Source organism: Rhinoderma darwinii, chromosome 2, assembly GCF_050947455.1.
Source record: "Rhinoderma darwinii isolate aRhiDar2 chromosome 2, aRhiDar2.hap1, whole genome shotgun sequence".
In the NCBI taxonomy this organism is placed as follows: Eukaryota; Metazoa; Chordata; class Amphibia; order Anura; family Rhinodermatidae; genus Rhinoderma; species Rhinoderma darwinii.
Genome location: NC_134688.1, coordinates 464,842,495 through 464,914,583, shown reverse-complemented (window position 1 = coordinate 464,914,583; position 72,089 = coordinate 464,842,495). Strand labels below are relative to the sequence as shown.

The window sequence follows — 72,089 nt, the reverse complement described above, 5'->3', positions numbered from 1 at the left end:
ACAGGAAGTAAACAATGAAGGTTCCAAGCGAATAACAACAAGCAGAGATCTTGAAAACCGTGAGAAATTAATACCGCAAGTATATTTGAAATTTGTATAACTTTCAATTATACAAAAAAGAATAACATGAATTTCCTAAAACTGGACAAACCTTATAAGTCCATAGTAGTAGGAAACCTTATAGATAACACGTTCCTTCTATCTTGTTCCTGTAGAAGTAGCAGATCCAGGATAGACCAGATCCAACCATGTCTGACCTCATTCCACAAGTGTTTTGATAATGGTATCAGTGCTCAAAGCAGAGAATTAGCAGAGCTTTGTGTAACCCGAGTGAGGCAGGTGACAGAAGCTCCAATTACATCTCCGAATGAGAGTCCTTACAAAGTCGCAACCAACTCTACAACCATCACAAAAAAATCACTTGCAACTTTTTTTCTCATAGGGAACCATTGAAATCGCATTGTAATCGTACTTTTACCATAATTCGTGGACGGCCTATCCAACGTAAGGTATCGATCAACCACTGGTCTGAACCTTGTGGCTCCCCAGTTGTGGTTTGATGCCGGGAGTAGTAGTTTCGCAATAGCCGGACAGCCACAGGTTGCATAACCCTACTAACATTCTCAGTAGGAAAAATCATATTTATTGAAGTCTTAAAAGAAGACAACAAATAAACATAATAAATGTAATAAAATACTGATAGCAATCAGGTAAGCAAATAAGACAAAGTCTACGAGATGAGCCTTGGTGTACTGATTAGGGTGTTTACAATCCTCCGCCCCTCAGGGCTATACCTATGTACTATTTATTTTTCCCACTCTCATGGGTCTATTGATGGGGTAAATACCAAAAGGGACTGTGATTTTATTCCAGCTGCCAACAGACGTTACCATTTTACCTTAAAAAAAAAAACATAAAACAATCTAAAATTCCCCAAAAATGTTTTTGAAAAGATAATAGTTGTGATTCTGAATTGTCAATAGCTAAACTTACTCAATTACCATACCTCCAAACCATCCCATCTCCCATCAAACGGACCTCAAAGAGTGGGGTTTATGAAAATATCCCCCAATGTGGTCATTTCTGGGGCAGAAAGATGGAGGTTTCTGGACAGAACGAGAGTGGGACTTAATAATGAGTCAAATCTTGGCAGATATTCAATTACTAGTGAGGATCAATTAAAATTTTTAACATTCAATGGGTTTCAGTTGATCATTTTTGGTATCACAGTTACAAAAAGTTATTATTGCATGTGGGTCGTCCATGACGTACCATTCCGACTTTTTCCTAGTTGTCAGCAATTAATGGGTCACATTTCATTGTACAAAACAACAGACGATCTGTCCAAATTTTCGATTTTTTTTTTTTTTTACTGGTGTTTAGCCATAAAGAAATATTTATGGTAAAACTGGTCAATTACCAGTGGGTCGGACTTTATAATAGGGGTATTTTTGTTTCTTAATTTTTTTTTTACTGGTTCTTTTTGACTGTCCTAAAAGTTTGTAATGTGATCGGCCTAAGTCAGGCAACCAATCGTGTGCCTATTTTACAGCAATGTCTATGGCCATCTGAAAACCTAAAAATTCAAGTGTAGTTAACCCAATATCCCATTTCCCCCATGTCACCGCACAGTCGTACAGGAAGCTGTGATATGGGGAGCTGTTTGTAAAGGTCCTTACAACTGTCCCTGTTCCTGCCTCTCACATGAAGGGAGCAAAGCATTGACCCTGCAGGGTCCAAAAAAATTATATTTTTGACTCTTCGACCCTGATCCTATTTTGTTTCTGAACCCCCATGATTGAGATATTGGGGTTACCTCCAGTCACACCTGATTTTTCACTGGCTTTAGATTTAGAACAATTTTTTGTTTAAGAGACTGTTGTGGAATGTCATCACAGTCCTTACAAAAGTTTATAGTGCAGTTTGTGCTGCAATAATTTGTCAGGATGTGGTTAAAAGAAGGAAGCAGAACTACGGCGGCGCTGCGATCACCACTAATAACTTGACTCTAATTCACTGGAAACCTCGTCTAATATTATCGTAACCTCTTACTTCAGCCGTTTCCTAGAGTTTTCGTGGGTTTCAGGGTATATTTACTGCTGATATACCGTGGACATTTACAGCGGGGATTTCTTGCAGCAAATGCGCAATGCAATAAAGTACCAGCGGAGTAAATGAAATGGCAAGTAATATTATCTACACGTTGCAGAATTTTTACGCACGTACATTGACCTGCGGTGCGAATTTTGAAAAACGCAACATGACGATGGTATTTGATAAGTTTATAAAAAAAAAAATGCAACTAAATTTGCATAAAAAATCTAAAAACTGCACCAAAAATGCAATATCAAGTGCAGATTTTACCTGCAGGATTATCTGTAGTTTTGATGCCGATTTTTGCATCAAATCCCGCAACGTGTGCATGTAGCCTAATGATGCGACAAAACCTACAAGTATTTACATGCGTATTTTGGTTATTGCTTTCCCACAATTGCAGTCACAGACTTGAATATAAGCTGTGACTACTCATCCATCATTTACCTGTTCACAAAGACCCTATCACTTTATTACTCTTTCAAGTCTACTATAATATGTAACTAAAATGGTAGCAAAACAAAACAAAAGTTAATATAACCATGTATAAAGTAAGAATTTCTATGTGCAGACATAGCAGAGCTGAGTTTGTCATTTGGTGCAACTCATTGTGATACTGCCGTCCACAAGTTATTTGCACTTTTCCAAAGAAATGCGGGTAAACTTATCCCAATGCAGCTCCAGTGAATTAAATGACAAGTCCGGCTCTGCTACATGTGTATGAAACTTTACTTGGTGTTAATATTCCCATTTGAAAAGTTGCGTTAAAATTATGTGCAGCCCATGATCAGCAATGTCCTATCAAGCCATTACACTATGATCTGAGATCCCAGAACATCTGTAGGAGAAGGAAGCTCCTTACCTGAGTAAGAGTCCAGTGTACACAGTCCTTGGCGGAACTTAATCCATGACTTCAACAACAGCTTCTTAGTAAATACACTTCCCAGACACCCAGGAACAAGTCAGCTCAAGCCTGAGATGTAAGAAAGCACCTGATTCTATGAAGTTCAGAGCAGAGGAATCTGAGAAGACTTCCAGTGATGTCATCAGCATGTCTTAAAGGAAATCTCCAGCCCTGCACATGTTCTATGACATGGGACTGCCACACTCCTCAACAGTCCTAGTACTCCTCCACAGTCCTAGTGCTCCTCCACAGTCCTAGTGCTCCTCCACAGTCCTAGTGCTCCTCCACAGTCCTAGTGCTCCTCCACAGTCCTAGTGCTCCTCCACAGTCCTAGTGCTCCTCCACAGTCCTAGTGCTCCTCCACAGTCCTAGTGCTCCTCCACAGTCCTAGTGCTCCTCAACAGTCCTAGTGCTCCTCCACAGTCCTAGTGCTCCTCCACAGTCCTAGTGCTCCTCCACAGTCCTCCTAGAGCTCAGTACACACCTGACTTAGTGAAAATAGTTGGACTTGCGAGGAATGTGGGTGATCTTGGATGTAGTGTGCCACCCATTCATTGCCAGGACACTTCCAGTACTTTCCATATCAAAGCTGCAAGTTAATGAGTGGCTAAACAGACACAAGGAATGAGTAGTCACATGTCACATCGGCAGGTTTGGCAATCCGGAAAGATGTCTACATTTGCAGAAGTTTGAAAAGTTGCCATATCTCACATTTTAGTTTTTAGTTTTTTTTTTATAGAACTTGATCGTTTATGGAAATGATGAAAGTTGAATAAGAATACAAAGGTATAAAAAAATAAATAAATAATAGGTTTTACATGAGGCATTCATAGGAAAAATCACAATGAGAACTTATCCTGCTGCTGGTTCATGCTCACCCACCACCTATTCCCAGACCGGAGAGGCTGGGGCCTGCTTGCCCCCTTATTTACCTCTGCCACAGGCTGGTTCTCCCTTCTGTCTGTGCCGTGGAGAATAACTGCGCCGGTTCTGGATAACTCGGTAGGGACTAATATATGGGATTTGGCTCCGCCTTAAAAGGCACCAGAGCTAACTCTATACTACCTTAACTGTTGGGTTTTCCTGCACTCGGTGGCTTGCAAAAGAAATGCCACCATCTGATGCCACATAAAGGGCAGAGATTATTACATTGATATTGCAATTTTTTTAATTGATCCCCTTCTTACCCTCAGACCTACTAGAGCCGCCTTAGATTGATCTACACCTTCTTACCACATTCAATGGTGTAAATCCCAGGTTGACAATCCCGTCAATCGTGATCAACCAGTAGATCGTGGGCAGGCGGGTCTTTAGTTCAGTACCAAAACTAATGGGCCGAACACATAGCCCCTACTAAATTACTGCTCATTGTGCAGCAAGAGATCGAAAGTTTCCTACGTAAATTGCCCATTTCCACCTGCCCGTCTCAGTACCTCATCCAAGGCAAGAAATGTACTGCTTAGTCGGTTAAGTTAGGGGTCAATGGGGCACTTTGATGGGACTATTAAAGAGGGCACTTAGATGGCACGCTTAAATGGGCTGTTCAACATCAGGAAAAGAGGTGTGCTTTTTTTTTTCCCGAAACAGCGCCACCCTTGACGAAGGGCTGGGTCTGATATTGCAGCTTATCCCTGTTTACTTGAAAGGGGATAAGCTGCAATACTAGAAACCGTGGACCTGTTTATCTAATATTGGACAACCCCTTAAAAGAAGGGGGGCTCTGATGGTATTATTTAGGAGAATGGTCATTTCGATGACACTGTTAAGGAGGACACTCTGATGGCACTGTTAAGGGGGGCACTCTGATATCGCTGTTAAAAGGGGTAATTCTGATGGCACTAATAAAGGGGAAACTCTTATGGCACTGTTATGGGGGGCACTCTAACGGCACTGTAAATAAGGACACCTATGGCACTGTTAAAGGGGGCACCTTGATAGAACTGCTAAGAGGGGCCCTCTGGTGGCACTGTAAAGAAGGGCACTTCTATAGCACTGTTAAATGGGGAACTCTGATGGTAATAATAAAGAAGTAAAAGTTAAAAAAGACTTTATGACAAGACATGTTATTAGTACAGTATGTGGCCTCGTGTGGTCTACTGTTATTTTTGTGCAAGATCTAAAGATACTTCCAAATTATTGTAGTAGAGCTCCACACCTCCAAAGGAGCCAAAGTACCCACTATAACTATAATAGTATCCAGTTTTAAGAGGCTTTGTCACCAGATTATAAGTGCCCTGTCCCCTATATAATCTGATCGGCGCTGTAATGTAGATAACAACAGTGGTTTTTATTTTGAAAAACGATCATTTTTGAGCAAGTTATAAACAATTTTACATTTATGCTAATTCGTTTTCTTAATAGACAACTGGGCGCTGTAAAGAGGAGTGTATGACGCTGACCAATCAGTGACCAATCAGCGTCATACACTTCTCTCCATTCATTTCCATCTGTACTCACAGCACAGCATGATCTTGCGAGATCACGTTGTGCTGTCGCTTACTCCCACAGTAACTTTACCGAAGTGCTTTACCAAAGCGCGAGATCACGCTGTGCGGTCATTTATGTCCATCTGTACACACAGCACAGCGTGATCCCGCTAGATCACGCTGTGCTGTGTGAGTAAGTCCCACAGAAACTTTACCAAAATGTCGGGATTGTGAATAGACATCGCGTCCTGGCTGGAGGTGATGTCTATTCACTCTCAAGACACTTCAGTAACTTTACTGTGGGTGTATGTGACAGCACAGCGTGATCTAGCGGGATCACGCTGTGCTGTGTGTACAGATGGACATGAATGGAGAGAAGTGTATGACGCTGATTGGTCACTGATTGGTCAGCGTCATACACTTCTCTTTACAACGCCCACTTGGTCAAAAAGTAAAAAAATGCCCAGTTGTCTATTAAGAAACTAATTAGCATAAATATAAAATTTCTCATAACTTGCTCAAAAGTGAATGTTTTTCAAAATAAAAACCACTGTTGTTATCTACATTACAGCGCCGATCAGATTATGTAGGAGACGGGGCACTTATAATCTGGTGACAGAGCCTCTTTAAGAGCCCCCAAAATAAAGCAAGTGCATTACAGTGTAAGGGTACATCAAACCTCGAGTCGTTGTGGTTTCGGTTATGCTTATGGTTACTAATGCGTCTTACCACGACGTGTACGCTGTAAAAAAGCTAAAGACATAGGAAAATGGCAGAGGAGGGAGAAAGTGTTTTCAGGTACCGGGGATCTTAGGGTGTTTTCTGTCCAGACCAAAAAGTAACATGAAAATCTATTTAAAAAATGTGAATAATTTTTTTCAATTGATACTTCCTGTAGTTCAGAGAAGCAAAAACAAAATAGAATTAAAAGAGTAATAATTTCATCAGTCAGATGGCACCAGACAATAATATTAAGGCCTCATGCCAACTGTCGTATTATGCCCACCATGACCGTCGTATTATGGCTCCAAACAAACTCAGCGTTTTAAGGAGCCGTGATATGGCACCCATAGAAGACTATAGGACCATAATGTCTGATTTCATATGGAGGTTTTTCTGTTGAATTTCCATGTTCCATCAGATTGCATATTACAGAGGTACCTTTCCTAGAAGCACTGCTAACAATACGTTCTTATATAGCGGCACCATATGGTGGCCCACAGAGAGCCTGTGGCTCCACGGGACAGAACCCTGGGACACACAAATGCTGGCGAGTGTAAGTGTCACCACTGCTGGATTAAGTAGACCATAGGCCCTGGGCTGTTACCCAAACTTGGGCCCCACTTCTCCTGCCGCGCCGTAACTATTGTTAACACTATCTTTTTGTGCAAGCCTTAACAAATGGGTGTTACGATACCTCTTATCACAGGGCTGTGTCCCTACATGCTGACAGTCTCCAACCATCGTTGACAGTATCACACTGTGCAGGGACACAGCCTCCTGACAAGGAGAATGGTAACACGCATCTGTCTATCTGTCCTGGACCGCAGAAAGACTTTTCGTGAAATAGAAGGATTTCCTATAATAAACATGTCAGGAGCGGTGACAGATTCTCTATACATCCAGTGACTCACAGGTCACGACTTCTCAGATTCCAGTAGTTTTTTTTCCTCTTTTCTTCTCCAGCCGGTCCAGACGATTTCTACAGGCCATGACCCATTTCTGCAGAATTTGACACTCAGATGTCTTCGGCTTCACACTTTTCCAACATTTCCACACCTATAAACGAAGATAACATTATCATGGTGCCACACACTATGCACCTAAATATAATAGCATGATGCACTGCGCCCCTGATTGAAATAGTACCAAACACTGTGCCCCTGAATATATTAATAACCACACACTATGCCCCTGTATATAATAGAATCAAACACTGTGCACCTGAATATAATTGTTTCACACACTGTAAAGTAAAGCACCACATACACAGTGCCCCCTGTAGATTGGGCCATAACCCCCATGTAGATAGTGCCACAAACATCTCCGTGTAGACATTGCCACACACAGCCCCCCTATAGATAGTGCCACACAGCTCTCCCCCCATTGTATATAGTGTCACACAGAGCTCCCCCTTATAGTGTCACACAGCGCTACCCCCTTGTATATAGTATCCCACAGCGCTTCCCCTTGTATATAGTGCTACACAGTGCTTCCCCCCTTGTATATAGTGTCACACAGCGCTTCCCCCCTTGCCCTTGTATATAGTGTCACACAGCGCTCCCCCTTGTATATAGTTTCAAACAGCGCTTCCCTCCCTTGTATATAGTGTCACACAGCACTTCCCCCTTGTATATAGTGCTACACAATGTTTCCCCCATTCTTGTATATAATGTCAAACAGCGCTTCCCCCCCCTGCTTGTATATAGTGCCACACAGCGCTTCCCCCCCCTTGTATATAGTGTCACACATCGCTTCCTTCTTGTATATAGTGCTACACAATGCTTCCCACATTCTTGTATATAGTGTCACACAGCGCTCCCCCCTTGTATATAGTGCTACACAGCGGTTCCCCACTTGTATATAGTTTCACACAGTGCCTCCCTCCCTTGTATATAGTGTCACACAGCGCTTCCCCCTTGTATATAGTGCTACACAATGCTTCCCCCATTCTTGTATATAGTGCCACAAAGCGCTCCCCCCCCTTGTATATAGTGCTACAAAGCTCTTCCCCCCTTCTTGTATAGTGCTTCACAGCGCTCCCCCTTGTATATAGTGCTACACAGTGCTTCCCCCCTTCTTGTATATAGTGTCACACAGCGCTTCCCCCCTTCTTGTATATAGTGCCACACAGCGCTTCCCCCCTTCTTGTATATAGTGTCACACGGCGCTTCCCCCCTTCTTGTATATAGTGCCACACAGTGCTCCCCCTTCTTGTATATAGTGTCACACAGCGCTTCCCCCCTTCTTGTATATAGTGCCACACAGCGCTCCCCCCCTTGTATATAGTGCTACAAAGCTCTTCCCCCCTTCTTGTATAGTGCTTCACAGCGCTCCCCCTTGTATATAGTGCTACACAGTGCTTCCCCCCTTCTTGTATATAGTGTCACACAGCGCTTCCCCCCTTCTTGTATATAGTGTCACACAGCGCTTCCCCCCTTGTATATAGTGCTACACAGCGCTTCCCCTCTTCTTGTATAGTGCTGCACAGCGCTCCCCCCTTGTATACAGTGCTACACAGTGCTTCCCCCCTTCTTGTATATAGTGTCACACAGCGCTTCCCCCCTTCTTGTATATAGTGTCACACAGCGCTTCCCCCCTTGTATATAGTGCTACACAGCGCTTCCCCTCTTCTTGTATAGTGCTGCACAGCGCTCCCCATTTTTATACAGTGCTACACAGTGCTTCCCCCCTTCTTGTATATAGTGTCACACAGCGCTTCCCCCCTTCTTGTATATAGTGTCACACAGCGCTTCCCCCCTTGTATATAGTGCTACACAGCGCTTCCCCCCTTCTTGTATAGTGCTGCACAGCGCTCCCCCCTTGTATATAGTGCTTCACAGCGCTCCTCCCTTTGTATATAGTGCTACCCCCTTCTTGTATATAGTGCCACACAGCGCTTCCCCCTCCTCCCCAAAAAAAACAAATAAAATAAAAAATATTTTACTTACCTTGCCCCGTTTCCGCAACGGACGGAGCGCTACACATCCTCCGGACGGGACGCATGCGTAAAACAGCCTGATGCAGTGATGTCATCACGCCGGCCTGCACGGGGAGTCTTCCCAGCGCCTTATAGGCTGCAGGCCTAATGTTGCCTGCTGTCTATAGTATCTATTTGTATCTGCGTCTTGAGGATGCAAAGACGGTGAATGTGGCTGTCGCCAGCACCAGGGCCCCCTTCGGTGCTAGCGACGCCATCGGGCATGAGGGGGACCCGTGGCCGTCCACCCGAACCGCCCTAATGATGATCCGCCACTGGGTGTCGCTGACAGTAAAACCACACGGGCATGATGCATATTACATGCGGATATCCAGCATAATACGGTACCAGCAACGTAAATGAGATGCCAAGTTATTTCATCTACACATTGCAGAATTGTTCCGCACATAAATTGATCTGCCGTGTGGATTTTAAAATTCGCAGCACGTCAATTTATCTTGCGTCTCAGAATTGCAACTGACAAGTTTGTGAGAAAAAAAAAAAGCACCAAATTCCGCAGCATAAAAACTGAACCTTTTTCCACATAAAAATGTAAATACCCCCCTTAAAAATCGAACATCTCAATATTAAGTGCAGATTCTTCCTGCGGAATTACCTGTGTTTACCTGCGTTTTTTATGCTAATTTTCTGCATCAAATTACGCAACGCGTTCCTGCAGCCTAAAGGATGTCGCAAATACTTGGGGAAATGGCGCTCCATCTATTTCTCTGTTCTCTTCTGTGCAAGTATTGAAGTTTTTTCTTCTTGTTCTGCAGCTACTGTATACAGCCAAAAATAATTTCAACAATTTTTTTTATTTATTGCCAATTCAAATGACATCAATATATCATAAAAGATGAGTTCAACAAGAAGATATAGTATCATTAAATGCCGGCCTTAGGGATGTGCGTCTTTTACAGTAAAACTGAAGGGGGCGCCACTGGCCCTGATGGCATTAGAGATTGCAACCTCTATCCCACATGGCCATATTATTTGGCCACTGTATGTATTATTTGGGCACTACATGGTGAGCCATAAGACAAGAGGCATCAATAAAAGGTACTGCACAGGGTACCATCCTACGGTCGGCCTTACATACATCAATGGTAAAAACACGAAGTTCTTTTTTTGTTAATACATCACCAAAACATTCATTATATTGGATTACATATCCATGGCACTAAATATGAATTGTTCCTGTACCTGTTCCCGTGTCCTGACGATACATGTATTCCGGCACAGTCTTGTCATGCTTAGGGTATGTTCACACACACCATTTACGGACGTAATTCGGGCGTTTTTGCCCCGAATTACGTCCGAAATAGCGGCTGCAAAGCGTCGGCAAACATCTGCCCATTCATTTGAATGGGTCTTACGATGTTCTGTGCAGACTGTCTTTTTTTTACGTGCCGCTGTCAAAAGGTGGGGCGTAAAAAAGACGCCCGCGTCAAAGAAGTGCCTGTCACTTCTTCAGACGTAAATGGAGCCATTTTCCATTGACTCCATGGAAAAACAGCTCCATTTACGTCCGTAATGGACGCAGCGAAATAGCGCCTCAACATGCCATTACGGCTGAAATTACGGTGCTGTTTTCTCCTGAAAACAGCCCCGTAATTTCAGCCATTACGGACGCTGCCGTGTGAACATACCCTTATTGTTACCTCTATGGGAGACAAGGCCGTATATACCATAGAGGCAGACCATGGAGAAGGTGGCCCCAGCTCAGGTTAGTTACTGGATGGTAGGAATATAAGCAAAGCTCCATCGCTATATAGATACTGCAATGTTAGCAAAGAAGGGAAGGAAGCAATCAGAGGGTCATGCTGCCCTTTTCTTCTAGCAGGGATGGGATTGGGGCAAAGAACCACTGAATCCTCCGTATAGGGTGTGTGGTGGTGTTAACCAACTCCAAAGTGGGGCCACACTGAGATGTTAGGGTCCTTTTACACCGGCCAATCTTGGCCGTAACAACCAGCGCCGATCAATGAGACAGTTTGTTGATCGGCGTTCGTTTGCTCCTTTCAGGAGCTATGATTGGTTATGTATGGGAATTAGCGATCGTTCTCTATTCTTTATATGTGTCTAGTGGGAGGAACCTAAAACAGGTCTGTGTAGCATGGAGAAGCAGTCTGCTGTACAGACCTCACTTCCATAAATGAAGCTACATGAATATACCTCAGGGCCACATAGCCAGGGAGTGGTTACTAGTAAAGCTACAAGAAGAAAACTAAATGTAGATTATGAAAAAATGTTGCCAGGACTAGGGGGGTTTAGAAACCCCTTCTCAGGTACCCTATTATTCTAAGTTAATAGTGGACAGACCTCCATCAATTAGCCGGAACATCAATTAAGAGTTTGTCTCTATCTGGAGAACCCAACTTGTTTGTGCTTTACATGGACAGGCCATATATTTCAAGATGAACAGTGTAATGCTTTATTTCTCCTCAGGGGGCACTGTAGGGAAAAACTACCGCTTGCTGATAGGTTCCCACAGATTGCAGGTGATTGCAGATTGTAGTGTGTGGGATACACTAAGAGGAGCTAATTTTCGGGAGACTTTTTTAATAAAATGAGCGGGCAAGGTGTATGCCGTTACTAGGGGCAGCTTTAAGAATAATACAGCTCAGATATATACAAATGAATATATTATTGTTGATGTTGACAATATTGTGAGAATTTCCCAAGCTGACTGAACACGGTAAACCAGTGCTGGCGGTCACATTGCTAGTGGAATAAGGAATATAACTGAATAATGCCAAAATCTCTGTTTATCTGCTAACCAAATGCCGAGCAGTGTTTATATAATGGTTGTCTGATACTGTCTGCGATAACACTGTTTGGATAACCTTGTATTACATACCTTGCGCTGCCATGTCTGCTCGTTCCCATACTATAACAAGATTATACACCACAAGGAGCTCAGACAGCTAGAGATACAGACAAAGGAATAAGTCGAGACAAAACCAAGACAAGTGTAAGAGCAGTCAAGCAGTTATATCATACAGTACAGATTTTTCTAGGACTCCAGAATATTTCTGCAAGCAGCAGTTATCCCAGGGGGCCTGTAGATGGCAGTATTGCTTATTTCTGTTTTATTTATTAAAAAAGTATTCATGTTACTGTAGCTTTTAATGGGGTTAAGTCATGAAAACAACCGTTTTTCGAGGTGAAGCCTGCACGGGGCTCTGTGGCTGCCAAACATACATTTCCTATGCAGCGGCCACTTTATGGGAAAGGTAGTATTATATGGCGGCCATTCAAATGATAGTAATACAGGGAGGGCCAGGCCGCCAGAGTGGAAGCCACTGGTACTTATTGGCTATCCGATGTTGCTTATAGAGAGGAACCCCTCCTCTATGACGGCCATAGACCCTAATAGGGCAGATATCTTGTGGTAGTCTTAGTGACTACCCTTTTAAATTCTTTTTTGACATGAGCTCCCACAATTCCTAGTCTCTTAAGGTTGGGATATATAGCACTGTTCATAATATTTCGGATTTTCCTGCTTCTTCCTAGATAAAGACTTGGTATATTACAACTGCAGTAGCACTTAAGGCATTCCTCCGTCCAAAAATTTTAAGTTCAAAACCAGAAAATCTTGTCTTCCGATCTTCTGCCTCATATTTCAAGTCTGGGTGATTATGTTGCATGTTTTCTGGGCTCACCCCTCTTGTCCTTGTCAGTCATATGTTGCGAAGAGTCCACTGGATAGGTGATAACTGGTAGGTCGATGGGGGTTCGACTGCTGGAACCGTCATCGATCACCAGAAAGGGAGTCCTGCTGCTCTATTCAATTTCTCTGGGACTGACAGTGATAGTCAAGCACTCAAACCCCCACCGATCTACCCAGGGCCGGCGTCAGCACCCGTGAACCAGGGCAAGTGCCGGGGCCCACTGAACTTGGGGGGCCCACTCGGCCCACGCTGCCATCGTCACCGCATCACTGTCCATATATGGACAGTGATGTCAGGAGGAGAGAAGGAGTCCCTGGTAGAGCACTAGCCGCTCTGCTCCAGGACTCCGTCTCTGAGGAAGCCCCTGACATTACTGACCATACATGGACAATGTTGTCAGGAGCAGAGCAGTGTCCCTGGCAGAGTGCTAGTAGCGCTCTGCCCGGGACTTCGGCTCTGGGGTTGCCACTGACATCATTAGCCTTATATGGACAATGATGTCAGGGGCTTCCCCAGAGCCGGAGTCCCGGAGCAGAGCCTTTACTAGCGCTCTACCTGGGACTTCAGCTCTGCTCCAGACAGTACTATCCTTATATGGACAGTGATGTCAGGAGCAGAGCAGGAGTCCCAGGCAGAGTCCTATTAGTGCTCTGCCTGGGACTATGGCACTGGGGTTGCCCCTGACAACACTGTCCATATATGGACAGTGATGTCAGGGGCTTCTTGTTAAGCAGAATCCCCAGCCAGAGCATGGGCAAAGCTCTGGCTGGGGATTCCACTCCTAGGGGGAACCCCAAAGGTGCTACTTACAGAGAGGGGGGCTGTGTGGCACTACCAGGGAGGGTAGCTGTGTGTCAATACCTAGGAGGAGCGGGCTGTGTGGCACTATCTGGGAAGAGGGTTGTAAAGGATTTGCCAGACACAGCTTCTTTGTCGACGCCCCTGGTTAATCAGCTTCATCTGTTCCTAGGTCTGCTAGAGTGACTCGATCTGATACCACTCAGGTGGTAGGCTGAGGAGTGGGAGAACCTATCACAGCCTGGCCAGACGGTTCTGCTCCCGCCCTTGGTCTATTTATACCTTCATTTGCTGCTTGTCCGTTGCCTGTGATTCTCTTGTTTCCTGGCTCTGCTGTTCCTGCTATTACCATTGACGTCTGCTTCATTTTGACCCTGGCTTGTCTGACTATTCTCCTGCTCTGCTTTTGTTACCACATTCTCTCCTGGTTTGACTCGGCTCGTCCACTACTCTTGTTGCTCACAGTGTTGCCGTGTTGCCGTGAGACATAACAAAATATTTTTTTATTGAAATAAAAACTCCCCCACTCTTTCACTATTTTGTTTAAAAAAAATAATAATCATTGTAGTACAGCGAATCTACAGTGTAGTCTAAACGGTCCATAACAAAAAAAATAAAGTTAGTAATATACCGCTACTCCTTCATTCCTTGCTCCTGTTGTGAACCGTGCAAAAAGCACTCACAAAACGCGTCAAAAGACACGCGTAAAAAAAACACGTAAGAAACGCCTGTATTTTAAAAGGTGCTTCACAAGAAATGCTAGTGTTTGTCACATTTACACATTCTTGTTTTTTTTAGCGCTGTTTGAACGTGCCCTGAGGGAATTATTTTTCAGTGGCCCCTACTTTATATTGCGGCGCAGTGGAGAAGACAGACGTCTGCTGTAGGTGAGTATAAGATTTTTATTTTTCATATTACTAACTTTATTTTTTTTTTGTTTTGCAGGTTCCGCTGGACCGTTTGGACTACATCGTAGATACGTTGGCCTACTTCGATAACAAGCTTTTTTTGTAAATAAAATGGTTACCGAGGGTTGTGTGGGGGAGTTTTTTTTTCCATAAAAAAATAATTTCTTAGGGTGTATTCACACAGTGCGATTTTGCTGCATTTTCACTGCTCAGCCAAAACCGCATCTAAAAAATTGTGGTAAAAATGCCTGCGTTTTCGATGTGATTTTCGACGGTGTCATCGAAGTTGTCCAACGAGTTCACTGGAATGGGAGTAGGCTGTAATACTGTGAACCGCAACTAAAAGTAAAAATTAGTTAAATAAAGGGGTTTTTTTATGTAAAAAAAATTTTTAAATTAAAGGTTTAAAAAAAAAAACCCTTTTCCCATATTCCCCATAGAGCATAGTAAAAAAAATAAATAAATAAACATAATTGGTATCGCCGCGTCCATAAAAGTCTGAACTATCACAATATATCATTATTTAACCCACACGGTGAACGCCGTAAAAAACAAACCATTGTAAACGCCAGAATCTCTATTTTTTGGTCACATCATCTCCTACACAAAATGAAATAAAAAGTGATCAAAACATTGCATGTACCCCAAAATGGTAGCATTAAAAACTACAGCTTATCCCACAACAAAATAAGCCCTCATACCACTTAATCGACGGAAAAATAAAAAAGTTATGGCTCTCAGAATTTGGCAACACAAAATAAATTTTCTTTTTTACACTTAGTTTTTTACTTGTAAAAGTAGTAAAAAACTATATATATATTTGGTATCGCCGTAATCGTATTGACCCACAGAATTAAATTAACATGTTGTTTTAATTGTACAGTGAATTCCGTAAAAACAGCGCGCAAAAAACCATGGAGGAAACGCTGTTTTTTTCATTTTCTACCCCACAAATAATTTTTTTCCAGTTTTCTAGTACATTATATGGCATAATAAATGGTGCTATGAAAAACTACAACTCGTCCCGCAAAAATCAAGCCCTCATAGGACTATATCGACAGAAAAATAAAGAAGTTATGGCTTTTGGAAGGTAAGGAGGAAAAAACGAAAATGAAAATCTGAAAAAGGGCTGCGGCGGGAAGGGGTTAATAATCTTTATTTCACATTTATTATTTATTTCGCTAGTCCCACTAGGGGACTTTACTGTGCGATCTTCCGATCGCTGCTATAATGCTCTGGTATACTTCGTATACCAGAGCATTATTGCCTGTCAGTGTAAGGCTATGTTCACACGGGGTATTTTGCCGAGTTTTTTGACGCGGAAACCGCGTCGCAAAACTCGGCAGAAACGGCCCGAGAACGCCTCCCATTGATTTCAATGGGAGGCGTCGGCGTCTTTTTCCCGCGAGCAGTAAAACTGCCTCGCGGGAAAAAGAAGCGACATGCCCTATCTTCGGGCGCTTCCGCCTCCGACCTCCCATTGACTTCAATGGGAGGCAGGAGAAAGCGTATATCTCGCTGTTTTATGCCCGCGGCGCTCAATGGCCACGGGCGAAAAACGGCGCGATAATTGCCGCGAAAATCGCCGTGCAGGGAGAGGAATATCTGCCTCAAAGTTCCAAACGGAATTTTGAGGCAGATATTCCTCCCCCAAAATACTCCGTGTGAACATAGCCTAAATCTGACAGGCAATCTGTTAGGACGTGCCTCCGGCGGGTCCTAAGAGGCATATGTCCAGGGCAGACCTGGGGGCTTTTATGAAGACCCCGGCTGCCATGACACCCCATCGGAGACCCGCGATTGCATTTGCGGGCCGCTGATGGGTGACAGAGGGAGCTCATTCCCTCTGTAAACAAGTTAAATGCCGCGGTCGCTATTGACGGCGGCATTGAACGTGTTAAACTGCCGCGATCGAAGTAAACTTAGATCGCGGGCGTTGGAGCAGGAGCTCAGCTGTCATCAGACAGCAGAGCCCCGGCACCAGCCTGCACGGGAGACCCGTGCAGGACTTAGACTGGGCTGACGTGAAAAGGCATCAGCCTAGCCTAAAGCCCCTTAGTGGCTAATGTTAAAAGGCGTATTGGTGGTCACTAAGGGGTTAATAAAAATTACAGTAAAAAAATAAATAAAACCATTTTTTAACAATAAAAAGTGGTTTTATTTAGTAAAAGTGTAAAAAATAAATAAAAGTACACATATGTGGTATCGCCGCGACCGTAATGACTCCAGTAATAAAGTTAATATGTAATTTAAACCGTAAGGTGAACACCGTAAAAAACAAAACGCAAAAAATAATGGCGAAATTGCTATTTTTTTCCATTGCCCCCCCAAAAAGTCATCATAAAAATGAATCAATAAGTCCCATGCACCCCAAAACAGTACCAATCAAAACTACGTCTTGTCCCGCAGAAAACAAGCCCAAAAAATCACTACATTGATGGAAAAATAAAAATGTTACGGCTCTTGGAAAGCGACGATGCAAAAACAAATAATTTTAGTTCAAAAGTGTTTTTATTGTGCAAAAGTCGTAAAACATAAAAAACCTCCACATATGTGGTATCGCCGTAATCGTACCGACCCATAGAATAAAGGTCACATGTTATTTACGCCGCACAGTGAACGGCGTCAATTTAAAAACGCATAGAACAATGGCGGAATTTCAGTTTTTTTTTATAATCCCCCCACAAAAAAGTTAATAAAAGTTAATTAAAACATTACATGTACCCAAAAATGGTGCTATTAAAAAGTACAACTAATCCCGCAAAAAACAAGTCCTCATACAGCTATGTAGACGAAAAAATAAAAAAGTTATAGCTCTTTGAATGAGACTATAGAAAAACAAATAAAATAGCTTGGTCATTAGGGCCTAAAATGTGCTGGTCACTAAGGGGTTAATCTTCGATCTACATTCACACAGTAATAAAAATAAAGGTGATGGAATTAAACAAAAACACAAAAATTTATTTTATTAACGTCTTGGAGAATTTTCCTTTTTTTAACTTTCGCTCTTCCATCAAACAGCAATTGCATTGTGAATTTTTTTTCCTGCAGCGTTTACCAGGCAGGGTTAAATAACGTGATATTTTAATAGTTCGTACTTTTACTACTTTTTTATTGTTTACATATTTTCATAGTTTTTTTTAACAAAGTTATTTTTTGATTTTTCAAAATTGTATTAAAAATGTTTTTTGTCTCCCTATGGGATTTTACTAGGCAATCCTTAGATCACTCACGCAATACACTGCAATGTACTTATGTATTGCAGTGTATTGCCTTTATCTGTGCTCTACTATTAAGTCTTGCCTCTGACAAGGCGTAATAATAGATCACTGATGTCAGACCTGGAGTCCTTCAATAGGAATTCGGCTGCCACGGCAAACGATCGGCATCCCGTGATTTTGTCAGGTCGCTATTGACCATGGCATCTGAGGGGCTAAATGTCTGAGATCGGAGTTCTCTCAGATTCCAGCTATTGCAGGCGGGTGTCAGCTGTTTCAGCCCGCACCATCTTGGTCCATCTAGTACCATCTTGCACCATCTACGTCAGATGTTGCCAGGGGTTAAAAAAAATAATTCACAGATATGACATCTTCTTCTGTGGAAAATGTAAGTACACCCTAAGCTTGAATATCTGGTATTGTTCCCACTGGAAGAAACAACCTTCAGCAGGAGTTATCAGTCTCAACATTTTTTCCCACTCCTCCATGGAGAATTTTTTGAGTTTCAATATTTAAGGGGTTTCTTGCAACCACAGCTTGTTATTACATCCCCTCCCCCACAGCATCTTGATATCTACTAACACCATGCTTTACAGTGCTGGCATCATATTCTTCCAGTGAAATGTAGTCTTTGGTTTTTACCACACGTCTTCTGATCTTATGGCAAAATAAGTAGATGTAATTTGTGCTGCCTCTTTCTAATGGTGGACTCCTGCACTGTGACATCAGTAGTGGTGAAAGGTCCCGTGATGCCATTCTTGGCTTCTTAGAGACGTCTTTGAGTATCTGCTCTGCTTTTGGGCTGATTTTGCAGGGACAGCCTGGGCAAGTTAACAGCGGTATGAAATCTCCTCCATTTATGAATGATTTTCCAGACAGTGGAATGTTTTTTTCTGTATTAATCCTGCCGAAAATAAAATCATGGCGTGCTTCATCGGATGCTGTAAGAAGGTATTCTTCCCTAGTAGCATTGCTCTGGACACATTTCACCTGACGCCATACAACCTTCATGAAACATGTGTTTATCAATGGAGGGCACTGAATGACGTACCTAGTCACATGCTCCTCCAGCAACGGCCATGTTCAGAACAGGGAGCACCGTACTGTCTGTGGAGAAGGCTATACTAACAAGGGGATGATTCAGGCTCAGGGGACCCCAAAAGTTTCAGATTCTGCCGAATCCAAAATATTTGGGAAATTCAGACCAAATTCGATTTGTGTACAATCAATTCACTTATCTCTAATCTCCACCCATCACACATTGATGACCTAAGCGGATCCTGAAAAAACCCTTCAAAGTAGCACTATGGTTCTCCCCTCCCCCCCTCTCCGGGTGAAAAAGTGCGGAAATGCACATGATCTCCATTCTGATTTCCTAAATCCTACATCGTCTGCTATATGGACCGGAAATCAGTCTCTCAACTAGAGCCGCCATATTAGTCTCATAGACTTGCATTGACGTCTGGTTCTTGCCGAATTTGGGTGGTCGAAGTCGTGTAACCCCACGTGACCTCCACTCACGGCGTCCTGTAAAATACAGCACCCGGTAGGACAATACACTGGACTACCTTGCACCTCATCACATTTTAAACAAAGGGGACGGCAAAAAGAATAGATGGGGTTTTCCAATGATTTTATGGGTTCCTAGGCAACATTTTGGCATTGACGAGTCCAATTTATTGCAATGTAGGTGCTCCTGTTTTCTAACTTTTGATATAATATGATGCTGCTAGTATCAGTAGACCGAATTGGAAAGGATTCCAGGGAATTGGTGCAGCACAAGAGAAATCCTGGTGGTAGCGCTACAAAGGCCTGAGAATAGAGGAAAAGAAAGTAACTTATTAGGCAGGTTCTTAAATACACAAAAAAAGATTATGTCTACTCTATGTCATACACTTCTCTTCATTTGTGCCCAGCTTTATTCACAGCACAGCGTGATCCCGCGAAATCACGCTGTGACATCACTCTCCCGCAGTTCCTTCACCGGAGCGACGGGAGAATGACGAAACATCGGCTCCAGTCGTGCCAGGACTGCTGCTGAGGAGGATAATCGTCCTGGCACGGCTGGAGCCGATGTTTGGTCATTCCCACGTTGCACCGGTGAAGGAACTGCGGGAGAGTGACGTCACAGCGTGATCTCTCGAATAGTTATCAGCATCAAAGCGTTCATTAGATTAGGTAGAATATAGGGAAGAAATAAACTGGTGACAGAGTCTCTTTAAGGTCCTTTGCTCGTTCCCGATCATTTTCCTGTGCAAACAAATGGCAAAAATATTATCGTTGTCGGCAGCACATCTCCCTGTGTAAACAGGGGGACGCGCTGCCGAAATGATAGAAATGCCGAAATGATAGAAATGTATGGGGGCGAGCAATCGGAGTAACGAGTTGTCGTCCCTATGCATTGCCCCTTGTGAAAGGAGCAGCCGTGCACCGATCAACGAGCTGTCTCGATGATCAGTGCCGGTCGGGCCGTGTAAGACCACCTTTAGACATGTGCTCTTACTCCTGTATTTGGCTCAAAAACTTTCTCAAAAACTGCTTTGAAAACTGCATGTGTGCCTAAGACTATATTCACACAAGCGTTACAGATTTACACGCATAAAAAACGCACGTAAATCTGTCCGCATGCGTTGCATTTTCCATCAGGGTGCTTTGCGTGTGGCATGTATTTTTCACGCACTTGCAAGCACTTCTTTTTTTTTTACAATGTAATTGATGCGTGAAACACGGACAGCACCCATTGACTTCAATGAGCGACTAGGTGCATGAAAACGCACTAATATAGGACATACAGTGAGTTTCACAAACGGACTCTCGCTGCAGGAAAAACTCCCGCATGTGTGAATAGCCTCATAGAAATCAATGTGGCCGTGCGTTTCAACCCACAGCACACAGACGAGAATCACACTCGTCTGAACGAGCCCTTATACTACAACACTTGCTATAGAATAAAGACTCCCTAACTGCCTTACTACACAGTTTCATTCTCTATACTTGTTATCTATCATATGGCATATATCAAGGAGCAGAATCAGCCTTGATCTCCAGGATTATAGCGCTCATGAAAGAACCTGCAGTCGTCTCTTTAGCTACCATTGCGTGAAATCTGACTGTGTACGAGGTCTTTTCGTGGTGCCATATCTTGTGTACAAAGCAGTGATATTACACTGCACGCACCAGCAAACATAATATTTCATGACGCAGCGGCCCTTAAAGCAAATGTTATTCGTGGCACGGTGAAAGGAAAGAATTTGACAAATATTTAAAAAAATATATTAATTAAAATAATAGAATTGTTAAAAGCTGGGCAGTTTTAGTTTTTTTTCAGGGAAACGTGGGAAAAGAAATAAGGACATACTTGCCAACTTTTTAGACGGGACACAAGAGACATAAAGTCAAAAGTTTTTTCTCTTATGTCCCGCCCATTTATATAGGACGTGCTCCCAAACGACAGCATTTTTATCACAAATGTACAGATCTCAGACCCCCTAAATACAGACCTCAAACTCGCTAAATAAATACAGACCCTCTAAATACAGACCTCAGACCAGATGTGGAGACACTCACTTCTCCTACTTTCCGCAGTCTCTACACTCCCAACGCCACTACCGACAATGTCCAGACGCCGGCCCCGACGGCTGGACATTGCTTGCAGTGGCGCCCAAAGGAAAAGGTGAGTGTTTTTTAGAGGATGCAGCACCCTGAAGATTTGGATGCACTTCTGAGAGTCCGAGAGTCTGGGAGATCTACCCTTTTTCCGGGAGTCTCCCCGACATTCTGGGAGAGTTGACAAGTATAAGTTAGGCTTTATTCAGACGAACGTGAGTGATATCGGTCGTGAAAAACTGCCATTTTTCATGGCCGATTCGCACCGATGTGGGACCCATCATAGACTTGAGTCCAGTAAGGGATCCGTGAAAATGGACAAAAATAGGACATGTCGTATTTTTTCACGGGCCCTTCACGCGGTTCATTAAAGCAAGGGCCGTGTGAACAGCCCCATAGAAATACATGCAGCATGTGACGGCCGTTAAAAAAAACGTCTGTCACATAGACAACTTACGTTTGCCTAAATAAGCACTTAGGAACAATGAAAGTGAAGCTATGTCTTAACAGGGTATTCCCATCTTATAATGTTATGGTATATGCTTTAACATTAGGATATGTTGGGGTCAAATCTTTGGGCCCGACCAAAATCCCTTCAGGTTTTTCCCTGCACATGGCACTCCCATTGGCCAACTGCAACACAGCTCCATCTAAGTGAATGGGCTGCAATTAAAATTATACCGCCATTAGCGGTTGACGACGTGTTTGCTGTGTAGCCTTCGGTTTTTAGGTTTCTGAATAGTAGAATAGTAAGTACAATTTGCCTCGGTCATTACAGAGCAAATATCAAGGGATACATTAGGTGACAACCACAGATTTGCTTAACCCTGTGTATTGTGCATGTCTTTTGTCAACAGATCTCCTTCAGGCTGCTTCCTTTTTTCTATAGATGATGTAAGGCTGTTGCCAACTAATCATCCCTGCGGTGGGCTGGAGTTTGCACATTGCCTGTGACATGCATGCTGCTGTACAGGGCACAATCTGGAGCCTCTCCTGTGCATTTTTCTGTGCCTTAAATTTGCATTTGTGGTCAGTGTCCTGCTTATAATTTAAAATTATCTATGTAGCTCTAGCTTCTGTTATATGTGATTTGGCCACATTTACCCATGTGATGCCGGGGTAATGCATCATGGGACATGTCACCAAAGCTACTGCCTGCAGACAGTAATTTTGCAATCAAATTCTATTCTAAAATGCAAGTTTGAGGTAGCATGGGGGAAAGTAGAAGGACCCTGTTACAACATAGAAAAGGTTAGTGGGTGGTGGGTGTGGTATTACATCTGCTGGAGTTTCCATTTAAGATAGATCATTAGCCTTACCTAAAACTCTATTAAAATCTGCAGATAACACTTTGTTATGTCACATTAAAGGGATTATCCGGTCCCTAAAAATTGATGGCCTTTCGTCAGGATAGGCCATCAATATCTGATTGGTCAGGGTCCGACTCCCGAGATCCCCACCGATCAGCTATTTCCACCTATGGAGGACGCCTTGTCGTGGCAGGTGGGCTCACACAATTTGATCAAAATATGCGCTAAGAGCCTCCCTATATCAGTAATGCATAAATATTTATATTTAGCGGCTTAGGTGACATTGGTGTTCGCAGTGTGCTGTCGCTGTTTTTTGTGTGATATATATATATATATATATATATGTCCACAGTGATTTTGGAGAATTAAACTGCAAAATGGTGTAATTTCTGAGAAAAGCAAAGTATTATATGGCTAAAGCTAAAGTTTCCTCGCTCTTCGTAAATATAATATCTGGGACGTTTAGGGTAATAAATGTTTATAAATCATAAAATGACTTGTCACAACATGAATTTATTGCCCAGATACGGCTGATGAGGGGGGCACTTATTTATGTGTACTCATCTTCAGGCATTGCTCACATGGAAACGGTATAATTAAGATGATGAATGGACTGGGGTAGAATGACTTCACACGCAGGTGCCTCACAAGAGATTATACAGACGACTATAAATTCTTAGAACGCAACACATTAAAACATTACTATAATACACATACTATTTCCTAAAAGCCGGGAAAAGTGCACTGCAAAAATAAATGGCTACTAAATTACAGGATTTTAGATTTAATGGACATCCATGAAGGAATATAGTATCCAGTCCATCTCCACAATACTATGCACTGTAGCTAGAAAGGAGTGACCTCCTCTGGCTGAAAAGGAGCACGTTATGGCCAGCAAACTCGGCTCATAGTCAAGAAAAACGTTACTATTGTTAGTTAGGATATGCTATCATATGCTGATTGTGGGGGTCCAGCCTCTCATCCCTAGAATGAAGGGGCTCTGGCCATTTCATCTGCACAGTACGACTTCCCACCAGGCGATGTGTAGAGCACTCCAACTCAGCCCGGTTAGAGTGAATGGAGTTGCAATACCCAGAGGTGTAGCTAGGTTCTCCTGCACCCGGGGCAAAGATTCAGATTGGCGCCCCCCCCCCCCAACTTATTTCCCGACATCTCCTTCCCCCTCGCCATGTTTTCTTTCCCTACCAATCAATGAGATGTAATTTTTTTCACAATTGTTTTAATGTAACTCGAGTATAAAAGCATTTCTACATTTTACAAGTGATATAGTTCTATAATGTAATTAACATAAAAATAAATTAAAAGAAAAGAAATTAAAGAGGCCACACACAGCCCCCTTGTAGATAGCGCCACACACAGCCCGCTTCCCCCCTTTTAGATAGCAGCACACTCCCCCCCCCTTGTAGATAGTGCCACACACAGCCCGCTGCCCCTTTGTAAATAGCAGCACACTCCCCCTCCTTGTAGATAGTGCCACACAGCCCCCCTTGTAGATAATGGCACACAGCCCGCTGCCCCTTTGTAAATAGCGCCACACTCCCCCCCCCCTTGTAAATAGTGCCACATTCCCCCCTTTTAAATAGCGCCACACTCCCCCCCTTTTAAATAGCGCTACACTCCTCCCCCCTTGTAAACAGCGCCACACTCCCCCCCCTTGTACTTCGCACCACACTGTGAACAGACCGGTGAGCGGTAGCCTGCCGCTACCCTACCACTCTCCGCTCTGCCTGGTGTGACTTACCGGAGGAGCCGAGGAGGTCATGCGGCGCAGGCAGCGGCGGAGTTCCTTCTGACTAGGGTTGGTGACAGCCAGGGCCGACCTTAGCTTGATGGCGCCCTGTGCGGGACTCTCTATTGCCGCCCCCTACACAAACCAAAAATTAACCACATATATGGACACGCTGTAACATATATACTGTACATACATAAAGATAGATATTTAGACATACAATTCAAATATACATACACACATTCTGGAATACATACATACAGGTAAATATATAGACGTACAAACACATATACACCCACACCGACAGATAAATATACAGACAGGAACATATGCAAATACATAAAAGGCACAAATATACAAGCACAAAGACACATTCACAAACAGACCTATATATACCCACACAGGAACATATGTACACAGCACAGATAATGTAGTAGATGTTACCTGCAGTCCTATGTAACACCACAGATAACACAGTGATAACTCTCTAAATACAGATGGTAGTGTTACCTGCAGTCCTATGTAACACCACAGATAACACAGTGACAACTCTCTAAATACAGATAGTAGTGTTACCTGCAGTCCTATGTAACACCACAGATAACACAGTGATAACTCTCTGAGTACAGATAATGTAGTAGACAGTGTTATCTGCAGTCCTATGTAACACCACAGATAGCACAGTGATAACTCTCTAAATACAGATAGTAGTGTTACCTGCAGTCCTATGTAACACCACAGATAACACATTGTAGCAGAGCTGAGATTGTAATTTGTTGTGTTACATAGGACTGCAGGCAACAGCTACTACATTATCTGTAATCAGAGTTATCACTGTGGTATTACATAGGACTGCAGGTAACTCTACTATCTGTATTTAGAGAGTTATCACTGTGGTGTTACATAGGACTGCAGGTAACACAACTATCTGTATTTAGAGAGTTATCACTGAGTTATCTGTGGTGTTACATAGGACTGCAGGTAACATCTACTACATTATCTGTATTGTGTAGCAGAGCTGAGATTGTAATTTAGCACATAGTACAGATAATGTAGTAGATGTTACCTGCAGTCCTATGTAACACCACAGATAACACAGTGATAACTCTCTAAATACAGATAGTAGTGTTACCTGCAGTCCTATGTAATACCACAGATAACACAGTGATAACTCTCTGATTACAGATAATGTGGTAGATGTAAGAGACAAACACATGCAGAGACACACACACACACACACACACACACACACACACACACTGTAACATATACACATACAAAGACAGAGACACACACTGTATTCACACTACACACACACATATACACACAGACACTCACCATGTCTCCTTGCTGACAGCATCACAGGTCAGGAAGGGCTGTGTGTGGGCGGAGCTTCCTCTCTGCTTCTCGACAGAGCACAGAGTAGATGCAGAGCTGGAAGGCTGCAGCACGGGAGTGGACCTGTCCCCTGACCTGAGTCATCTGACCTCATGTCACTGACGTGAGGTCAGGTGACTGGACTGGTCCACTCCATGGCCGTCACAGACCCCAGTCAGAACGCCGTAATGTCCTGGCTCTTCCTAAGCTGCTGCAGGTGTCCCACACCAATAAGATGACCTCAACGCTAGTCCAAACCTGTAATAAAGCGATCCTAGCACTTTCTTAATCTCAATATGGACAAAACCGAATTCATCATCTATTCACCATCACATTCAACCCGGCTGCCTCAGAATAATCTTTGATTCTGCCCTGTTCTTCAGACCACACATTCAAGTCCTTACCGCCTCCTGCTGCCTCTATTCAAAAATATTTCTCAAATCCGCTCTTTCCTCAACATTGAATCAACTGAAATGCTTGTCCATGCCATCATCATCTCCCATCTTGACCTGCCTAGGTAGAGTCGTGTGTTAACCTTAAACCATACTATCCCCCACCCCCATTTAGTAACGACACATGACACCGAGGTTGGATGTGAAATGGCCACAGCAGCCGTTTATTAATTTCACAGTTTTATAAAAACAATTTAAATCCGAAACATTCGGATAACTAGTTAGGAATCCACCAGAGAATTCCTCCTAATAATTCACATGACCCAACATGGGTCAGAATCATAAATAACAATTAAACGTTAACATTAACCCGAGCAGAGGAAGTCCTTGAAGCCCCTTCAGATGTTCCTTTCAAGAACACACCGAATTAGCCATCTGCAAACCACTAATTACCTCCAGCCGTAAACCAGCTCGGAAGCACCGTTCACCTCTGCAGATGGCTCCAACCACTAGAAGTCCACTTCAAGGGGATAACACCCGTTGAAGCCCTCAAGTGATATACCGACCACTAGAAGTCTACTTCAAAGGGATAACACCCGATGAAGCCTTCAAGTGACATACCTTCTACCAGAAGACCACTTCAAAGGGATAACACCCGATGAAGTCTTCAACCATGTACCTTTTTTGGGGGACGCATACCCCCGATGCGACCCCCCCACCATTTTGTACTGACTGGCCTCAAGGACTCCCCCCGCCAGCTGCCATGACAACAGAACCTACTCCGGAAAAAAGAAAAACATGTTAAATAAACACACAAAATAAAACACAACGCTCATATACGGACGTACAGAAGACCTAAGGAGTAACAAAACAAGGGTGGGAGGGTGGGAGCTTTGCTTCTTGTGTATTACTCCTCCCGCTGCTTCCGGCTCAATGCCGAGAAACAGCGGGAAGCGCAGTAACGGCCCCCCCGTCCCCCCTAGCTCCTCCCCGTCCCTCCTTCAGCTCCTTCACCTTTCCCTCACCTCTTAACATTAACCCTTTCCCTACCAGGACGGTCATGTCGGCTTCCCTCAAGCCTGCAGCTGCGTCCAGCCTCTTCTTGACCTGCCTAGGTAGAGTCGTGTGTTAACCTTAAACCATACTATCCCCCACCCCCATTTAGTAACGACACATGACACCGAGGTTGGATGTGAAATGGCCACAGCAGCCGTTTATTAATTTCACAGTTTTATAAAAACAATTTAAATCCGAAACATTCGGATAACTAGTTAGGAATCCACCAGAGAATTCCTCCTAATAATTCACATGACCCAACATGGGTCAGAATCATAAATAACAATTAAACGTTAACATTAACCCGAGCAGAGGAAGTCCTTGAAGCCCCTTCAGATGTTCCTTTCAAGAACACACCGAATTAGCCATCTGCAAACCACTAATTACCTCCAGCCGTAAACCAGCTCGGAAGCACCGTTCACCTCTGCAGATGGCTCCAACCACTAGAAGTCCACTTCAAGGGGATAACACCCGTTGAAGCCCTCAAGTGATATACCGACCACTAGAAGTCCACTTCAAAGGGATAACACCCGATGAAGCCTTCAAGTGACATACCTTCTACCAGAAGACCACTTCAAAGGGATAACACCCGATGAAGTCTTCAACCATGTACCTTTTTTGGGGGACGCATACCCCCGATGCGACCCCCCCACCATTTTGTACTGACTGGCCTCAAGGACTCCCCCCGCCACCGCGAAACAGGCCTTGACCACCTTAAGCCTGTGAGTTCCTCCACACCACCACCGCCCTTTCTATGCCTTCTGCTATAGCCAAGCTCCAAATATCAATGCCAACCTCGGTCAGATGAACCCCGTCACTCCTCCAGAAATTCCCCAATCCTGACTCCAAATCCCTATGCCTCACGCAAATGCCCCCGTTCTTTGCCACAAAACGGGACACCGCCCGGTTAACTTTTATCCGAGCCTTATTGACTCTCTCCACCGATCTAGCTAACCGCCAATGCTTCCTTGGGACTATGTCCGACCACACTACCACCAACTTGGGATAAGATACCCACAAACACAACAAATCATGTTTGATATCCCGCACCAACTCACGAAAAGGGCGGACTCCTAAGTCATTCCCACCCACGTGCAACACTAAAACCTCCGGAACCCTATCAAGCCGCACATATGTCTGGAATTCCGCCAACACCCTGTTCCACGACATACCTCTAAACCCCAGCCAATGCACAACCGCATCCTGTCGCGGAATGCGCAACTGGCGACCATCCGGGCGGACGTCCGCCCTCAAAGCCCCCCAGTGCACGTACGAATGACCCATCAACCACACCAGACAAGGAGGCGAATCTGAAACGGAAAACACAGTTAGGCACCACCATATAACATTTGCAAGCATAAACAACAAAATTACAACATATGGGGGCGGACATAGGACTTAAACCTTTTTGACTCCCAACGACCAATACGCCTCACCCCCTCATCATCCAACCCCCAGCGCCCTGCTTCCGTTGCTGCGCCAATCCGGAAGGAATGAGATGAATATGAGCCTGCCGCAACCCCAACCGCCGTCAAACATTTTTTAAAAACAGCTCCAAACTGAAACCTGGACAAGAACGACCCGTCCACATGACGTAACAAAGGCAAATCTGGAGACCCCCTGTTTTTTGTAAAACCCCGCATGCACTCTACTGGGCACATGACCGACCCCGGGAGAGCGAACAAAACTATCAGTTTTCCCTTCCCTAATTGGTCAGTTTTTGATCTACGCAACCATACCTCCAACCGATCTGCAAAAAGGCTCACCTCCCCAGATCTCAGCCCCCCTGCCTGTTTAGTACTTGGCGACACCAACTCACCTATTCTAAATGCTCCGAAGAACGCCAACGAGAAAGCCAACCGAAACAAATCCATTTCATCTGAAGAACGACATACCGATGCCAATGAACCGCCCAACAAGCCCAGCAAAGCAAACGACACCGGCCTTCTACTATCCGCCTCCACCCTACCTCTGCGCAACCCCTTCAAAGCCTGCGATACCAGAAATTCCTTCGATACATCCCGCAAGCCCCGCAACTTAAGCCCAAACGCCACCGCGGATATAAACCGGTTCACCTTCGCTACTGAAAACCCCCCCTCCCAGGCATCCCCTAACCAATACAAAAGTGCCACCAACCTGTCTCTATCCGTATTAACATCACCCAACTCTCTTACCCACTCCTCCCACTGCCTCCAACAAGCAGCATAAGCCCTCCACGTCGTGCGCGCCAAAGACCTTTGTAACAGCTGCTCTACGGGACCGATACCAGATCCCATAGATGATCCGGACACGCCAAACCGAGACGTTCCGCTCCCGGGGCCAATTGCCGAAACCGGTCCCACTGCGAGCGAGAAAGAGCATCAGCAACACAATTCCGTACACCCGGGACATGCACCGCCACCACCCACGCGTTCAGCGACAAACACACCAACACTAAATGTCGCAACAATTGAACTACCGGAGGAGAGGACGCCGTGATGTTATTAATGGCAAGCACCACCCCCATGTTGTCGCAGTAAAAACGGACCTTCTTATCCCTGAGCCTGTCCCCCCAAATGGTAGCCGCCACCACGATGGGAAACAGCTCGAGCAGGGCCAGATTCCGCGTCAATCCACTGGACACCCAGCTAGCCGGCCATTGACCTGCGCACCACGGACCTCCCCCGTAAGCTCCAAAGCCACCCGCCCCAGCCGCATCCGTGAAAATATTCAGATCACTCGTATCCTGCGCTGGGGCCATCCATAGCGAGCGACCATTGTACTGGCCCAAGAAGTCATCCCAAACCTGAAGATCAGCTCGGTGCTCCTCCTTGAGCCTCACAAAATGATGCGGCGCCCGCACTCCCGCCGTTGCCGCCGCCAACCTTCTACCAAACACCCTCCCCATCGGCATAATCCGGCAGGCGAAATTCAACTTCCCCAGCAGCGACTGAAGCTCCCTCAGCGACATTTTCTTCCTTCTACAAGCCCGTCGCACCTCCAGCCTCAAAGCACCCAGCTTATCCGCCGGGAGCCGACACTCCATTGCCACCGAGTCAATTTCGATTCCCAAGAAACAAATCGTCGCTACCGGGCCCTCCGATTTTTCCGGCGCCAAAGGGATCCCAAAATCCCTCGCCACCTTCTGCAGGGCATGAAGCAAGTTACCGCAAACCGGCGAACCCCCCGGGCCAACGCACAAAAAATCATCTAAGTAATGGATCAACGAATCGACCCCGGATACTCCCCTCGTTACCCACTCCACGAAGCTACTAAACGCCTCGAAGTATGCACAAGAAAGAGAACACCCCATCGGAAGGCACCGATCCACGTAAAAGGCCCCATTCCAAAAACAACCCAACAGCCGTTGGCTTTCTGGATGCACCGGCAACAACCTGAACGCCGCCTCGATGTCGGTTTTTGCTAGCAGCGCCCCCGGACCCGCAGCCCGCACTAACCCCACCGCCTTATCGAATGAGGTATAAACTACGGAACACAACTCGTGATCAATCCCGTCATTTACCGACGAACCTTTGGGATACGATAAATGTTGAATCAAACGAAACTTTCCGGGCTCGCGTTTAGGGACAATACCCAAAGGGGACACAACTAAATCTTTCACCGGCGACTCCACAAATGGCCCCGACATGCGCCCCAACGAAACTTCTTTTAACAACTTTTCCGACACGACTTCCGCATGCAAGTAAGCCGATTTTAAATTTCTCCGCGTAACCGGAACCTCATAAGGAGGCGGAGGAATAACAAAACCAACACTAAACCCTTCATAAAGCAACTTAGCTGCCGCCCTATCCGGATACTCATTTAGATAAGGGGCCATCCTTTCCACCCTCACCGGCGACACCCCCTTGACCAGCCCCGTGCTGGTTCCCGGACCTCTTTTTCCGCAGACATTTTGCCGCCCCGTGTGATGCCCCATTACACTCGGAGCACACGTGCTTGAACTTGCACGTGGCCCCGAACTTGCACTGGCCTTCATTGAATTGCCAGCAAAACCCCGCCTTTCCCCCGCCGCTTGGTCCACTCTGACTAGTCTGGCCTCCCTGGCCACCGCTCCCGGGAAAGGGCTGCCTAACCGGAGCCGTAACCCGTAACCAGAGAGCAATATCCTTCTGGTCCCACCGAATCGCCGGCCGAACCGCCTTCCGCTGACGGAATTGCTCATCATATCGCAGCCACGCCTGACCCCCATACGCCCTATGAGCCTCCCCAATAGCATCAAAATAACAAAATAACGCCGAACAATTTTCCGGCGCCTTTTCCCCTATCACACTAGCCAATATGGCGAACGCCTGCGACCAATTAACGAACGTCTGCGGGATAAGCCTATACCGCCGCCGTTCCTCCTCGTCCTTTTTACTCTCATCCCGCTTGCTCTTATCCAAATTGAATTTAGCCAGCGGCAAGAGAGAAAAAATTTCAACATATTCATCTTTCCAGATCCGATCACGCACCTCCTGCTTTAAATGCGCCCCCAACGGACCCTCAAAACAAACATACACCTCCCCCCGAGCACGATCGTCCATGCGCACTCGATCGCCGTCCTTCTGTGCCTCAGTCTGCACCGACACCGCGACCGCCTCTCTAACCGCCACCACAGGACGCGCCTGCAACGATCCCACTTCCCTGGGGCCTTCCCAAACTACCGCAGGGGACACTTCCGTTACTACCGGCGCCGCGGCCCTATCCAGGCGCCCCACCAGCTCCCGTAAGCAACCCACTAAATCTGCCAAACCCGCTCCGTCGCGTCCGCCCGCGCCACTACCGGCCCCCGATGCTATGCTAGCAGCCCCCCCGCCGACACCCGACATAAAAATCGCTGGATAAGACAATAATGGAGTTATACACTCACCGGGCTGCACAGGCGCTGTGTTCCCGTCAGCCGGACCATCCTGACCTCGACGATAGACGTCCAGTTCACCTTCCTCCAGTTCTTCTCTCGCCGACGACTGTCCCTCCCAACGACCTCTTCGGAAAGGGGATGAGGACGCGCTGACCGATGGGCCGGCAACCTGCCGCCCGACCGCCGGGACCCAGACTTCCGACCGGACCTGTTGCCTCGACGTCGCTGCAGATCTAGTCGTCCGTCTAGACGATCCTGACGAAGCCTGCCCCCTGGCCGGAACATCACCATGCGGGGCGGCCGTACCTTGCTCTCGACATCTTCCATCTGATGGGGGAGGGGTGACAGGGAGCCCGGCCTGCGACTCCCTGCTTACCGCCGGACCCCGTCGCGGCCTGGGATTCCTGCCAGGACGCAGGGCCTGGGAAGGGGCGGTCCTCCCAGCTGCCTGGCCTGCAGCGTCCGGGATCGGGCTCCCTCTGCGACGCCGTGTCCGCGGGACTACCTCCGGACTCAGGCGCTCTGGAGGTCGGGACCGCCTAGAGGGACGGGTCGACACAGCCTGCATCGCCGTCACCCCTGCTACCGCTCTCTGCCTGCCCAGCGCAGGAGCGGTTGTTGCCGACTCCCCCCCCGCCGCCATAGCCATGCTCGTAGGGGGGCCGGGGGAGGGGAGCCTGTCCCTTACAACAGACCCCGAACGCCGTGCCCGACGTGGCGAAACGGCGTCCGGGATCCGCGTTAATGCAGCCACGGTCTCCTCCAGCCATCCGGGACCGTGGTGCACAGCAGCGGCACGCAGCCGCTCTAAAATCAGGGCCTCTGCCATACTAAAAAGCCGGGCAACGGGGAGCTTTGCTTCTTGTGTATTACTCCTCCCGCTGCTTCCGGCTCAATGCCGAGAAACAGCGGGAAGCGCAGTAACGGCCCCCCCGTCCCCCCTAGCTCCTCCCCGTCCCTCCTTCAGCTCCTTCACCTTTCCCTCACCTCTTAACATTAACCCTTTCCCTACCAGGACGGTCATGTCGGCTTCCCTCAAGCCTGCAGCTGCGTCCAGCCTCTTCTAGACTACTGCAATATTCTTATCTGTGACCTCCTCTCTAACAGACTTGCTCCCCTCCAATCCATCCTCAACTCTGCTGCCCGGTTAATCTACCTCTCCCCTCGTTTCTCTACTGCCTCCCCACACTGCCAGTCCCTTTACGGGCAACCCATTGCCTAGTGAATACCATACATTTTAGAATACTAACCATGACATACAAGGCAGTACATAATCTGTCCCCTCCAAATATCTCTGCACAAATCTATCGATACCTCCACACACTTAACCTCCGGCCCTCACAAGACCTTCTTCTGTGCTCTCCTCTTATCTGCTCCTCATCATTGTTTCCAAGATTTCTCCAGTGCTTCCTCCATACTATAGAACTTACAACCCCAACACATCAGACTCTCACCCACCATCCACACCTTCAAAAGCAGCCTGAAAACCCACCTTGTCAAATAAGCTTGTAAGGGTGTGGTGCGACCCCTTTACGTGTGTCTCCATTGCATACCCGTTCTGTGTGTCCTCCGTCCATTGGTCTGTCATGTGGCTCCCTCCTGTGTAGTGTCTTGGCTGCCCCTCCCCCTCTGATTGTGAATGTCGGCCTCGGTGTTCCCCGCTGGGAAGAGTAGCAGTGACAGCAGCAGGTGATGCTCAGTTACCGTCGCTGCTATTTGTAATTAGTTTTCTTGTGGCTGGACACTGCAGGCTCACACTTCACTTTGACTAGACCAAACGTCTCCATTACGTTCCTCCACTAACCGCCTAGTTAGCACTCTTGACAGTGTGCGCTACTCCCCCTGACCAATTGTCACAGCGCGTGGTGTGGACCCACTGGGCCATACCGCATAGCGGGATAGCAACTGGCCAACTAGGTACAAGACAATGTCTATAGTCCAGAACGGTTACCTGAGGCAATATAGACAGTAGCGGTGACACAACTTGACTTTTACTGTAGATGGCACAGAGGCACGGTAGCACGGGATACAGGGTACAGGCAGCAGGAACGGGTAACACTGGGAACTGGAAAACACGAGGAGACCATTTGCAAGACAAACTTTAGCTATACAACAATGCTCAGGCAAGGATCAAGTGGGCAGAGCCCCTTTTATAGTCCAGCAGCATTCTGGGCTAATAACCTATTAATGACAGCTGGACGCGTACTGGCCCTTTAAGTCCGTGCACGTGGGGGCGCGCGCTCCCTGCGAGAAATAGTCCCAGAACCCGGAAGTGAGTGCCGGTGTCTCCCTGGAGGGAGATGCCGCCGAGAACACAGATGTCCATGTCCATGGCTAAACGACGGCCCTCGGCCATAGACGTTACAGTATCCCCCTCTCCACGAGGACAGGGGCATCGATGATCTCGTCTGGCTCCCAAGACCTCTCCTCTGGACCAAATCCCCTCCAATCCACCAAATAAAACATCCTTCCTCCAACTTTCTTGGTGGCCAGGATCTCCCTCACTTCGAAAGTCCCTGACGAGCCGCCAAGAGCCACTGCGGAACTTGGAGTCCTGGAGTAGTGGTTCAGGACCACGTGCTTCAGCAAGGAGACATGGAAGGAGTTAGGGATCTTGAGGGTAGGAGGCAGCCGAAGCTTGTAAGACACAGGATTTATTTGTAGCAGAATCTTGAAGGGTCCGAGGAACCTGGGAGCAAACTTGCAAGACGGCACCCTCAGTCGGATATTCCTGGAAGACAGCCAGACCTTCGTACCTTGAAGAAACTGGGGAGGTTCTCATCTTCTAGTGTCTGCCTTTCTTTTCATGCGGTCCACCGCCAGCAGGATAGAAGATTGGGTCTGTTGCCATATCTGCAGAAAGTCCCTGAAGGTAGAGTCAGCTGCAGGCACCTGTGACATAGTAGAGACAGGAAGAGGTATACGAGGATTTTGGCCGTAGACGATGAAGAACGGACTGGAGGTGGTGGACTCACTGGTAGGGTTATTATAGGAGAACTCCGCCCACGGGAGCAGCTGCACCCTGTCATCATGCTGCCTGGAGACAAAGTGCCGCAGATAGTTCTCCATAATCTGGTTAACCCTTCGGACTTGTCCATTGGACTGAGGATGATAAGCCAAGGAGAAGTCCAACTTTACACCGAGGGGGCCGCAGAGTGCTCTCCAGAACTTCGAGGTGAACTGGACCCCTTGATCCGAGACAATATGTAGAAGCAAACCGTGCAGACGGAAGATGTGTTGAACGAAGAGGTCGGCCAGTCGAGCAGCAGAAGGCAGACAAGTCAGGGGAACAAAATGAGCCGTTTTAGAAAATCGATCCACCACCACCCAAAGTGACAAAGTCCATAGTAACATGCTGCCAGGGGGCATCGGGCACAGGCAGTGGTTGGAGCAGACCAGCATGTCTGGAGTGGGCAACTTTGTTTGCTGCGCACACCGTACAGGAGGAGACAAAGTCCATGACGTCTTTGGGCAGCATGGGCCACCAGAACTGACAGGCAATTAGGTCTCGGGTCTTACAGGCACCTGCCAGCTTGGAACTGTGAACCCAAGGAAGGATTCTTCCTCTGTCTGCCAGACGTACAAAAGTCCTTCCCGGAGGAATGTCTCAAACTTATAGGACGTTAGTTACTCGGGTCACTTGGGTCGTTTTTGTATATGGGATTGTTGCATAGGGGACAGTAGCATTGTTGTGGACCCAGCGCTAGGAGATTCCGGTGTTGATCACGGACCCTGGTGTGTTCTTGGGGCTCGTACTATTGTTGTGCCCAGGTGAAATGCTGATTCCGGTGAATATCTATACAAACACTGAGATATACTTATCTAAATGATTCAGTGTTTACTGTTTAATACATTTTTTAATATACATGGTGGGGCTTTTTTCACAGTGGTGTGTTACCCCTGTTTTTAGCGAGTTATTATAATAAAAGGTATATTTTACTCAATTGTCACTTCAGTGAATTTCCAAATTTTTCTATATTGTGGGAGCACAATTATATATATCATTTAATACAGTGAATTTGACGTTAGTTACTCGGTTCCACCTTCTTACCCTGCTTAAATATTGGCACAACATCAGCCGTCCTCCAATCCCATGGCACTGATCCTGTTACAAGAGAGTCTATTCCTCTGTATAGAATAGCATAGTCTACTACACTGTTCAATGCAGCATAGAAAAAAAGCTATGCCAGCGCATACGGCCCCTGGCGTAAGCCGAAAGGACACTCTTTTGGCATACACTAGCTGCATGGGACTCTATGGATACATACATATATGTAATTTTGTAGTAACTGCCTTCCTCTTATGGAATACTTATACTGTATGTCAATTTATAAAATTGTACAAATCCTTTAAAGAAAGTCTAAACTGAACTTCACCTTAATATACACAGAAACTGCAGAGCTGAGTTTGTCAATTAGCACAATTTATCGTGATGTAGTTACACTCATTAGCAGTGGGTCAGCAAGCTATCCAAAGAAACAGTTAATGCAAACTCAGCTCTGCTATATCTGTATCCAGATATCAACGTAATATAATAATGATGTTTCCCACTTTCCCACATCTACTGCATTACACACACATTAACATCTTTTAAGGAACTGTTGTTTCAGGGTTTATTCGGTTTCACGATCACAAAGAATCGGCAGCACCTGGCAATCCAGATGTTTCACAGCAGAATAACCAAGTACATTAAAGGTTATTTCCCACGTAGCTGAGATCAGATTAACAGGCGCACACAACATCTTATTGATCGGTCACGCACATTACGGATCAAGAGGTTTCTGCTTTTCTTCTTCTTTATAGATCCAGCTTCGGAAAGACTTGAAAGAAGTAAATGAGACGAATGAGAGTATGAGACACAACGAAAGAAAAATTCTTGGTTCCTTTTGGGAAATTTTCTAACCAATCATGCTGGACACGAAAGCTAGTCATAGACATGATTTTAACAAGATTGGCCAATGGCCTCATGTGTATGGGACCTGCCGCTTGTCAACCAACGGCAGATGTCAGGGCGTATGGGGATAGGGTACATTGGATTCACCATGACTGATACTTTGTTCCCTCGGGAGATAATCCGCTGCCATTGGGGTCTAGCCACAGCTTATACCACTCTCTACCGTATAATAAACATGCGGGCTTGGCTGATCCATCTGTACATGTTTATGGTGGAGTCGGCAGAAATAGCTGTCGGCCAAAAGAGTCTAAAGGAGTGTCTGGGTTGGCTATCTCCATTAGACTGTTGAGTGGGTGATCAAGTGCGATGTGGGTCCCCAACAGTCTTAATCCAGCCCTGTGAATCTCTGTCTCTTGTGAGCTATTTACCTCTTCCTGTGTTTAGATTCTGCAACAGGAAATGTCTGCCAACAGTCAGCCATATAATTTCTCAGGAGGCTGCTTTTTCTGTCACCTGGTCACCCAGACGATCCACCCCTCTCTCCAAATGCTCTCCCAGGCAGTCCCCCTCTGATCCCTCTCACTTTGTAGAGATGTTCATTAAATACTTGCATTTAGGCCTCATTTACACAAGCGTGTGCGTTTTGCGCGCGCAAAAAACACAGCGTTTTGCGTGCGCAAATGGCACTTGACAGCTCCGTGTGTCATCCGTGTATGATGCGCGGCTGCGTGATTTTCGCGCAGCCGCCATCATAGAGATGAGGCTAGTCGACGTCAGTCACTGTCCATGGTGCTGAAAGAGTTAACTGATCGGCAGTAACTCTTTCAGCACCCTCGACAGTGCATTCCGATCACCATATCGAGTAACCTGTTTAAAAAAAAAAGAGGTTTGTACTTACCGAGAACTTCCCGGCCGTTGCCTTGGTGACGCGTCCTTGGTGACGCGTCCTTGGTGACGCGCCTCTCTTGACATCTGGCCCCACCTCCCTGGATGACGCGGCAGTCCATGTGACCGCTGCAGCCTGTGCTTGGCTTGTGATTGGCTGCAGCTGTCACTTGGACTGAATTGTCATCCCGGGAGGTCAGACTGGAGGAAGAAGCCGGGAGTTATCGGTAAGTCAGAACTTTTTTTTTTTTTTACACGTTCACGTATATTGGAATCGGAAGTCACTGTCCAGGGTGCTGAACCAGTTTAACCTCTTTCAGCACCCTGCACAGTGACTGTCTCCTGCCGGGTTCGGTCAAAACGAGTTCGGCCGAACCCGGTAAAGTTCGGTTCGCTCATGTCCAAGACACTCCGTTCGGATGTTTGTAAACAGAAAAGCACGTGGTGCTTTTCTGTTTACATTCATTTTGACAGCTCTTGCGCGAATCACGCAGTTCGCACGGAAGTGCTTCCGTGCGACCTTCGAGGTTTTCACGCACCCATTGACTTCAATTGGTGCGTGATGCGCGAAAAACGCACGATTATAGAACATGTCGTGAGTTTTACGCAACGCACTCGCGCTGCGCAAAATTCACGCATCGTCTGCACTGCCCCATAGAGTAATATAGGTGCGTACGACACGCGTGAAAAGCACGCTCGTCGCACGTGCGTATATTACGCTCGTGTAAATGAGGCCTTAGGCTGTGAAACACGATCTGCCATTAGTGACCAAGAGTGTTTTATGGACGACATGGTGGTGGTTAGCACTATAGTCTTGCAGTGTTGGGTTTCTGGCTCCAAATCTGAACAGGGGCAACATCTGCTATGAGCTTGCATCTTCTACCCTCGTTTGCATGGGTTTCCTCTGGGTACTCCACTTTCCTACAAGAAAAACATACTAAGGCTTTGTTCACATCTGTGTCAGGGCTCCGTTCCGACGTCCCGTTGTAGCTCTCCCTCGGAACGGAGCCCTAACTGACACAAACGTTTCCAGCACCATTGATATTCAACGGTGACAGATCCGGTGCCAATGGATCCGTCACCGTTGAAATCAATGGCGATGGAAATGGAAACCTATGGTTTCCGTTTGTGTCAGTCAGGGTCCCGTTCCGACGGAAAACTCAAACGGAATGGGACCCTGGTACAGATGTGAACGAAGTCTAAGGCTTCATTTACTCGCGCGTGTCCGATTTGCGTGAGCAAAAAATGGACCGTATTTCATGCATTTCATTGTCCGTGTGCTTTCCGTTCCGCATCAGTGTGCTTTGCGTGTGGCATCCGTATTTCACGCCCATGATTCTCCTCTGCAAGCACTTTTTTTTATTTTTTATTTTTCTGCATTTCTTTTGGTACTGATGCGTGAAATACGGGCAGCACACGGATGTCGTCCGTGTGCTGTCCGTGGTTTTCACACACCCATAGATTTCAATGGATGATAAGGACTACAAAAACGGACCAAAATAGGATATGCAGTGAGTTTCACGCAACGGACTTTCGCTGCATGAAAAATCACTCATGACTGAATAGCCCTATTGGCTTGCATGTGTCCGTGTGCTGTCCATTATTTCAACGGACAGCACAGGGACGCAGAACACGCTCGTCTAAATGAGCCCTAATAAGTAGAGAGATAAGATGTGAAAAATCGATTCCCTAATGTTTTGCCAATGGGTAAATTTCCTATTATTGAGTCATATTTTCCCCATAGATGACAATTTAGACTGTAATGCTTTAATACAGATTACTATTTCTACCTTCATGAAATATGCCATTTTTGAGCAGCCCTTCCAGAAAAACTTAATACTGTTGCTTTAAATGTACAGATTTGTGTTTAGTTGCTTGTATTCGTCCCTACGGGTCTAGATCCTATTAGGACTGGCGGAGATGTCATGGTGTATCTTTTTTTAATTGTTTATTGCATTATAATGTTCCTTCGCGTGGCAGGTAGCGGTAGCTCACTGTGGCTTTAAATGCGGCACTAGGGGATACAGCCCAGACGCCATCCTTCAGTAGGGTGTGGACGCAAACAGCGTGGGGACGCTACATGCCTCACGCTGGGGGCAGTGTTAGGTTAATAATGGCTGTTCCCGCCTAACAGGGTTCAGTACGCGGACTGCGGCCTTTGCTTGCTGTTGGTGCTGGAGTACCTCACATGAAGAGAGACCCTGAAGCTGAGGTGCATTTATGTGGGTAAAAGTTGCCAGGGGGCTGTCTGCATTAGATAGAAGTTGAAGAAGGCCATAAGATAGAGAAAGGGCTTTGAAATTACAGTGGATGTATCCCTAATGCAGGGAGGTGTTAAAGCTGGTGAGCCACCATTGGCGTATTGCCGACATTTTACCGATTGCTGCTGTGACGCTAAAGAAGCCGTGCCTCTCATCTGCTAAGAAGTGTTTAGACCCCCTTGCGGCCATGTCCAAATACCACCGGCCTATTAAAGAACTCTTGTTGCATTACACATGGGTCTACCGTCATCTGTGACTGCATTGCCTTATCCACTTGGCTTACATGACCCCCGAGTTTCATTTACTTATGGATTGAACTGTGGCCAGACAATAATTTCGAATAGAGGCCTGGGAGGGAGATGGGAGGCCACCCGTGAAGCCAGGAGCCGATATAGAAGATGACTCCCACCGCTGAGATAAGTTGGGAAGACCTGTCCTGGAAATTGAAGGTGTGGAATCCCTATAAGTAGAAAGAAAATCCGGTAGGGTCGAGAAAGCTGGTGGTTTGATAAGTTGATAAAATAAAAATTTTGTGGCTAAATTAGGCCCTGTTCAGACAGTTTTTTGCAGGCAGAAAACTCTGCCTGGAAAAATTAGCTACTGGTTTTTAAAGTGGTTTTGTACCACAGTTTTGTACCGGTTTTTGCCATAAAATGCAGCATTTTTTTCCGTCTCTCATTGATTCCAATGGAGTTTTTGAGGCGGAAAACGCCTCAAGATAGGGCATGTCGCTTCTTTTTCCAGCGAGCGATTTTTTTCCACTCGCAGGAAAAAAATTGCTTCCACCTCCCATTGAAATCAGTGGGAGGCCATTTCGGCTGTTTTTTTTGCCGTGGTTTCCACCGCAGTTTCCGCTGCAAAATCCACGTAAAAAAAAACTCTGTGTGAGTAAGGCCTTAGGCGTTAAATCTGGCGTTCTGTAGCCATCATCGACTTTAGGTTTGAAACCATTGGGTGCCAAAATAAATCGTCTATTAGAGTATTTTTATGTTTGGAGTGTTTCTTTTTATAGAAAATATATTTGATTTGGCACATGATACAGAACATTTAGTATAAAACTTGTTGAGGAGGTAAGTACCGGCGTGATGAAATGAAATGACACAATCCAAACAAAGAAAATATCAATTAAGGTCTGAAAAGTGAATGTTTTTACATGTAGCACTTATCTACTATTACTTCATATAATGAATGTATCTAATATATGGCCTCTGCAGTTCTCACAACATATCGTGCTATTACCTATAATACAATTCTAAGAAACTGAACACTAGTTTTATTTACTTGGCGTGTGATTTGTTATATGGCATTGTTACGTATCGAAATTATTTGGAAACGCTCGGTACTTGTTTCAATGAGTCCGACATGTTAAATAGATTCTGTAGTGATAATATAACATTGTGCCAAGTAATAACATTCATCTTATATAAAGGCCTTATACATTTCTGATTGGAATAGATTTCTTGCAGAACTAATGAATTGTATCCTATAGAGTTGTCTTCTGACAACACCAACATTTTGGTTTTGTCCTTATTTTAATTTTACAATTTTGCAAAAATTTATGATTTCAACGTCAATAACGTTGGATCTACCCAGTAAAGTTGGTAATATGCAGTCCCATTGGCAGCATTGCCTTGGATGGGACATAAAACTCAAGTTGTTATATTATATGTTGGCAAGTTAATTTCACTCCTGGCAACCAGATGGCTAGTTTTCCTCGGAAATTTCCTGTCTTCTGGTCTTCAGGTTTCTCAATGTTGTCTTCATGAATTCCTCTTGTTGCTGATCATCTCTTCATGTTTTCCCATCAACCGTTCTAAACATATTTGTCTTTTCCAATTAAATTACTCGTCTCGTAATAAGATAGAACTTCAGTCTGGTCCGTTGCACTTTGAGACAAAAGTTGGGCTTGATTTGGGCTAGGATCCACTTGTATGGCATCCTTGTCTTCAATGCTATTCCCAAAAGCAGGCACTGGCCCACCAGAGTACCATATGATCCCCCGGTGGGGCCAGGCACTCACACATTGGGTATGAAGAAGAAGCGTTATGTTTGGGTCTGGGGAGAGAGCTCTATAGTAGAAACTGTGTATAGAGAGACCCTCAGACAAGCAATGTTGAGAGGTAAACTACAGTGCCCTTATTATGGTGATAACATAATCCGGATGTCTGAAGTCACTGCTGTCACTTTTAGATTTCAACAATCCAAGAATAGACAGGGTAACAACCATAAATTTGCCTTTTCCAGGATGCTTCTTGTTTCTTGTAGATAATGTAATGTATAATCTCTGACCCTCCTTGCAGTGGGCGGAAGTTTGCACACTGTCTGTGATATGCATGCTGCTGCACAGGGTACAGTCTGTCGCCTCTCCTGAGCCTTTCCCTGTGTCTGAGGCCCCCTTCACATTTTGTGTCCTATGTTTATCATGTACGTCGGGAAAGCTCCTGATGTACATGATAAACATGTCCATAGGGCTCCATTAGCCTGACTGAGAACAAAAGAGTGTCCTTTTGGTCTCCATCGGATTGGTATACGTCAGTATACCTTTTTTTTTATAGGATCGAATAGCGTAGTGGACTGCACTATTCCATCCTGAGGGATTCCCCAGATTGTATGCATATAGCAACATATATAACCCCTATTAGTCTCCCTCCAATTATCTCAAATAAATTAACCACCGACACATAAATCTCTTTGAAAGTGGGGTTGACCCGGGGGTCGGCCACAGCTTTATTAACACAATAGAAATTTGAAATAACATTTGACAAAAATATAACTTCTAAATGACCTTAACAAAGGTCAATAAACAACCTGTATGCCTGCCTATACCAAGGACATGTAGGTAAATCCCCTTCTACTACCGCCCGCTGTGACATAAAAACACCATAAAACAAAATACACCAACAAGATACCAATGTGCCATAAAACAACACAGTAAACAAATCTCTCTCTTTGTACGTTTTTTTTTGTTTTTTTTGTAAAACGCTCCTTTCCAGTACTCGTAACAGTTTCTCCTGTTTGTTTTTTTGTTTTTTTTTGTTTTTTGTGTTTTTATTGTCCTTTCCAGTTCTTATTGTTGTTTTTTGTTTTTATTTTTTTAAACCTTCCATATAACGTAAAGTTTTTATTTTTGTATTTTTTTTAAATATACAGTACACAACCACCCAAACAAACAAATGATACACAAATAACCATCATTACAGAAGGGAGGGAGGGAAAATCTGGGAAAGAGGCCGCACACCAAGGTAAGTGTCCCTATATACCCTACCCCATTACCCTAAACATACACCTTCCCTGCCCTAACGTCCCTACCTTACTCTGACTCACCCACCAAGGGAAGGGGAGGGGGAGGGAGACTACCCTTACATTAACCCCTTACACGCAACAGTCCCTGGCTCAGCGGTTAAACACCTGTGAGCCTCCATAAAACATGTATACTGTGCGGCATATAATTTTTTAACATAGGAGCCTATGATTGACAGATGACACTGTATGGTATCGATCACAGGTATACGTCAGACATATATGTCGGGAAGCTCCTGGCATCACTGTCAATGTATGGACAGTGATGTCAGGAGCTTCCCAATGCTGGAGTCCCTGGGCAGAGCATTGAAACTGCTCTGCCCATGTACTTTGGCCCTAGGTGAGCTCCTGTAATTATCATATAGACAGTGACGCCAGGGGTTTCTTCAGGGCCGGAGTCCCCATCCGGAGTGCTTCTGATGTTCTGGCCAAGGATTCCAGTATTGTAACTCCGGACATCTCTGTCCATATATGTACAGGTAGTGCTCTCCCCGGGGTTCGTGTGACGTATCCAGCGTCGGAATGGTGTCCCTTGGGCCCACCAAAGGAAATCATTCAGAGGGTCCACCCACCATCTCTACAGAATATGTGCACATTCACTTTTTGTTATCATTGTACACATGGGACATATCGTCAATAAGATCTAATAGGTTATTTGTGAATCACCCATAGTGGCAAGTGCTTGGCTCTCAAGTCAGCTCTAAATGGGGTTGTCTTGACCTTTTGGGACTAATTATTGGGTCAGAGTCTGGGTCCACCGGAGGATCCTCTGATACTATGATGGGCCAGTCTGACCCTGGACGTATCCCACTGTATGCCTTTCCAGTTGGATAAGTTGCGGCCTTCTGTTGGATGTATACGTGGGAGTCCTGCCTGATTTACGGATTATACAGCAAGATAGAGGTGGCATGGGGGGATAGAGGAACAGGCTAGGTTACTGGCTGTTGGAAAATAGTTCATGTGTCTGCTGAAAGTCAGACCATTATTATCTATTTTGTCCGTGTATCTCAATAAAAGTTGTTTCTTTTTTCAAAATGGTCCCCTTTTCTCTTTTAAAAAAAAAGAAATAAAAATTCCAGTAGAACTTGTTTTTGTAAAAGCAATTACTCAAGGTTAGTTGAAGCAATTACTCAAGTACCAGTTTTCTGAGAGCAGAACTGCCCAGGTATCAAACAGAACCTGTCAGACAAGTTGTTTCTAATGTAAACCATTTGTCCTGATCAGAATGCCCAGCACTCTCTGTGACTGCAGTCTGAACTGGTTTGATTTGGTTACTGGTAAATTAAAGTTAAACTGTGTTATAGTTACGTCTGGTGAGTGATAAGATTGTATCAGTGCTCGAGGAGAATGACATTTAAGAGAAAAAAACATCTATAAAAGTGCCTAATAGCATTAAACTTCCCCGCGTACCTTCCACTTCAAAGAATTTTCCAGAATACGAGTGTTCACACTTTATGTGCCTAGGGCATAAATAAAGAACGACTATAGAAAGCCACAAAAATTCAACGATGAAAAAAGCCATGTAAAAACATTGCTGGATTCTTTCACATCTCCCTCCCACCAAAAAATAAAAACTAACTAAAAATGAACTGCTAAGTTGTATTTCGACGGAAAAATAAAAAAGTTATGACTTTGGAAAGGGGGGATTTCTGTGATTCTTAAAGCCAAAATAGTCTCGGTCTTTAAGGGGTAAAGAGTGTCCGCCAAAAAGAGAATAGTAGGATTGCTAACTTTTAGAGGGTATGCCACTACACTTTAAATTATGTGGTCGGTAATGGTAAGGTATTTTTAAATTTACCAATAATTACTTTTTACTGGTTAGCTTAAAGGCTAATTCCTGCACAAAAACTTCCCTTTAAAAATCTTAAAGAACCCTTGCCCCTATGCACATTACCTCTTTTGACTTATCGGTCGTCCATCTCTTAGTTCTACCATGTGCAAGGAGTATCAGGCAGTAGACTCCCTGTCGAGTGGATTCATTTAAATGGGTGCAAATTCGCAGGTGAGTTGACCTCATTCCCACCGGTATTCACCAGAAAATAGAAGAAAGGGACAGAACTCCAATGTGGGTGTAGCGCCGGGTCCCTCTCCCGTCGGCGGTCCCCGCCACCAGATCTCATACCCCCTCCGGTGGCCTGCCTCTCTCCCAGGCTGCCGGCATTTACTGTGGTCCTCTGCTCGCAGACGCACTGTCCCTAGTGCGCACACGCGCGCTTCGGCTGTCTCTTGAAGGGCCAGCGAGGACTATTTAAGGCACCTCCACTATTCACCTGGTGCTTGAGCAACATTAGAACAACCTAGTTTTTATCCTGCAAAGGTTCCTGCGTGCACCTGTATCCAGTCCGTTATTGCTGTCTGTTGTTGGCATGTGTCCAGTTATCTGCTACCTGCAAGCTATTGCTATCTGATGTCAGCCTGTATCAAGTTATCCGCTACCAGCCTGTTGTCAGCCAGTATCCAACTATCTGCTGTCTGCCAGTATGGAGCTACCACTCTGTGTCCGTCTGTCCGCTATCTGCCTGTGTCCAGTCATCTGCTATCCACCAGTGTCCAGCAATTCGCTATTAGCTTCCATCCAGCTGCTCGCTGCCAGTCTGCCTCCTACTGTTGGTGTCAAGCCTGAAGCTTCTCTCCATCAAGGTACCATCTGCCAGTATATTAAATATTATCTGTGACCACCTCAGGGGTGTAGTTAAAGTGTCATGGGCCCCAGTACAAAATTTCAGCTTGCCCCCCCCCCCCCACGCAACTTCACTTTACGTCTGCGGCCCGCCCGTTAGGTCATTTAATGACTCAACGATGCAGCATTAGCAGCCACAAGTGTTGCTAGGGTCTTAAAAGGTCAGGAGCACAAACCCAAAGACATATGCTTTGCCCCTCCCGTCCAAAATGTTTTTATATGTCGTAGACAGCATATACAGTTAGAATTATTTGGACAGTGACACAATCTTCATGATTTGGGCTCTGCTGCCACCACATTGGATCTGAAATGAAACAACTGAGATGCAATTGAAGTTTAGAATTTCAGGTTTAATTCAAGGGGTTGAACAAAAATCTCTTGTGAAACGTTTAGGAATTGCCACCATTTTTCTACACAGCCGCCTCATTTCAGGGGCTCAAAAGTAATTGGAGAAATTAACATTACCAGAAATAAAATGTTTTTTTTTATACTTTGTAGAGAATCCTTTGCAGGTAATGACGGCCTGAAGTCTAGAACCCATGGACATCACCACACGCTGGGTTTCCTCCTTTGTGATGCTTTGCCCGGCCCGTACAGCCGCCGTCTTCAGTTGTTGCTTGCTTGTGGGTCTTTCTGAATTAAGTTTTGTCTTAAGCAAGTGAAATGCAGCTCGATCGGGTTGACATCTGGTGACTCGGCCATTGCAGAATATTCCACTTCTTTGCCTTATAAACTTCTGGGTTGCTTTCGCAGTATGTTTTGGATCATTGTCCATCTGTCCTGTGAAGCGACGTCCAATCAACCTGCTGCATGTGATTGAATCTGAGCAGAAATTAAATCCCTGAATACTTCAGAATTCATCCGGCTGCTTCTGTGTTCAGTCACATCATCAATAAACACTAGTGACCCAATGCCAAGCAGCCATGCATGCCCATGCCATCACATTGCCCCCACCATGCCATCACACTGCCCCCACCATGTTTTACAGAGGATGTGGTGTGCTTTGGATCATGAGCCACTCCAAGCCTTCTCCATACTTTCTTCCTCCTATCATTTTGGTACAGGTTGATCTTAGTTTCATGCTGTTCCAGAACTGGGCGGCTTCTTTACATGTTGTTTGGCAAAGTCTAATCCGGCCTTTCTATTTTTGTGGCTCATTAATGGTTTGCACCTTGTGGTGAACCCTCTGCATTTGCTCTCATGAAGTCTTCTCTTTATGGTAGACTTAGATACTGATACACCTACTTCCAGGAGAGTGTTCTTCACTTGGGTATATGTTGTGAAGGGGTTTTTCTTCACCATGGAAAGATTCTGCGATCATCCACCACTGTTGTCTTCCGTGGACGTCCAGGCCTTTTGGAGTTCATGAGATCACCAGTGCGATCTTTTTTTTTTCCAAGAATGTACCAAACTGTTGATTTGGCCACTCCTAACATTTGTGCCCTCTCTCTTATGGATTTCTTCATTTCTTTCAGCCTAACGATGGTCTGATTCACTTGCATTGAGAGCTCCTGCGACCTCATGTTGTGGGTTCACAGCAACAGCTTCCAAATGCAAATGCTGCACTTGGAATCAACACCAGACCTTTTACCTGCTTAATTGATGATGGATTAACGAGGGAATAGCCCATGCTGCCCATTAAATAGCTTTTGAGATAATTGTCCAATTACCTTTGGTCCCTTGAAAAAGCAGCTACATATTAATGAGCTGTAATTCCTAAACCCTTCCTCAATTAGGATGTGGATTCCCTCAAATTAAAGCGGTGAGTCTGCACTTTAAGCCCATACTGATTATATAACTGTATATTCAATATGTTTTGGTAAACAGCTAAAATGCCAAAACTTGTATCACTGTCCAAATAATTCTGGACCTAACTGCATATAAGACTGCAACCCCTATATCTACACCACTAGATAGGATTAGATACAGCAGCTCAGTATCACACATGATAAGATTAGATACAGTGGCTCATCAGACAGTATCACACGAGAGGCTTAGATTCAGGAGATAAGAAGACAGTATCCCACAAGAGAGGCGTAGATACAAGGCCTCAGCAAACATTATCCATATACTTACCCACCTCGCTCCTGCGTTGGGTCCTCTCACTCATGAGTCGGGTCCTTTTCTGCTTCGGGCGCGCAGCACTGGGTCCTGAATCCGTTCAGTGCTAGGAAGTTATTTGCGTCGTGTATACAATATCCTGACTCTGAATGGCATCAGTACCCAGCACTGCGCCCAGAGGACGACCCGACCCATGGACGAGGAGAGTAGGTTCATGGAGGAGTTACTGTAGTAAAAGGGCTTGCGTACTTTCATCTATCAAGCTGAGACAGAACACAGTCAAGGACCCTCCCTGACCATAACAAACCCTGTAGTGTACAGATGCGTCACCTGTTATTTTCATTGGCACAGTAGCGGTTACATGGGTGAAGACATACATGGTGACACAGAACAATATAATTGTATATATGAGGCAACCTCAAAGAATGTGACGTGGAACATAATCTACCCTAAGGCAATGACTGAAATGACTCCTGCTTTTATCATTTACAAAAACAACCACAAGCATTATATATTTTTCAGATTCTTACTCCTTTCACTAAGATTATTTTCTTAAAAGCCAAGAACGTGTTGTCCACCTGACCCGTAAACCCTCCTCTGACCTCTGCATACCGTAGACAAGTAAATTTCTGACCATACCCTAAGAGACATTGACTTGTTCCTACATGAACTCATAGCCCAAATTCTAATCTCCTCAAGTTCCATTCATTCTTATAAATGAAATGAACCATACAGTATCTCAGAAGTTTCTATTGGGATCCCAAAATTTTCAAATAAAAAAACTATACTGGAGACCCGACTCTTTTTGGTTAAAAGTGATTGAGATTAGAGACAGGCGACAAGAAAAAAAACCTAAAATTTATAGTGGTATTGGAGACTATCATTTCCATATACATGAAATAATCTTAGGAGGAAAGGTGGATGTAAGATGTGGCCCTTTATTAATATATATATATTAATGAATGTCCAAAAAGTTACTTTGTGAATTGCAAAAAGATTTGCTCCCTCTCGCTGGCACTGGACTGGTTACTCATTTTATATTAGGACCCCGGAGATTCAAGTTACCTTTTAAGAGGTCTCTTGTCTGACAATTGAGAAATAGTACAACGAAAATTACATCTTCTAGTCATACTTTGGAGACTTGAAATAATCCTAATGACCGGTCTGTTTTTACAAAAACACATTCACAGGTTTTTGAGCAAAATCTCTAAAAACATCCAAAACTTCTTCTCAGGTCATTAAGATAAGACACCTCAAACTTAAAATGCCCGAGGGAAGACAGGCTGGGTCCACCATGTATCATCACTTTAAGATTTAGTCTATGGAGTATGGGTCAATAGTTGACCACATTAAAAGTTCGAAAAAAATAAAAAACAATGTTAAAAAAATAGATATATTTTTTATTTTATTTCATTAAATGATGTTTATTGGATATATTACATTTTACAGTATCCTATGGCACACACAGATTTCAAAGCAATCCCATTCAAAGCTAGGTTTATTAAAAAGTCAAGAAGGCCACAGCCATAAGCCAAAAAATGTGGGAGGGCTTGAGATCAATGTGAATTTGAACACGAGTGGTCCTGGCGGGCTGTCGGTTTGTTGTACAAGCTTTTCATGCTTCCACAATTAAGATAAGCAGAGGTGGCCATAAGACAATGTTATTCTTATTCCAATATTTACTATCAATCATGGGTTTAGGGGTCATTGGCCACGTAAACCAATAATAATCCAGAAAACATGTAAAAGGTTTTCTGGAATGTTTCTTACCATAATATTAGACTTGTTGTAATGACGGGGTAGGGAGACAGACAGGTGAGCCCTAATCTACCCGCCACTCAGGCCCTGCCTACTTGCACGGCCCGTCCTAGACATCTCTCCAATGAGGCAATCTAAAAGAAGTAAGGGTTCGAAAAGGAGGGAGCAAGTAATTTTGTGCGGGTGCACGCACGCATACTATATCCAGTTATAGCATGTTTTTTCATCTTTGGTTTTGTCGTTGGTGCCAATACTGAGTTTGCTATGGGGCCTATGATTACTGTGTCGGTTCTTGGTTTTGGCCATCCCAACGTATGAGTGTTGTATATAGATCATAAAAAATGTACTTAGATAGTATGGCGCCACCTGGTGTTCAAAGTCTAAAGCAATGTGTACAACCACCAAATGAGCTGAGTGTTGTTGGACACACATGTTCAATCACTCTCCTCATAGCCAGTTCTCTGCAAAGTGATCTCCTGTTCACTGCAGAGGAGCCAATAAAAATAGCTTTCTGCCCTGCTTGTCAGGGAAGCAGCAGAGCCTCTGCAGCAGTATGGCAGTATAGCTAAGGAGGTCCCTTATGTAATGACAGGATAGGGAAACAGACAAGTGAGCCCTAATCTACCCGCCACTCAGTCCCTGCCTACTTGCACAGCCCGTCCTAGGCGACGGCGTACAACTGGGCGACGGTCCCTATGCTCAATATGTGTACGACAGCCAAACAGACAAGGGTACACAGAAGCTAAGGGAAATGGGGCAGTTGCCCACGGCAACACCGTGAGCAACAGGAGTAGTGAACGAGCCGAGTCAAACCAGGAGTGTACGAGGTACCAAACGCAGAGCAGGAGCGTAGTAAGTAAAGCCAGGGTCAATATGAAGCAAGGTCAATAATAATAGCAGGAGCAGCAGAGCCAGGAAACAGGAAAGAATCACAAGCAGAGACAAGCAGGAAATGAAGGTATAAATAGGCCGAGGGCGGGAGCTAGAACCGTCTGGCCTGGCTGTGATAGGTTCTCCCACTCCTGAGCCTACCAGCCTGAGTGGTAGCAGATCGAGTCACTCTATCAGACCTAGGAGCAGGTGCAGACTGATTAACCACGGGCGTCGACACAGAAGCTGTGTCTGGCAGATCCTTTACACTTGTTCTGAGAAGTACATTTATTGTAGACTAACAATTTCAAAAAGTACTCATTTAATTGCTTTTTGGAGTCTTTTTGTTTTTGATGGGTGTATTTTTTAAGAGAACACAAGAAAATCCAGTCTGTAAGATTTTTTTTTTTTACAAACCTGAGATGCTAGATTCTTGAAGTTCAACAAATCTATGTAAAGTTACATGGCTATAAAAGAAATCCAAGGTCAAAAAGCTAGTTCAATTCTTTGTAACTACTATAGCTACGATGGCTTACAGTAATCATAATACTGACTTGGTACATGGACATTTGTATGGGGCACTATAGCCTATTGGTACTTGGGGCAGAGAATTTGATTCATCAAATTTATATCTAGATGGGAAAAACTTGGGCTGGATACTCGATAATACTAACATTTCTAGGATCATGTCTCATAGTGGCCTGGTTGTTGCTTTTTTTTCAAAAATCAGATGTGTTTTCATTTCCTGCTGTATACATGTGATTGTAAGCATCCATGGGCTAGAAATGAATTATACATAGAAAAACAAAACTATTCAAAACTCAAGAAAAAAACAAAAATAAGAAAATACACAAAACATGAAGAAAATATGGTAGACTGGATGAACCTCCCGGTCTTTTCCTGTTGTCGCCATTCTAGGTTTCTATGAAGAGGTCGACATACTTTATTAACACGGGCTAAAAATATTATTATAATATTGCTGGGAAAAAAATCTGGGCGGGATTGTGGATGATGTTAGAGTCTAGAGTCTAGAGTCCCAATGCCTAATGGGTTTTTGAAATGGATATGACCATGGTTCTCGGAGGTCATGGGTAAACATGTCTCTATTGTGAACCTAATACAAGATTTATATAATCAATTTCTAAGGCTCAGGTTAATAACTAGAATTCCAACATACCTGTTTTGGACACTTTGGAAACAACCTAGTAATGTTACAAGAGTCCCTTGGTCTTGCCTCAGCACATATATACCTACACTCCATTAGTTTGACAGGTTCCCATAGTATAACCAATTAAAACCAAGTTCAAATCAAGATTGGGGTTACAGGGGTTATCTCATCTCCGCGGGTCTGGCACTCCCAGCAAACATCTGATTTTCCTGGGGGAAGTCTTCTCGAATTAGACACTTTGGAAACAACCTAGTAATGTTACGAGAGTCCCTTGGTCTCCCCTCAGCACATATTTACCTACACTCCATTAGTTTGGCAGGTTCCCGTAGTATAACCAATTAAAACCAAGTTCAAAACAAAATTGGGTTTACAGGGGTTATCTCATCTCCGCGGGTCTGGCACTCCCAGCAAACATCTGATTTTCCTGGGGGAAGTCTTCTCGAACTAGACATTTCCTCTGCAGCGGCCACTGCAGGGGAAATGTAGTATTACATGGCGGCCAATCAGATGAATAACAATCCATGTAATGCATGGACAGCTCAAGTCCACCAGAACAGGAGCCGCTCTTACCGTTCCGGCTCGGAGAGGGGGGGGGGGGTTCCAGTTGAGGGAACATGAGGCCCGCTGAGTACCAGTTAAGTTTATGTCTGACAGTCTAGTTACTAGAGGTAAACACTTATTAGCAGGGTTGTCAAACAGTAGATTCCTAGCAACCAGTCTGTCTCAGATTACTCAGTACAAAGTAGAATTGCTACTCAACTGGAGGCAGTGAGACTTGTCAGGTCTTTACCAGGTCTCCCTCTATTTGTAACAGTCACATCAACCATATTTCTGTAAAAACTTAATTTAGGTAAATGCCCCCCTAAATAACATCTCCCTGTAGTAATTTTCTAGGGAGTCCTGACCATTAAATGTCCTTATTAACTGCTTGGACACTTTGTTATTGTAGCAGGTGCAAGTGGCGCTAACTACTTAATTGGACTCCAGGTTTATTATGTTTATCTGAACTTTCCATTGGCTTCCGTTCAGGTATTGCCCATGTGTAGGACAGAAGCTGCTGTTGACTTTGCACACCCTCTGCGAATTATATGCTGTCAATAAATAATAATAAGAATTAAATTTGAGACATTGTTAAGACTTGAGCCCGACACTTTATCATGGGAATATGATAGATCTTTTGTAATCTTAGCTGTATGCAAACAATTACATAACAATTAGAGAGTGTTATACGGGGCAGGTCACCTTGTATTCACTAATTTAAGTAATATTTACATACAGCCAGTGCTCCCCCTTCTGGCGACTTTGGAATAATGTCTTAATCCTGTAAAAAGGCAAAATACAAAAAACTTCTGCACCATCTAATATGATAAAAGGTGCTTGTCTGCTGAGTCAGGGCCAGAACTAGAAGTAGACGGCTTCCTAAGGCATCATTTTGTGCAATTTATGGAGAGAAAAATGCTCTTTTGTATTTTTCTACCAATACTAAAATCTTATTAAAAAACATAAGAAGCAGTCCTATGTGCAAATGGCGCATGTGAGGCTGACACGATCTGTGGGTGTGTGGACCCATTGGGCTGCACCATTGTAGCGGGATGGCAGCTAGCCAAATGACAGTGTACCAAGTCAATATATATAGTCCAAGCACAAGGGTACCTGTAATAGTCCCGACAGTAACAACGGCTAGGCACAGATGGGATCTTGACTGCAGGTGATGCAGACGAGACAGATGACACCAGACGTGGTGTAACACAGCAGACGTGGCCGATGGCAGAACTCGACTCCAACACTATAGCGGGCACAGGAACAACTACAACACGGGATACAGTATACAGGTAGCAGGGCACGGGAACAACGGGAAAAGGATAACTCTAAGGGAACATTTGCAAGATTAACAGAGGTATACGAAGAACGCTCAGGCAAGGAGTAAAAGGGCAGGGCCCTTCTTATAGTCCAGGGTGATCATGGGCTAATTACTGATGATTTACATGTGCGCGTGTAAAGGCTCTTTAAGGCCGGGCGCGAGCATGCGCGCGCACCCTACGGGACACAGCAGAGTGGAAGGGAAGTGAGCGCTGGCGTCTCCTGGGGAGGAGATGGGTGCGGCCATTGAGGGGTGAGTAATTCCCGATTGTCCGTGGCCGTGGATATAACAGGGGCTTGTCACCAGTGAATTTCTATCACATATGCGGCATGTGTCCTATGTGTGAGTGGTTTGTGTGCGGAATGTGTCCTATGTGTCAGTGATGCATATGCATTTAAAAATAAAAATAATTTTATATATATATATATATATATATATATATATATATATATATATATAAAGAAGCCATAGGAAAGGGAACAGCACCAGGACTTCAATAAAGATGAAACATGGTTGATTTATTCACCTCAAGTGAGCGACATTTTCGTTCACCACAGAACCTTTCTCAAGCTCAAGCCTATATATGTATACATACATGTATAAATAAAAACGTTATTATTCCCGTGGTTTTGTTGCCAGTGAAGGGAGGGGTGCCCATACATACTTCTCGCACAGTCCACCCCTGGTCACATGTCACTAGTTTTGGAGCCACTAAATCACTAGCACGTCGTTTTGCAGCTGGGATTTAGTGCGCCTACCTCCAAAAAAATTTTTTGGGGGGGAAAGTTTGTAAAATTAATTTCGCACATTGCTGATAGTAGTCTGGGAGAGGAGTGTGGCGGCATTAGGCGCATGCGCAGTGTACTGTCCTCTTGTGCACTATGCGAATGCGCCTGATGCCGCTCCTAGACTGTTTTCAGTAACGTATGATTTATTTTGCTAAGTATTACCTAAACGGTCGGTTTTGATCTGGGCAAGTGTGGAGCACTAAAACCCCTCTGCATAACGACATGCTGGTGCTTTAGTGTACCCGAACCTAGTGATAGGTTCCCTTTAAATGCATCCAGTAATGATGAAGTTATCCATTAAGTTATTATTAAAAGAGTTTTCCAGGACTTTTATATTGATGGTCCATATAGGTCATCAAAATCGGATCAGTCGGGTTTCCGACTCCTGGCACTCCACCGATCAGTTGTCTAAAGAAGCCCACCTCATCTGATATTGATGACCTAGCCAAAGAAAAGGCCATCAATATGAAAGTCCTGATAATAAAACCTTTAACCTCTTCATGTGCCGCGCCGCAACTGTACGTCCTGGAGAGGGCTTGCTTCCCGCACCAGGACGTATAGTAGCGGACCGGTTCCCGGCGCACACTGTCTTAACGGACAGTGTCCGGGAACCGGGAGATCACCTGTCCCCGACAGCTGACACTACAGTCTTGCCAGCCAGTGGACCATCGCCGCTGATTTAGGCAATTAACCCCTTAAATGCGGCGACCAATTGCGATCGCCGCATTTAAGGGGTTTGAAGCATATCGGCAGCCCCCACTAAGTGATTGTGGGGACTGCGATGGACGGAAGGATAGGTGGAGCAGCCTCTAGCTGGTCCTCCTGGTCTTCCTGTCAGAGTGACTGTCACGTCACAATGACAGTTATAATACAGTACACTACATAGGTAGTATACTGTATTCTAGCAGCGATCAAAGCTGCAAGTCTTCAAGTCCCCTAGTGGGACCAAAAAAAAAAAAGACAAAAAAAGTTAATAAAAGTGTATGGCTCACAGAATATGGTGACAAAAAATTATTATTTTATAAAAAAGTAATTTTATTGTGCAAACGCTGCAAAACATAAAAAACCTATATACATACACTATCGCCGTAATCGTACCGACCCGCAGAATAAAGTAAAATGTAATTTATAGCGCACGGTGAACACTAAAAAAAATAATATAAAAAACATTATCGGAATTGCTGGTTTTTGGTCACCCGGCTTACAAAAAATGGAATAAAAAAAAGTGATCAATAAATCGCATGTACTCCAAAAAGGTAGCAATGAAAACTACAGATTGTCTCGCAACAAATAAGCCCTCACACAGCTCTGGTGGTGAAAAAATAAATAATTCTGTCTCTCAGAATATGGCGATGCAAAATGTGCAGTGTTCAAAAGCGGATAAGATCAGGGCACCATTTATTAGTGCGACACCGGCCACATATCTATGTATTATTATTTATTTACCCCATTATTACACCCTCTTATTATGCCCTGATGTTCTCTGCACAGCTTACATATACCCTGATGCACTGGCGTAGCTATAGGGGTCGCAGCGGTCGCAATTGCGACCAGGCCCCGAAGACAGGGGGGCCCACGGCCCCCCGCACCACATCAATAAAAAGTTACTATAGTAACTCAGGCCGCGGGCCCCTGTTACTATAGTAACAGACTTTACTTACCTTCCTGGTTCCGGATCGCAGCGGAGGTCCTGACGTCAGGCGCTGTGCGCAGCGCATGACGTCACAGCGCTATGCGCCGCGTACAGCATCGAGACGACAGAACTCCCGCTGCGGCCGAAGAGGAAGGTAAGGTTAGCCCTGACTGGCGGGGTCCGACTCCCGGGACCCGCCAATCAGCTGTTTTGAAGGGGCCGCAGCACTCGTACGAGAGCTGCTCCCCTTCATTCCTGTCACTTCATTCCGGTCACACTGTGAATCCGTGTCGGCGATTCACAGTGTGGGCGAGTAGTGAAATGAAGGGGAAGCAGCTCTCGTACGAGTGCTGCGGCCCCTTCAAAACAGCTGATTTGCGGGTCCCGAGAGACACATCCACCGTTGATGGCCTATCCTGAGGATAGGCCATCAATGTTTAGGGACTGCACAACCCCTAAGCCTACGATGTAGCAGGCTTAGGGGGCCCATGAGACAGGATCACAGATTGTGTGATCCTGTCTGCTGGGCCCTGTATCTAAGCCAATCACATGGTAGGCTTAGATATATGGCCCATGCGTGATCCTGTCTGCTGGGCCCTGTATCTAAGCCAATCACATGGTAGGCTTAGATACATGGCCCATGCGTGATCCTGTCTGCTGGGCCCTGTATCTAAGCCAATCACATGGTAGGCTTAGATACATGGTCCATGCGTGATCCTGTCTGATGGGCCCTGTATATAAGCCTACCACACTGTAGGTTTAGATACAGGGCCCCAGCACACAGTAATCTTATACTGTATAAGATTACTGTCTGCTGGACCCTGTATCTAAGCCTACCTTGTGGTAGGCTTAGATACAGGGTCCCACAGACAGTATCACACATGGGCCCTGTATCTAAGCCTAACATGTGTTACTAATATTTTTTGTGTGTTTTCTTACAGGTTCGGTCGTTGGACTACGTCGGATTCCAGGACTACTTCGATGACAGCTTTTTTTAAATTATCAATAAAATGGTTTATGAGGGCTGTGTGTTTTTTTTTTTTATTTCAATAAAATATTTTTTCTATGTCTTTGTGTTGTTTTTTTAAACTATATTACTACCGCCTTAGTAATGGCCGCCGGCTGATTGACAGCATCCATTGCTAAGGCGGGGCTTAGTGTTAGCCGATGCAGAGGCTAACACTAACCCCCTTTATTACCCCGGTACCCACCGCCACCAGGGGTGCTGGGAAGAGCCGGGTACGATCCAGTACCTGACCATCTGTAGTGATGGTCGGCTACTGGGGTGGCCGCAGGCTGGTATTATCAGGAGGGCAAAGGCCAAAAACAGTGGCCCTTCCTACCCTGGTGATGCTAGGCTGCTGCTGCTTTATTGTATCTGGCTGGTTATGAAAAATGGGGGGGACCCCACTTCATTTTAAAAAAAATGAAATAAAAAATAATTGGAAAGAACGATGTGGGGTCCCCCCCAATTTTCATAACCAGCCAGATACAACACAGCAGCAGCAGGTAGCATTACAAGGGTGGGAAGGGCCACTGTTTCCCCAGCCTAATACTACCAGCCTGCGGCCACCCCGGTGCCTGCCCGTCACTACAGATGGTCGGGTACTGGTTTGTACCCGGCTCTTCCCAGTACTCCTGGTGGCGGTGGGTACCGGGTAATAATGGGGGTTAGTGTAGCCTCTGCACCGGCTAACATTAAGCCTCGCCTTAGTAATGGAGGTTGTCAATCAGCCAGCGGCCATTACTAAGGCGGGGATAATAAAGTTTAAAAAGATACAAGCACATAGAAAAAAAACGCCGTCATTGAAGTCCTCGTATCCGAAGTCCAACAACCAAACCTGTAAAAAAACACAAACACACAAAAATAATCAGTAACACATAAAGAAGCAAAATTATTATTCTTAACTATCCTGGGTCCAGCGCTGGAGCCGCAATGTCAGCGAGCTGGGCCCTGTATCTAATCCAATCATGTGTGATACTGTCTGCTGAGCTGTGTATCTAATCCAATCATGTGTGATACTGTCTGCTGGGCCCTGTATCTAATCGTATCTTGTGTGATACTGTCTGCTGGGCCCTATATCTAATCCGATCATGTGTGATACTGCCTTCTGAGCCACTGTATCTAATCCTATCATGTGTGATACTGCCTTCTGAGCCACTGTATCTAATCCTATCATGTGTGATACTGTCTGCTCAGCCACTGTATCTAATCCTATCATGTGTGATACTGTCTGCTGAGCCACTGTATCTAATCCTATCCATAGCTTATAGGGTCGTAGTGCTATAGATATGCTATGCTGTCTCATATACACACTTTTTTTAGGGCGGACACATATGTATTGGGGCTATTTCCCTGACATTTTAAGCCCTGAGGGTATGTTCACACGGCAGCGTCTGTTACGGCTGAAATTACGGTGCTGTTTTCAGGAGAAAAGAGCACCGTAATTTCAGCCGTAATGGCATGTGCAGGCGTCTTTCCCTGAGTCCATTACGGACATAGTTGGAGCTGTTTTTATACGGAGTCCATGGAAAACGGCTCCATTTACGTCTGAAAAAGTGACAGGCACTTCTTTGACGCGGGCGTCTTTTTTACGCGCCGCCTTTTGATAGCGGCGCGTAAAAAAAAATGACCGTCGGCACAGAACATCGTAAGACCCATTCAAATCAATGGGCAGATGTTTGCCAACGCTTTTGAGCCGCATTTTCGGACGTAATTCAATGCTAAAACGCCCGAATTACGTCCGTAAATAGGGTGTGTGAACCCAGCCTTAGTGACGCCCCCGGCTGCTAGTGCTGCATTTTTGGGTCACTTAGGAGACCCAGCGATGCAGCTGAAAGCTGCGGACCGTTGGCCATGAGAAGTTTGCGGGGGGAGGGGGGGCCCAGTAAGAATTTTTGCATCAGGCCCATGAGCCTTTAGCTACGCCCCTGCCCTGATGTACTCCTCACACCTTACATATACCCTGATGTACTCTGCACAGCTTGCATATACCCTGATGTACTCCTCACAGATTACATATACCCTGAATTACACCTCACATATTACATATACCCTGATGTACTCCGCACAGCTTATATATACCCTGATGTATTCTGCCCAGCTTACATATACCCTGATGTACTCCTCACATATTACATATACCCTGATGTACTCCTCACAGCTTACATATACCCTGATGTACTCCTCACAGATTACATATACCCTGATGTACTCCTCACAGATTACATATACCCTGATGTACTCCACACATATTACATATACCCTGATGTACTCCTCACAGATTACATATACCCTGATGTACTCCGCACAGCCTACATATACCCTGATGTACTCCACACATATTACATATACCCTGATGTACTCCTCACAGTTTACATATACCCTGATGTACTCCTCACAGATTACATATACCCTGGTGTACTCCTCACAGATTACATATACCCTGATGTACTCCGCACAGCTTACATATTCCCTGATGTACTCTACACAGATTACATATACCCTGATGTACTCTGCACAGATTACATATGCCCTGATGTACTCTGCACAGATTACATATGCCCTGATGTACTCCACACAGATTACATATACCCTGATGTACTCCGCACAGATTACATATACTCTGATGTACTCCGCACAGATTACATATACCCTGATGTACTCCGCACAGCTTACATATACCATGATGTACTCCGCACAGTTTACATATACCCTGATGTACTCCTCACAGATTACATATACCCTGACGTTCTCCGCACAGCTTACATATACCCTGATGTACTCCGCACAGCTTACATATACCCAGTAGCGTAACTAGGAAAGACTGGGCCCCATAGCAAACTTTTGACTGGGGCCCCCCCTCCCCTGGGTGTCACACAACCTCCCCTTGTAGATAGTGCCTTTTTTACAGCCCCCGCTGTAGATAACGCCATACGGCCCTCCACTGTAGATAACGCCATACAGCCCCCCCTGTGTATAACGCCATACAGCCCCCCCCTGTATATAATGCCATACAGCCCCCTGTAGAGAACGCCATACAGCCCCCCCTGTAGATAGCGCCATACAGCCCCCCTGTAGATAACGGCATACAGACCCCCTGTAGATAACGCTATTCAGACCCCTTTGTAAATAGCGACATACAGCCCCCCCTGTAGATAACGCCATACAGCCCCCTCTGTAGATAACGCCATAGAGCCCCCCGTAGATAATACCATACAGCCCCCCTGTAGGTAACGCCATACAGCCCCCTGTAGGTAATGCTATACAGCCCCCCTGTAGGTAACGCTATCCAGTCCCCCCTGTAGGTAACGCCATACAGACCCCCCTGTAGGTAACGCCATACAGCCCCCCCTGTAGGTAACGCCATACAGCCCCCCCTGTAGGTAACGCCATACAGCCCCCCCTGTAGGTAACGCCATACAGCCCCCCCTGTAGGTAACGCCATACAGCCCCCCCTGTAGGTAACGCCATACAGCCCCCTGTAGGTAATGCTATACAGCCCCCCCTGTAGGTAACGCCATACAGCCCCCCCTGTAGGTAACGCCATACAGCCCCAACACCCAAAAAAAAAATCCGACCTATAGTGTGTCCTACAAAAGACATGTATCCCCTATCCACAGGATAGGGGATACATGTGTGATCGCTGGCAGCGATAGGGAGAACGGGGGACCGAAAGTCCCCTGAAGTTCTCCATGACAAACCTCTGACTTCCGGAATCTGCACAGCTCAATAAAAATGAAAGGAGCACTGGTCACGCATGCGCACAAGCACGGCCGGCGCTCCATTCATTTCTAAGGAGCTGCCGACACAGACCCCGGAAGTCCGAGGTTTCTCATGGAGAACTTCAGGGGACTTTCGTTCCCCCGTTCTCCCTATCGCTGCCAGCGATCACACATGTATCCCCTATCCTGTGGATAGGGCATACATGTCTTATGTAGGAACAACCCCTTTAATGGCAGAGCGGGGAGATACCTCCCTGCTCTGCCGTAGTGTTCAGTGGCGTCGCGCTGTAGCAGCCATAGCGGCAGCTAGCGGAGCCTCCGGCCATGGTGGGGGCCCGGTGCCGGCGGGTGACACGGGCCCCCTCATGCCGCGGGCCCCGTAGCAGCCGCTACGGCTGCTACAGCGGTAGTTACGCCACTACATATACCCTGATGTACTCCGCACATCTTACATATACCCTGATGTACTCCGCACAGATTACATATACCCTGATGTACTCCTCACATATTACATATACCCTGATGTACTCCTCACATATTACATATACCCTGATGTACTCCTCACAGCTTACATATACCCTGATGTACTCCTCACATATTACATATATCCTGATGTACTCCGCACAGCTTACATATACCCTGATGTACTCCTCACATGTTACATATATCCTGATGTACTCCTCACATATTACATATATCCTGATGTACTCCGCACAGCTTACATATACCCTGATGTACTCCTCACATGTTACATATATCCTGATGTACTCCGCACAGATTACATATACCCTGATGTACTCCACAGCTTACATATACCCTGATGTACTCCTCACAGATTACATATACCCTGATGTACGCCTCACAGATTACATATACCCTGATGTACGCCTCACAGATTACATATACCCTGATGTACTCCTCACAGATCATATACCCTGATGTACTCCTCACAGATTACATATGCCCTGATGAACTCCGCACAGATTACATATACCCTGATGTACTCCGCACAATTTACATATACCCTGATGTACTCCTCACATATTACATATACCCTGATGTACTCCTCACATATTACATATACCCTGATGTACTCCTCACATATTACATATACCCTGATGTACTCCTCACATATTACATATACCCTGATGTACTCCTCACAGCTTACATATACCCTGATGTACATCGCACAGCTTACATATACCCTGATGTACTCTGCCCAGTTTACATATACCCTGATGTACTCCGCACAGATTACATATACCCTGATGTACTCCTCACATATTACATATACCCTGATGTACTCCGCACAGATTACATATACCCTGATGTACTCCGCACAGATTACATATGCCCTGATGTGCTCCTCACATATTACATATACCCTGATGTACTCCGCACAGTTTACATATACCCTGATGTACTCCGCACAGATTACATATGCCCTGATGTACTCCTCACAGTTTACATATACCCTGATGTACGCCTCACAGATTACATATACCCTGATGTACGCCTCACAGATTACATATGCCCTTATGTACTCCTCACAGACAGTGGCGGATTAAGTAGACCATGGGCCCTGGGCTGTTACCCAAACTTGGGCCCCCCTTCCTCACCGCCGCCCTGCCGCGCCGTAACTATTTTTAACACTACTTTTTGGGGCAAGCATTAACAGTGTTACAATTCCCCTTGTCACAGCGCGGTGTCCCTACATACTGACAGTATCACACTGTGCAGGGACACATCCTCCTGACAAGGGGAATTGTCTATCAGTCCTGGACTGCAGAAAGACTTTTTGTGAAATACAAGGATTTCCTATAATAAACATGTCAGGAGAGGTGACAGATTCTCTATAAATCTAGTGACTCACAGGTGACGACGTAGTTTTTTTCCTCTTCTCCATCCAGTCCAGACTTCATGACGACTTTTCCCGGCCATGACCCATTTCTGCAGAATTTGCCACTCAGATGTCTTTGGCTCCTCACTTTTTCAACATTTCCACACCTATAAACAAAGATAATATTATCATGGTGCCACACACTGTGCCCCTAAATATAATAGCACCAAACACTGCGCCCCTGAATAAAATAGTACAAACACTGTGCCCCTAAATATTATAGCACCATAGACTACGCCCCTGAATATAATTGTGTCAAACACTGTAGATAGCACCACACACAGCCCCCTGTAAATAGCGCTACACAGTCCCCCCCCTCTGTAAATAGCGTCACATAGCCCTCCCCCTCTTGTATATAGTGCTACACAGCAATCCCCCTTAGATATAGTGATACACAGCGCTCCCTTCTATATAGTGCTATACAACAATCCCCCCTTGTGTATTGTGCTACACAGCGTCTCCCCCCTTGGACCTGCAGCTCTTGTAATTGCTCAGTATAATGTCCCCCATAGCTGCCCCCACAGTATATTGCCACCCATAGCTGCCCCCACAGTATAATGCACCATAGATGTGACACAGTATAATGCCCCATAGATGTGACACAGTATAATGCCCCATAGATGTGACACAGTATAATGCCCCATAGATGTGACACAGTATAATGCCCCCATAACTGCAACACAGTATAATGCCCCATAGCTGCAACACAGTATAATGCCCCATAGCTGACACAGTATAATGCCCCATAGCTGACACAGTATAATGCCCCATAGCTGACACAGTATAATGCCCCATAGCTGACACACCATAATGCCCCATAGCTGACACAGCATAATGCCCCATAGAGGTGACACAGCATAATGCCCCATAGCTGACACAGTATAATGCCCCATAGCTGACACAGTATAATGCCCCATAGCTGACACAGTATAATGCCCCATAGCTGACACACCATAATGCCCCATAGCTGACACAGCATAATGCCCCATAGCTGACACAGTATAATGCCCCATAGCTGACACAGTATAATGCCCCATATGTACGTACCTAATAAAAGAAGAAAACATAATTGCTTACCTATCCCCGTTCCCACGACGGTGGGGGATGCGATGCTTCTCCTCCTCTGCACTGTGCTGTGCTGTGAGTGACTCCGTGCAGACAGGCGCGATGACGTCACTACATCGCGCCTGCCTGCACCGAGCCGCTCACGGCAGAGTGAATGCTGGAGCGAGGCTCCAGCATTCAACCAAACTGAATCTGCGTCCTGCGGATGCAGATTCAGTCGGAAGCAGGCAGCGCGGTAGCGCTGCATAGTTTTTTAAGTTTGTGTGCGGTTCGGGCCGCGATGGGCCCCATTGGCAGCCTCGGGCCCCGATGGGCCCCCTGGCAGCCTCGGGCCCCGGGCGACCGCCCGAAACGCCCACATTATAATCCGCCATTGCTCACAGATTACATATGCCCTGATGTGCTCCACACATATTACATATACCCTGATGTACTCCTCACAGTTTACATATACCCAGATGTACTCCGCACAGATTACATATACCCTGATGTACTCCTCACAGCTTACATATACCCTGATGTACTCCTCACAGATTACATATACCCTGATGTACTCCTCACATATTACATATACCCTGATGTACTCCTCACATATTACATATATCCTGATGTACTCCGCACAGATTACATATACCCTGATGTACTCCTCACATATTACATATACCCTGATGTACTCCGCACAGCTTACATATACCCTGATGTACTCCTCACATATTACATATACCCTGATGTACTCCTCACATATTACATATACCCTGATGTTCTCCGCACAGCTTACATATACCCTGATGTACTCCGCACAGATTACATATGCCCTGATGTACTCCGCACAGATTACATATGCCCTGATGTACTCCGCACAGATTACATATACCCTGATGTACTCCTCACAGATTACATATACCCTGATGTACTCCACACATATTACATATACCCTGATGTACTCAGCACAGCTTACATATACCCTGATGTACTCCGCACAGCTTACATATACCCTGATGTACTCCTCACAGATTACATATACCCTGATGTACTCCTCACATATTACATATACCCTGATGTACCCCTCACATATTACATATACCCTGATGTACTCCTCACATATTACATATACCCTGATGTACTCCTCACAGATTACATATACCCTGATGTACTCCTCACAGATTACATATACCCTGATGTACTCCTCACAGATTACATATACCCTGATGTACTCCTCACAGATTACATATACCCTGATGTACTGCTCACATATTACATATACCCTGATGTACTCCTCACATATTACATATACCCTGATGTACTCCTCACATATTACATATACCAGAAAAAATAGGGTTTGAATCCAGCACGGACAATTCGATAAAATGGAAGAAATAATTCCAAGTTTAATGGGCCAGTATGTTTGGCAAGTTAAAATCAGGACTAAAGAGCACAGCGTGACATCCTGATAGTGTGGGGAAAAAAGTGGTAGTGGTAAATAGATAGCCTACGCGTTTCAGACGCTGCGAGCGTCCTTAATCATGGCTGATGTACTCCGCACATATTACATACACCCTGATGTACTCCTCACATATTACATATACCCTGATGTACTCCGCACAGATTACATATACCCTGATGTACTCCGCACAGTTTACATATACCCTGATGTACTCCGCACAGCCTACATATACCCTGATGTACTCCTCACATATTACATATACCCTGATGTACTCCGCACAGATTACATATGCCATGATGTACTCCGTACAGATTACATATACCCTGATGTACTCCGCACAGATTACATATACCCTGATGTACTCCGCACAGATTACATATATCCTGATGTACTCCTCACATATTACATATACCCTGATATACTCCTCACATATTACATATACCCTGATGTACTCCTCACATATTACATATACCCTGATGTACTCCTCACATATTACATATACCCTGATGTACTCCTCACATATTACATATACCCTGATGTACTCCTCACAGATTACATATAACCTGATGTACTCCTCATATTACATATACCCTGATGTACTCCGCACAGATTACATATACCCTGATGTTCTCCGCACAGATTACATATACCCTGATGTACTCCTCACATATTACATATACCCTGATGTACTCCTCACATATTACATATACCCTGATGTACTCCTCACATATTACATATACCCTGATGTTCTCCGCACAGATTACATATACCCTGATGTACTCCGCACAGATTACATATATCCTGATGTACTCCGCACAGATTACATATACCCTGATGTACTCCGCACAGATTACATATACCCTGATGTACTCCTCACATATTACATATACCCTGATGTACTCCTCACAGATTACATATACCCTGATGTACTCCTCACATATTACATATACCCTGATGTACTCCGCACAGATTACATATACCCTGATGTACTCCTCACATATTACATATACCCTGATGTATTCCTAACAGCTTACATATACCCTGATGTTCTCCTCACAGATTACAAATACCCTGATGTACTCCGCACAGATTACATATACCCTGATGTACTCCGCACAGATTACATATACCCTGATGTACTCTGCACAGATTACATATATCCTGATGTACTCCGCACAGATTACATATACCCTGATGTACTCCTCACATATTACATATACCCTGATGTACTCCTCACAGATTACATATACCCTGATGTACTCCGCACAGCTTACATATACCCTGATGTACTTCGCACAGCTTACATATACCATGATGTACTCCGCACAGATTACATATACCCTGATGTACTCCGCCCAGCTTACATATACCCTGATGTACTCCGCACAGATTACATATACCCTGATGTACTCCGCACAGCTTACATATACCCTGATGTACTCCTCACAGATTACATATACCCTGATGTACTCCGCCCAGCTTACATATACCCTGATGTACTCCGCACAGATTACATATACCCTGATGTACTCCGCACAGCTTACATATACACTGATGTACTCCGCACAGCTTACATATACCCTGATGTACTTCGCACAGCTTACATATACCCTGATGTACTCCGCACAGATTACATATACCCTGATGTACTCCGCACAGCTTACATATACCCTGATGTACTCCTCACATATTACATATACCCTGATGTACTCCTCACAGATTACATATACCCTGATGTACTCCGCCCAGCTTACATATACCCTGATGTACTCCGCACAGATTACATATACCCTGATGTACTCCGCACAGCTTACATATACCCTGATGTACTCCGCACAGTTTACATATGCCACCACATTATAAACTGAAATACCAACAAAACCCCAAACAGAACAACTGCCAAGTAAAATCTGCGCTCCAAAAGCAAAATAGCGCTCCCTCCATTCTGAGTCCTGGAGCGTGCCCAAACAGCAGTTTGTGTCCACATATATGGCATCGCCATACCCGGGAGAACCTGCTTAAAGTTTTATGAGGTATTTGTCTTCAGTGGCACAAACTGGGCACAACATATTATGCACTAAATTGGCATATCAATTGCAAAAATTGCAAATTTCACTTTGCACCGTCCGGTGCGCATTAACCCCTTTGTGCACTTAATAGCATGTCATGGTGCGGGGGTTGACGTATGGAGCCGACTCACGTGCTGAGCCCGCTCCATACGCTGTGGGTGTCAGCTGTGTAATACAGCTGACACCCGGGGCTAACCGACAGGAACAGTGATCTCGCTGTTACAGAAGCCTGTAAAAATAACTATATACTGCAACACATTAGTATTGCAGTGTATTGTACTAGCGATCCAATGATCGCTGGTTCAAGTCCCCTAGGGGGACTAATAAAATCTGTAAAAAATTGTAATAAAGTTATTACTAGTTTCTTCTAAAGTAATGTAAAAAAATAAAAAAAATAAAAAATTCGTATCGCTGTGTCTTTAAAAGTCTGAACTATTACAATATACCACTATTTAACTCGCACAGCAAACAACGTAAAAAAAATAAAAATAAATTAAAATACCAAAATCGCAGTTTTTTTGTCATCTTAGCCCTCCAAAAAATATGTAATAAAAAGTGATCAAAAAGTCGTACCAAAAAATGCTACCAGTAAAAACAGCTTGTCCCGCAAAATATAAGCCCTCACACCACTCAATCGACCGAAAACTAAAAAAGTTACGGCTCTGAGAATGTGGTGAAAGAAAACAATTTTTTCTTTTAACAAATAGATTTTTCTTTGTAAAGGTAGTCAAATAAAAAAAAACTATTTCAATTTGGTATCACCATAATTGTATTGAGCCGCAGAATAAAGCAAAGTTTTTGTTTTTACTGCACGGCGAAAGCCGTAAAAACGAAACCCCCAAAAAATGAATGAGTCGCCATTTTTTCCAATTTCAACCCACAAAGAATTTTTTTTCAGTTTCCAGTACATTTTATGGTACTTTAAATGGTCTCAATAGAAATTACAACTCCTCCCGCAAGAAATAAGCCCTCACATCTCTCTGTTGACGAAAAAAGAAAACCGTTATGGCCATTGGAATGCGGGAAGAGAAAAATTAAGAAGAAAGCAAAAAATTGATCAGTTCTGAAAGGGTTAATTAATTTCTAATGAAAAAAAATGTATGACCTTCATGTGGGGTATTGCCGTACTCGGGAGAAATTGCTTTACAAATGTTGGGGTGCTTTTTCTCCTTTATCCTTTGTGAAAATGAAAAAATGCTAAATTTTAGGGGAAAAAATGTTGATATTCATTTTCATGGCCTAATTCCACTAAATTCTGCAAAAAACCTGTGGGGTCAAAATGCTAACCTTACCCGTAGAAAAATTCCTTGAGGGGTGTAGTTTAAAAAATGGTATCATATTTGGGGGTTTCCACTGTTTTGGTCTCTCCAGGGCGTTGCAAACGCGACATGGCACCCGAAAACCAATCCAGCAAAATCTGTGCTGCAAAATCCAAATGGTGCTCCGTCCCTTCTGAGCGCTGCCGTGGGTCCAATCAGCAGTTTATTACCACTTATGGGGTATTGCCGTAATCGGGAAAAATTGCTTTACAAATGTTGGGGTGCTTTTTTCCTTTTATTCCTTGTAAAATTGAAAATGACTAAGTTTTTTCAGAGAAAAAGTAGATTTTCATTTTTACAGACTAATTACAATATATTTAGCAAAAAAACCTGTGTGGTCAAAATGCTAACTATACCCCTAGATACATTCCTTGTGGGGTGTAGTTTCCAAAATGGGTTCACTTTTGGGGTGTTTCCATTGATTTGGCACCACAAGACCTCTTCAAACCTGACATGGTGCCTAAAATATATTCTAAAAAAAGAAGGCCCCAAAATCCACTTGGTGCTCCTTTGCTTCTGAGGCAAGTGTTTTTCGGTCCATTAGGGCACTAGGGCCACATGTGGGATATTGAGTTGCATTTCTCAGGTACAACCTTCTGTGATAAAACAAAAAATGTATTACAAATGAATTTCGTCAAAAAAAAAATTATTTTAAATTTCACCTCTACTTTGCTATAATTCCTGTGAAACACCTAAAGGGTTAAAACACTTTCTGAATGTTGTTTTGGATACTTTGAGGGGTGCAGTTTTCAAATTGGAGTAATTTATGGGAACTTTCTAATATATAAGGCCCTCAAAGCCACTGCAGAACTGAACTGGTCCCTGAAAAAATAGCCTTTAGAAACTTCCTTGAAAATGTGAAAAAATCGCTGCTAAAGTTCTAAGCCTCGTTACGTCCTAGAAAAATAATAGGACGTTCAAAAAAACGATGCAAATATAAGGTAGACATATGGGGGATGTTAACTAGTAACTATTTTGTGTGGTATTACCATCTGTTTTACAAGCAGATACGTTTAAATTTAGAAAAATGCAAATTTTTGCTAATTTTCTCTAAATTTTGGTGTTTTTCAGAAATAAATACCGAAATTATCGACCAAATTTTTTCACTAACATAAAGTACAATATGTCACGAGAAAACAATCTCAGAATCGCTTGGCATTCTAAAGTTATTACCAAATAAATTAACACGTCAGATTTGAAAAAAATCGGCTGTGTCCTGAAGGTGTTAGCCATTAACTCCTTAACGCTGAAGGACAGACATATCCGTCCTGTGATGGCGCGGGTACTGCCACAGTACCCACGCGATCAGCGGCAGGAGCACAGCTGTTATACACAGCCTGGCTCCTGCTGCAACTGCCGGAATCGAAGCGCACTCCGATTCCAGCAGTTTAACCCATTAAATAACGCTGTCAATAGTGGCAGAGACATCTAATGTGTTTGACAGAGGGAGGGAGCTCCCTCTGTCACCCCATCGGCGCTCCCGCAAAGAAATCGCGGGTCGCCGTCGGGTTTCCATGACAGCTGGTGGTCTAACAAAGACCCCCAGGTCTGCCTTCAGCATCTGCCTGTTAGGCGATGTCGGAGGCATGACCTAATAGGTTGCCTGTCAGTTTTACACTGACAGGCAATAATGCTTCGGTATACTAAGTATACCAAAGCATTATATATGCGATCAGCAGATCGCATAGTGAAGTCCCCTGGTGGGACTTAAAAAAAAAATGGCAATCAATTAAATAAAGTTTGTGGAAAAAAAAAAAAAAAAAAAAAAGAATCAAAATCAAATAAAACTAGTGGTTTTATTTTGTAAAAGTGTCAAAACAAATCACACATACACATATATGGTATCCCCGCGATCGTAACAACTTGATCAATAAAATGAACACATTAATTAAACCGCTGGATGAACGGCGTCCAAAAAAACGCAAAAAGCAACGTCAAAATTATCTCTTTTCTCCCATTCCCCCCATAAAAAAATTAAATAAAAGTTAAAGGGGTTGTCCCAAGTTGACTCAAATTTTTTTTTTAAAACATTCTAAGCAGGAAATGAATTTTAAAACATTTGCTGTTAAAAAAAATTTAAAATTCATTTCCTAAGTGCCTTTTTTTTACACTTGATAACTCAGCAAGTGCTGGTTATCTTTTCTAAAAAGGGGCGTGAGCGGCTCGATGTCAATCAAGCCGCTCCGCTCTGCAGTGTGCGCGCTCCCGACGTTGATAGATACTGTAGTTCTAGCAACATCGGGAGAATGTTCGTCTCAAGCGGGCATGGTAAGCCCGATTGAGACGAACTTACCGTGAATGTACTGTACACTACACTACACTACACTACACTACATTCACCCCGTTTCGGCTAACAACTTCTCCCCCACCCTGTCACTACATGTAATGTTTGTAGCCGCCGTACCGGTGCTGCATCAGCACCCGGCGAACAACTAAAAATATATATAAAAAAATAAACTCACCTAAGACGTTCTAACGGCGCTCTGAACGGTCCCGTCACTTGCCATCTTCCCTCTTCTTGGCGCCGCTCGCATTCATAGTAACAATGCGTTGTGGCGCAGATGACGTAATCATATCAGGCCCACGTGATTACGTCATCTGCACCCACCGCTCTGTTATTGTGAATGGGAGAAGAAAAGTGACGGGACCTTTCAGCTCTTCGTGGGAACGTCTTAGTGAGTTTATTTTTGTATGTATGTTGTCATGTATGTGTATATGCATGTATGTTTTCTTGTATGTATGTTGTCCTGTTTGTATGTGTATATGTGCATGTATGTATGTTTTCATGTATGTATGTTGTCATGTTTGTTTGTATGTGTGTATGTTTTCATGTATGTATGTTTTCATGTAGGCATGTATGTATGTTTGCTTGCATGTATGTTTGTATGTATGTTTTCATGTATGTATGTTTTCATGTTTGTATGTGTATATGTGCATGTATGTTTGCATGTATGTAAGTTTTCATGTATGTATGTTTGCATGTATGTATATATGTACATGTTTGTATGTATGGTTGAATGCAAGTATGTATATATGTATGTTTGCATGTATGTATGTTTGCATGTATGTATGTTTTCATGTATGTATGTTTGTATGTATGTATGTTTGCATGTATGTATATTTTCTTGTATGTATGTTGTCATGTTTGTATGTGTATATGTGCATGTATGTTTGCATGTATGTATGTTTTCATGTATGTATGTTTGCATGTATGTTTGCTTGTATGTATGTTTGCATGTATGTTTGTTTGCTTGTATGTATGTTTGCTTGTATGCATGTATGTTTGTTTGCATGTATGTATGTTTGCTTGCATGTATGTATGTATGTTTGCTTGCATGTATGTTTGTATGTATGT

The 72,089-nt window shown here is 44.7% G+C and overlaps 1 long non-coding RNA gene across 1 annotated transcript; it reads right to left on the bottom strand.

The window, feature by feature from the left end:
• Nucleotides 1-17,485: 17,485 nt before the first annotated feature.
• On the bottom strand, nucleotides 17,486-71,287 carry LOC142741634 (uncharacterized). Its single transcript, XR_012881212.1, has 3 exons — nucleotides 71,197-71,287; nucleotides 62,811-62,944; nucleotides 17,486-19,534 (listed from the first exon to the last, which is right to left on the bottom strand). It is a non-coding gene; the product is annotated as an uncharacterized LOC142741634 (long non-coding RNA).
• Between the last annotated feature and the right edge of the window lie 802 nt (nucleotides 71,288-72,089).